Source organism: Rutidosis leptorrhynchoides, chromosome 7 (assembly GCF_046630445.1).
Source record: "Rutidosis leptorrhynchoides isolate AG116_Rl617_1_P2 chromosome 7, CSIRO_AGI_Rlap_v1, whole genome shotgun sequence".
Classification (NCBI taxonomy): domain Eukaryota; kingdom Viridiplantae; phylum Streptophyta; class Magnoliopsida; order Asterales; family Asteraceae; genus Rutidosis; species Rutidosis leptorrhynchoides.
This window is the reverse complement of record NC_092339.1, coordinates 104,923,267-104,995,355: the sequence shown is the minus strand read 5'-3', so window position 1 is coordinate 104,995,355 and position 72,089 is coordinate 104,923,267.

Genomic DNA, 72,089 nt, shown 5'->3' with positions numbered 1-72,089 from the left:
GGTTAAATTCATATTACTAATATGCGATAATCCTTCGATTAACGACTTAACCATCGTTAACTACAATTTCTGTTTTAATTCAATGAAATCCATTTCATAATAAATCAAGTGTATTATTCAATTTGTACCTTGCGAAGTTAGCAAGAGTTCTATGAGCATCAACATGATTCACTGAGGAAATATCAATAAGAATAAATAATGGAGTATTGATCACAGTAGTGAAATACTCTGTGAAGATTATGTAATCTCTAATGTTAGAGATTAATTCATTTCTAGTTCCAGCTGAAAATCAAAGGGGCTTAATATGATATTAACTGATTAAATCTATATTACATCTGAAGAAAATATATATATATATATATATATATATATATATATATATATATATATATATATATATATATATATATATATATATATATTCATAAAGACTGTGATAAAAATTCCCTTGTATAAAATATTAGTTGTGAAACTTTTAACGAGTAGGTAATACCCAGGAAATATAACTTTACAATTAATATGTTACATTATTCGATTCTGATTCATCAATCATCAACTATACTCACTACTTTCACAACGATAAACATTCTTTCATAGAAATCAAAACAATCATTCTCATCCAAATTTGATTACATATTCTGATTTTTACAAATCAAAATCCAAGTCAAGAATTAACAGAAGGCATAACTCTTAGATCCCTACATCTTTTGAAGTTATCCTTTGACTTCAAAACTGTGCTAAGACATCAATTCTACTCATAGAACCCAGAAAAATAATTGTATCATTTAAAATCCTATAACATCATACGTATATTAACGACTACAATATGTGTTCCAACCCCTCAAAATTCCCAAAGATATTTCAAATAATGAACAATCAAGATGATGATCCAACCACATGTTACCCACAGTTATGTACCTGAAAAACTCTTGAAACCAAAGTCATAGTTTAACATATTTCTGTGTCAGACCCTTTGGCATTTATTAGCTAAAATAACTTTTCAATCCCTTCTAAAAATAGATAGTTTTGTCACAGCTCCAGCAAACAAACTTTAATTGTTCATTCGAATAAGCCTTATTATGACGATTACCCTTCATCATTGTTAACAGGGAACCTTTTATGTCTCGCCACATTAGCAGTAAACTTACTAACAACTTCTTTGATCCTTAAGCCTCTCCGAAAAATCACTATAATTATTCATTGAAACCCTATCACATACTCATCTGCATCTTGTAATGGTAGTTACCATACCAAAAAGCTTGAATCATTATTCTCGAAGTTCACAACAATTCTACGCCAATAGTTATAGATACATATAACGTTTATCTCCAAGACTTACATACTTCGAATGTGAAGTTTCTGAAAAACACCCTAAACTACGAACTAGTTCTCGAAATTTTGAAAAATATTGATGAAGCAGCAAAAACTGTAAACGATCTTAACAGTAAAAAGTTTGATGATAAAGAATAGTGTGTTTGCAAAGCTCAGAACAAGAGAAGGTTTGGAACTGGAAAACGAATTGAGCAAACTATGAAGGAGGCTGTGGACAAATCACAAAAACTAAACTTGCCTTCAAAGAATCCAAATGATTCAGTATCTACTGAAGTCATTAACAAATACCTTGCTCCTGACTCTGAACCCTTGCAGAAAATATTCTTCATCATCCTCTGATATTAAAAATTCTAAGATATCATCGTATCTTTCATTATAAATATCCTCGATATTTCTGAAGATATTTTCATGACTATTCTTATCTGAAATAATTTATCTTTTCGCGCTATCTGTGTTACATCATAAAAGAAACTATTTTAGTTTCTAAATTCTGAAACCTTCGAGTTTAAAATATGAATGTTTTGAAGTAGTGTTAGGAACTGAAGGATGAGTTAGTATAATATAGGGTTAAAGCTAAAAATAGGCTACAAACTTACACAAATGTACCGATGTAGCCCACAAACTCATTTCCGTCCTACTGTCGCCTACAAACTTTCAAAAAATGTGCAAATATCAACATTTTATAATTTTGACCTGTTACATACTAATTTTGACCGTTTTTTTTTAAGATCCAATCCACGAACGACACGTGTTGATTTTAACCAGTTTAGTCGGTAACAAGTCATTTTTGTTTACATTGGTACACTTTTTGAAAGTTTTTGTTTACATCGGTACACCTTTTGAAAGTTTGTAGGCGACAATAGGACGGAAATGAGTTTGTGGGCGACATCGGTACATTTGTGTAAGTTTGTAGCCTATTTTTGGCTTTAACCCTATAATATAATGACATTTGATCAACATGATTATATTACAGTAAGTCATGCTGAGTTTCTAAATGGAACGTGATGATTCACAGATCATAACGTCATCATGTGCCATGTTACACGACTCTGGTATTCTACTTAACCTCTAAACATATCAAGAAAATATTTTTCTTGATGATTCGGTCTTTTCCAAGATATTCTGGTAATTTGACAAAACAAGATCGTGCCATTACAATTTCCTGCTTAGAACATTAATTATGTTCATTCCAAAATTCATACCTACGAATTCTGGATCATTATTCGCTTGATTTAAACTCGGGAATGAAGCTCCGAAATAAAAATGGGAGTATAAATCACAGCAAACAGAAGAGAGCATTAACTGTGGATGTCAATGATTATAGAAAGACAGAAGCATGGATTCCGAAATATAAGGGAAGAAATAAAGCCCGACAACAACTCAGAATTTACAAATCGTATATATCGATGCATATAGCAATATAAAGTCACGGGAGAACTAAAAACACTATAAAACCAAGAGTATAGTAGAAGTAAATAGATTCTTCCGACGGCAGATGAAAAAGAAGAATGACAGATGTGAAAGTTAGGAGTATATCAAGAATCAGAACTGGATGGAGCATATTGACGAATGCTTTAAAGTATGAATTGAGGGAGGAAGAATAGAAGATATGAGCTGTGGAAATAAGGAAATGAAGAGGGTGGATTTATAGTGAAATATCCGACAGGGCAATCAAAACAGATTATCGCATTTAACCAAAGAGGATCCTAATTTCCTTAATTTTCGAAGAATCAAATCTTATTTAGATTTCGAAGATTTTCTTCTAAAATTCCTCGAATTCTAAAATCAACCGTGGCTACGTCACCGGATAAGAAGAACATGTATTTACTCATTTTCACTCTTTTGTGATAGCTTCACTCGTACTCTTCACAAAATCAAATTGATTTATCAATATTACCCAATGATGATAAAACTCTAATTTTCAGCTCTTATGCGTCATGAAAACATACTTATTGTCAGCCATGACGATCCCAATCAAATTTCGGGACGAAATTTGATTAACGGGTAGGCACTGTGACGACCGGAAATTTCCAACCAAAATTTAAACTTACTCTTTACATGATAACATTATTCAGACGTGATAAGCAATAAATTTTGACAAGTTTTAAAACTTTTGAAATGAGTTTCATACAAACAATTGACCAACCATTTGTTCGACGATTCACGAACATCATAACTTGTATTAAACATATACTTATGTATATATATGGATATATGGATTATATCTAACTTGAATATATGATAGTTAAGTATCTCATTAAGTATATTAATAATGGGTTTTATATATAAATTGAGGCTACTAACTTAAGGGTTTCGAAACAATATATATATATATATATATATATATATATATATATATATATATATATATATATATGTAACATTTAATGACGTAATAACCCTTATGTTAAAATGAATATATATATATATTGTATTAAGATGTATTAATGTACTTTTGAAAGACTTAAATACATATATTAACATACTTATACTCAACAAAGATAGCTATACTCATATTCCCATTCAATTTCATCAAGAATTCCACTCGTATTCATACGGTATTCATACTCGTATTATACACAGCTTCTAGAAGTATTTATTATTGGTATATACCAATAGGAAAATATCATTTTCAACTTTTTAAATGATTAGAAAACATGTTTAAACATATTTTGGAAGCTAATATCAATTATTACACACAAATACAAAACTAATTTTTTTTTATTACTTATATCATTTATATTTATGTACTTATATATATTACATACTTACACACATAAAACCATATTTTTTTCATTCTTATTCCTCCCTCCTTCATAAACCACAACCAAGAACTCTTAAATCTTCATCTTTTTGATCAAAAATCCAATCTCTAATCATCTTATAAGAATCATTCAAGAACACTTCATGAAGATCATCCATTTCAACTTTATACTTTCAATCTTTTGAATCCATTCCAACAACTCTTTGAAGATCAAGAAACCTTCATTTATTTCAGTAGTTTTTCACTTCTTAATCAAGGTAATAAACATATTCAAGATTTGGTTCAATTCATATAATCATAACTATCTTAAATCAAGATAGAATTCTTACTTGAAACTTTTGTTGATTCCAAGCTTCTACATCAAGAATTCTAAGCTATAGAGGACATCATCTACTCAAAGATCCTTTTATTATTTTTCCAGTAACATCACTCTTTAAACTTGAGGTAGTAACCTTATTCAAAATCTCGTTCGATTCTTATTCATATAGCTATCTTATTTTGAGTTTATAATTTACAACAACTAGAACATAGTTTAGTTAATTTTAAACTTGTTCGCAAATAAACTTAATCCTTCTAAATTGACTTTTAAAATACTTCAACACATGTATTATGACAGTATGTCAAGCTAACATAAGGATATAAAACTTGTAAACATGAAGAACACCTTAAAACTGAACATACGCCGTCATAGATCATCGGGGGCTGTTTTGGGTTTAATTTTGAAAACCTATCTTAAACTTTGAATTAAAAGTTTTCCTTCTGTAAGAAATGTTATTTCATATGCATATGAAACATATCCAAAACCCATGGTTTAACTCTAAGTGAAAGTATGTTTTTCAAAATGGTCATCAAGATGTCGTTCTTTCGACGGAAATGACTACCTCTTTCAAAAATGTCTTGTAACATGTATTTCCGACTATAAACCTATACTTTTTATGTTAATATTAGTAATACTCGATTCGATCTAAAACCATGGCAATTTGAAACACTCAAAACGGATTTAAAATGAATAAGTTATGAGTAAAACAAAATTTGATAGATTTGCTTGTTTTAGCTACGTGAAATTTTCTAACAAATCTATACTAACCCTATCCTAGCTAACTTTACCTATATCCTACATGTATTTATACATGTCTTGATCCCGTCCTAGTAGAAATATAATTTATAGTAGTTGTAGTTAATTCTACAACAATATATTATAGTCTTAATTATATTAAGACAATATATAGTAGTGTTAGTTAATTCTAACACGATATACATATATATATATATATATATATATATATATATATATATATATATATATATATATATATATATATATATATATATATATATATTGAACTATTGGACTATTGGACTATCGGACTGTTAGACTACTAACATTGGACTACTAACATTGGACTACTAACTTGACAATTTAAAGTATCATATAAGTATGATATAGTTATTAATCAAATATAATTATAGTATAGTTGATACATATTATTATTATAGGTTCATGAATCTGTCGAAGGCCGAGTCGTATTTTTCATCGAATTGAAAAATAATATTATTTACTATCAACGACTTACAAGTGAGTTTCATTTGCTCCCTTTTTAATTGCTTTTGCAATATATATTTTTGGGCTGAGAATACATGCACTGCTTTTATGTTTGACGAAATAGACATAAGTACTTAAAATATATTCTACGTTGAGTTGTACCACCTTGCATATCTTCCCTAATAGCTTGGTAACTAATATTTACATGTTGGAAGAACATGTAAGCGAGAATCCTATTGATAGATCTATCGGGTTTGACCACCCCAACCGGGCTAGTCGCTCTAGTATAGTAAACGGTTGCATAGTACTTCGTTTTTACTACACTTGGTACAGTGTAGGGAGATTTCATAATAAAGGGTATATGCCTTATTAATTGTTAAGTATGGTTACCGAAGCGCTCAACAACTTATAGAATACTTTTATACACTTGCGAGTGTACGGATATTTATGGAAACTGAAATCTTGTGGTCTATTACTATTACGGAAATGATTGATTATGATAAACTAATGAACTCACCAACCTTTTGGTTAACACTTTTAAGCATGCTTATTCTCAGGTTTGAAAGAAATCTTCCGCTGTGTGCATTTGCTCATTTTAGAGATATTACTTGGAGTCATTCATGGCATATTTCAAAAGACGTTGCATTCGAGTCGGTGAGTTCAACAAGATTATTATTAAGTCATTTATGATTTGGATATTTTATGAAAGGGTATGCATGCCTGTTAGCTTTTGATGAAATGAAAGCTTGTCTTTTAAAAACGAATGCAAAGTTTGTAAAATGTATCATATAGAGGTCAAATACCTCGCAATGAAATCAATTGACATGAAACGTTTATAATCGATATGAACGGGTCGTTAAACAAATAAATGCAGATTTGTCTTAATCGGTGACGTAGTCATGGTAGATTTCCGGAATTCAAGGAATTCAAAGAAAATCTTCGAAATCTAAAAGATCTGATTCTTCGGCAAATAAGGAAATTAAGATCTCTATAATTAAATACGGTGATCTGCCTCGATTACTCTGTCTGATATTTCCATTATAAATTAAGCTCTTCCGTTCCATTATTCTCACCATTCCTATACTTTCTTTCTTAGTTCATACATCCAAAAGATTGTGAAAATACTTAATCCCGTTCTAATCCTTGATATTTTTCTAATTATCATTTCTGTCATCCTTCTTTTCAATCTTCTACCAGAAAAATCTGTTTACTTCTACTATTTCCTTGGGGTGATACTATTCTTAATTCTACCGTGTCTTTATATTGCTATTCGTATTAATATCCACGGTTTGTAACCTCCGTGTTGTTATTGGGCTTTATATTTTCTCTTATATTTTGGAGCTCTTTGCCTTTTTATTATCTTCTCGACCTCTAGTAAGGCGAGTAATGGTCCAGAATTCGTAAGTATGGAGTTTCGAATGAACTTCATGTTCTAAACAAGAAAGAATGTAATAGCATGATTTGATTTGTCAAATTACCAGAATTCAAGGGAAAAGATAGGACTATCAAGGAAATATGTTCTTGATATATTTATAGATTAGATAAAATGTAAGAGTCGTGTAACATGGCACATGATGATGTTATGGTATGTGAATCGTCAAGTTTCATTAGAAACTCAACATGACTTACTGTAATATAATCACGTTGATCAAGTGTCATTATATTATACTAACTCATGCATCAGTTCCCAACACTACTTCAAAAAATTCATATTTTAAATTTGAATTTTTTAGAATTTAGAAACTAAAGCAGTTTCCTTTCTGATGTAACACTGATATCCCGAAGAGATAAATGATTTCAGATAAGAATAGTTGTGAAAATATCTTCAGAAATATCGAGGATATTTATAATAAAAGATACGATGATATCTTAGAATTTTTAATATCGAAGGATGATGAAGAAGATTTGTCTGTAAAGATTTAGAGTCAGGAGCAAGATATTTGTTAATAACTTCAGCAGATACTGAATCATTTGGATTCTTTGAAGGCAAGTTTATTCTTTGTGATTTATCTATAACCTCCTTTTTGACTGTTAAGATCGTTTATAGTTTTTGCTGTTTCATTCAGCTTTTCCAAAATTCAGAGTATTTATTCGTAGAATGGGTGCTTTTCAGAGTTTCAGAATGGAAGACCGTAATTCTAAGAGATAAATGTTTTATGTATACATGTAACTGTTGATGAAGAAACATTGCAATATTCAAAATACTGATTGCTAATTCATGGTATGGCAATTCTCGTTATAAGATGTGGATGAGTATATGATAAGGTTGTAATGAACAAGTAATATGGTTCTTCGGAGTGACTTAAGCCAATGAGTAATGAAGTTGCTGATAAGTTTACTGCTAATGTGGTGGGATATAAATGGTTCTCCGATAACGATGACGAAAGGGGCAAACGTATATATCAAAGTTATAATAAGACTTATTCGAATGAAAAATTGAAGCTGATTTGTTGGAGCTGTGACAAAATTGGCTAATTTGAAAAAGAATTGCAATGTTATTTTCGGTAATAGCAATACCAAAGGAGCTATCACATATACGTGTTAAACGTTTACTCAGGTTCCAAGTGTTTTTAGGTGCATAACTATATGCATCAATCTTTTATTCCGTAGATGAAGTGCGGTTGGTTCATCCTCTCGATTGAGGTGTTTTCAAGAATCATGAAAAGTTTGAACGCAGATTGTAATCGTCAAGATACAAATGAGGTTTAAGATGAAATCAAGTGGCAAACTTGAAGAAATGTTTAGTTTCATATGTTATAATCAATATTTTAATTCATTTTAATTGTCCAATGTTAGTATTCCACAGTTAGTAATTCAATAATTCATATGCAGTTTAATATATAATATTCGAATTAATTAATACGTATCGTGACCCATTGTATACATGTCTCAGACTCGATCACAACTCAAAGTATATATATTATTTTAGAATCAACCTCAATCCTGTATAGCTAACTCGATCATTACCGCATACAGAGTGTCTATGATTATTCCAAATAATATATATAGATGCATCGATATGATATGTCAAAACCTTGAATACGTGTCCCAATATTTAAAGTGCGTAAAATAAATAACAGAATTTAAATGACGATAAATAAAATTGCGAAATTTAAAATTGCGATAATTAAATTGCGATAATGTAATAGGGAATTAACAGTTAGCTAGGAACAATTAGCTAGGATTTTGTTAGCGTGGATTCTTAACAAAATTTCTCATAGTTAATTTGTTTGTTTCTAATAAATTTTATTTTATCCGATGTTTTCTTCATTATGCCACTTGTTGGATTCGGATATGTCAAAATCCAAATATGAAATTGAATGAAAATGGTTATTCTGTGGTGAACGGATTCGTATATATGTGGATGTAAATAGGATAGTAAATGACTGTTGAATCAGATTGGAAGAATGTACAGTGTAACTTATTAATGTGAAATCTAAATATTCCTCGGGTATTACCTACCCGTTAAAATATTTTCACCATTAACAGTTTGTACAAAAGAATTTTTAATTATAACTTTTATGAAAACATATATACATATATATTTTCTTCACATGTAATCATGGATTTAATGAGTTAATATGATATTAATCTCATATGATTTATCGTTAGAACTAGAATACATAATCTCTAAAACATTAGAGATTACATAATCGCCATGAAGAACGAAGATAATTGATGTAGAATGATACGTAGAACGATGATTATACTCGAGGTATAGAATGAGATGTTGAGGCATGGATTATTGATGGTACTGGTGCTGTTACTGATGGTACTATTGGTACCGATGATGTTGCTGAAGCTGGTAAATTTTGCACCATATTCTCCAAATTGATTACTCGAGCGCGAAGTTCGTTGACTTCTTCTATTATTCCGGGATGATTGTCGGTCGGAACGAGCGGATGAATAAGGTTTAGAATTTTAGATAGAATATAATCATGGCGAGATATTCGAGAAATGAGGGTGAAAATGGTTTTTCGGATTAGTTCGCCGGTAAGTGCTTCAGGTTCTTCGCCAAAAGTGCAGGTTGGTGGGTGGGAAAGATCGCCTTCTTCTCATCTCCAATGATTAAGTAGGCTACGAACACATCCCCAATTCATTCAGAATTGAAGATGACTAATTGGTTGATCCATTTCGTTTACACTGCTTTCGATGTGACGACCCGAAAATTTCCGACCAAATTTAAACTTAATTCGTATTTGATTTCGACACGATGAGCAAAGTCTGTAATGTTGAGTAACAAAGTTTGTAAACCATATTTATAATATCATGATTTACTGTGCCATATTTGAAATATTGGTGTGTTGTTTTGTTATCATTTGTCCACTAACTACAACATATATATGTCCGTGATATTTAGATTTAGGAATTGAACTACCGTGTTTGTTTTTAATTACAATATAAATTATATAGATAAATGATAGGCTAGACAAATGTAATGAGATCACCATTATAATTATCAACCAACTACATTGCACCTTTTGTCTAATCCAATAATCTACCTTTCTGTAGATACACGATTTTATTTTATTCTTTATGTTATTATAATTATTATAATTACTTTAGTTTTATTTTTCTATATAGACTAATACTTGCATCTGGTTTCAATTTGACTGATCTTTCTATCTATATCTATATACCCATGCTTACATATAAACCATTGAAGAACATCAACTAACACTAACTACCATAATCCATCATCGCCATTCCACAACAACCTTCTTAAACCGTTACCCTAAACAACCACTACCACTCATGATATATATCTTTTTGTTTCAAGCTACCATCAAAACACACCACGAAACTAATCTACAACTACTATAAGTTGCTGCTGCCATGCTTCCTTTCGAACCATTGTTGCTGCTACTGCTATACCTGTGTTCATTAGTAGTAAACCACCTTCTTATTCGTCACCCAAAGATAACCCAACAATTAAGACTTGTTTACTGTTACGAGTCTGAACCCATACTGCTCCTGTCCTTGATCGATCATCATTTCTTTCGTTTTCAAAATTATGCTACACGATTCTTTTTATTTTTGTTACCACTGAACACCATCACTTGGCAAGATTTATCAAAACTATGAACACACCTTCTACTTGCTTCTATGAATACTTCGGTCATCAACTTCTGCAACAATTAATACCTATTGAAGCCCACCTATGATTATCTCTACTACTTTTGACTCCTTCAGTAAACCAACTCAACCAACATTAGTTATCCTTTAAAAACTTTTATTGTGATGGTTTAAAAAGAATAGAATACGCCTAGAATTCTTTCTAAGTAAAATTGTTTATATTGTTATTGTTACAAGTGGGATGGCGATAGATGATGCATGGTTCAAAAAGATAAGGTCGATGGTGGAATGGTGAGCTGGAAAGGTAAGTTGATAGAAATGTAAGCTGGATCCTGTTATAACAATTCTAACATATTAATAACTTGGGCCATGGAATTGGATTCAATCATTGGGCTGTGATTTTCTATCTTCAATTTGGGTCGAGATGTAGTGACCCGAACTTTTCCATGTTTATATATATTAATTGAGATTGATATTTACATGATTACATGTTTCCAACATGTTAAGCAATCAAACTTGTTAAGACTTGATTAATTGAAATATGTTTCATATAGACAATTGACCACCCAAGTTGACCGGCGATTCACGAACGTTAAAACTTGTAAAAACGACATGACGATATATATATGGATATACATATGGTTAACATGAGATTATGATAAGTAAGTATCTCCATAAGTATATTAACAATGAGTTATATACATATAAACAAGACTACTAACTTAAGGATTTCGAAACGAGACATATATGTAACGATTATCGTTGTAACGACATTTAAATGTATATATATCATATTAAGATATATTAATATATCATAATATCATGATAATATAATAATTTAACATCTCATTAGATATTATAAACAATGGGTTAACAACATTAATTGAGATCGTTAACTTAAAGGTTTCAAAACAACACTTACATGTAACGACTAACGATGACTTAACGACTCAGTTAAAATGTATATACATGTAGTGTATTTAGATGTATTAAAATACTTTTGGAAGACTTCAAGACATATATCAAAACACTCATACTTAACGAAAATGGTTACAGTTACTTTTCCATTCTTTTCTTTCATCAAGAATTCTAGTCGTATTCTTACCCGTATTATACACAGCTTCAAAACGTACTTACTATGAGTATATACTGTAACGACCCAGAAATTTCCGACCAAATTTAAACCTTAATCTCTATATGTTTCCGACACGATAAGCAAAATCTGTAATGTTGAGTCTAGAAAGTTTGAAATTTATATTCGGATAATCAGTTACCCTTTGACCATGTCCGACGATTCACGAACATTTCTGTGTAAATAAATTATTATTAAAATGAATATACAGTATTACCTAATTATAAATTGTAATATTTGCATATGTAATTACAAGATATTATATTAATATTGATATTGTCACTTTCATTATTACTAAAATAAATATCTGTATTATTAATATTAGTATTTTAAAATAAATTGATACATTTATTTTGTTATATCTTTTATACTTGTATCATTATTTTATCATTTAGAATCATTATAATTATTAATATAGATTATTATTATATAAAAAAAATATATATATATATATATATAAATATATATATATTATTTTTATCATTATTATTATTATTAATTTTTAGTATAATTATTATTTGTAATATTATATTTATATTAAACAAAAACAGATTGTTACATTATAGAATTCTGTTTCAAATATCCATCAATTACGGTATTTAGTTTTTGTTTGAACCTTCTTAGTGGATATAAATCCACATCAATCCTACAAATCAGTATTTAAAAACAAAAATCAGTAACAGTTGCATCAAGCTTTATATCTTTTTACACTTTTACTTATTTTGTCTGATTGAGAAGAATATTACTCATGAGTTTACATATAAGCGATCAATTCTGTTAAGAACAAAACCACACCAAATATTCATTACACTTTATAAGTTTCCTACTTCAAATCATTAATAGAAGAGGATATCAGATAAACACAGTTTTATACCCTGTTATGAACCAAGTACTACCGTCTTCGGTTGTAACCACAAAGACATCACTGCACACCATCATCAACGTACCTGCAGACTACCATCTTCACACCTTGAAACACCATCATCAAGACATTTTCATTGAACACCCCTCACTATACATACACGTCTAGCTTTAACGAACCAATACCCCCATAACCGTCTCCTTTATGTTTCCTTTTAAATATTTTCTGTTTGCGACCACTGCAATTACTGCTACACCTGTTTCTGCTGGGTTTCACGTCTGGTCAATGCTCGACAGCCATGGCATCGAACCCCAACACCACCACGAACCCTATCACAAAGAATAAACACTTTCTCTCTCTCTTCATCACTTCTTCCTCTCTCACTCGTAAACCCACTTAAATTGCCCTGTAACCTGTTGCTAATCAAATAATTTTTAGAAAACAAATGATTAATTAAATAATTAAATAAAAGAAAGAAATCGAACCAGACTAATAATCACTTCTATATCCGGCAAATTGGTGCTATGGTTGTAATCCTGTTTTCGGTTCGAATCAAGAATCATCAACGAACACTATCTCTGATTATTAATAAAGGCCATCGAGAACTATACCTGGATATTACTTATTGAATGCTATTTGTGGTTTCTGTATCTGATTTGTTTCGGATATTGATAACCATCACTAGATCAAAAATTGCTCCTTGTTTCATTTGTGGATCTCTAAGAATATCAATTACTGCTCCTACTCTCTGTTGAATATCCGATGACGACGATGACCGAGTGGTGATAATGATGATGAATCGGAGGCCGTTGTACCTGATGATTATGGTTGATCGATTGGAGAATCAAAGATTCCTGAAACGTTTCTGTGTTTGACCTTGCCTTTCTCGATTTCCTTCTGAAACTGACAGCGAGTGCCATTTAACCTAACTCAAAAATCTGGGTAATGGACATTTGATTAATGGGTCGGTTGGGCCAAGATATTGTTGGATCCGTTTAACAAACAATTGGACTTTTAGTATTGGACTTCTTTTATCACAAATGGACTTATTTATTATGAAAGGTATAATTTTATTATTATTATTATTATTATTATTATTATTATTATTATTATTATTATTATCATTATTATTATTACTATTATAATTAAAAATAACAAGATTATCATTTTCTTAAGATTTAACATTATTAGTAAAGATATCATTATAAGTTATTAATATTTATAAGTTATTAATATAAATATCAATATTATATTATTATTATTAATATTGTTGTTATCACTAACATTAAAAGTATCACCATTTTTAAATCTATTTTTTTTTATTAAAAATTAGTATTATCATAGAGTAATATTATTATTATTATTATTATTATTATTATTATTATTATTATTATTATTATTATTATTATTATCATTACTACCAATATTAAGTACTATCATTATCATATTTATCGTTACAAATTTTAATTGGGTTTTACTATAATAATTATCTCAATAAACAAAAGATATATATAAAGATATATTTAATACTTATAACATAATAAAATTAATATTCTATATACAAAATGAATATATAAAATATATATATGTTATCAATATAAAAATGATATAATTAGTAAATTATATAAATAAACTTATTTGATTACATGTATATTAATAAATATACAAATGATATAGGTTCGTGAATCCAAGGCCAACCCTACATTTGTTCAGTGATGTTATATGTATTTTTACTACAAAATACAGTATGGTGAGTATATAGTCCCTTTTAAACTCTAATTATTTTGGGCTGAGAATACATACGCTGTTTTATAAATGATTTACGTTATGGACACAAGTGATCAAAAATAAAATCTACGTTGAGTTGTACCATGGCATATCTCTTTATACTTGGTAACTGCTAATTACGTGAGGAGCGTAAACGCGAATCCTGTTGATAGATCTATCGGGCTGACATCCCCAACCGGGCTGGATGACCAGCATTTAACGGTTGCACAGTACTTCGTTCTCGTTACTACACTTGGTACGGTGTAGGGTTTATTTAAGAATATGCTGCTGTGACTTTTAGTTAAGTATGGTTACCAAGTGCTCAACTGCTTTTCTATACACGAGGAGTGTATTATGTATAAACTTAAAATCTTGTGGTCCATAGTTATAATGCTGCTAGCATTAAACCTATATCTCACCAACTTTATGTTGACATTTTAAAGCATGTTATTCTCAGGTACGACTTAAGTCTTCCGCTGTGCATTAGCTCATATTAAGGACCTTACTTGGAGTCGATCAACGCAATGGGACCAACTGTTGAAGACTTCGTCCGGATGGATTAGTTCGGGTCACTATAGTTGGTATCAGAGCGGTGGTCTTAGCGAACCAGGTCTTGCATTAGTGTGTCTGACTAGTAGTTGTTAGGATACATTAATGAGTCTGGACTTTGACCGTGTCTACATGTCAAAAGTTTTGCTTATCATATCTAGTCGGAAATCATCTACTTATCATCCTTAGGGAATTGCCTGCTTATCATTCATAAGTCTAGACATGTCTTACTGCATTTACTGCATCGATAGTGTATAGACAAAATTCATATCTTAGCGTATCTAGTAATTCATATCTTGGCGCATCCGTAGACCTGCATGACATATGCCGTAAATTCCTCCGTAGTCTACAAAATCTTTAGGATTATATATAGATATTCTATATAGTCAGAATATCATTTGATACCTGAAAATCATTTCACATCGAAGATCCCTTCCATTCACCAAATTGCCTCTTGGCGATGAACCTAAAACACTTACCGGCGAACCTGTTCGGGGAAACCATTTTCTCTTCTCTTTTCCGAGTATCTCGTCACAATTATATACTATCCCATATTTCGAATCTTATTCATCCGCTCGCCTCAACCGCCAATCATCTCGGCATAATGGAAGTTAACAAACTACGCGCTCGTGTGACGGCTTTGGAGAACCTAGTGCGGAGGTTACAAACATCAGCAGCAGTACCAGCAGCATAATCCGTATCATCATCATCAACGCCGACAATACTCTTAACACCCCAACCACAATCACGTCGTAAATCTCAACATCACGATCTAGACCTCGGATATCAACATCACACGCCTCAATATCATCATCTGTATTTCAAGTATAATCCTCGCTCTATATATCGTTTTACATCGATTACCTTCGCTTTACGTAACGTTCTACCTCATATATCTTCGTTCGACATGGTGATTATGAAATCTCTAATGTTTTAGAGATCATGTAATCTAGTATTAACGATAAATCAAATGAGTTTAATATCTTATTGACTCATTAAATCCATAATTGCATCTGAAGAAAATATATATGCAAGTATATTTTCATAAAGATTGTAATTAAAAATTTCTTTCGTACAAACTGTTAATGATGAAAAATATTTTAACGGGCAGGTAGCACCCGAGGAATATTCTAATTTCACATTAATAAGTTACACTGTACATTCTTCGAATCTGATTCAACGGTCATCTAATATCCTACTTACAATCACCGGTAAAGGTATCCGTTCATCCCAGACTAATCATTTTCATTTAAATTTCATATTTGAATTTTTACCTATCCGAATCCAACAAGTGGCATAAAGAAGAAACATTGGACAAATTAAAAATTATTAGAAACACACGAATTAACTAATTGAAAATCTGTTAAGGATTCCACGCTAACTGTTCCGGCTAACTGTTCCCAGCTAACTGATTAATATTTAATTTATTGCAATTTACATTCTCGTAATTTTAATTTCTGCACTGTACATACTGTCGGGACACATGTACAACAATACGTCGGATTAATTCTGAGACAACACGTTGTATAATGGGTCATGATATATATTTATTTATTTTACGCATTTTATATAACGGGACACGTATGCAAGGTTTCGACTTATCATATCGACCTATATATATATTTCGGAACAACCGTAGACACTCTATATGTGAAGGTGGGAGTTGGTTATACAGGGTCGGAGTTGATTCCAAAATATATATATACTTTGAGTTGTGATCGACACTGAGACCGGTACACGGGTCACGATACGTATTAATTATGTATATTAAATTATATATGAATATATTGAACTGTTATTGGACCATTGGACAATCGGACAATAGACTGCTAACTATGGACAAGTAAAATGAATTAAATTATTGATTATAACATATGAAACTAAACTAATCTTCAAGTTTGCCACTTGATTCTATCTTAAACCTCATTCGTATCTTGACAATTACAATTCGCGTTCAAATCTTTCATGATTCTTGAGAACACCTCGATTGAGAAATTGAACCAGCCACACCTCGTTTATGGAAGAGAGATTCATGCATGCAGTTATGCACCTGAAAAACTTTCAAAAACCGAAGTTATAGTTAAAACGTATCCGCGTCAAAATTCCTTATCATCCATTAGTAAAAGCAACCCTACAATTCCTTTTCAAGAAGCTAATTTTGTCACAGCTCCACTTCGACTTCTCAGTGAGACTACTCCTATTATAATCTCGATATTTATACCTTGTCCTTTCGCCGTCGTTACCGGAGAACCTTTTATATTTCACAACATCATCAGCAGATGTACCAGCAACTCGTTATCTCTTTGGCGAAATCCGCAATCAGTATTTTGACAATCTCGTAGGAATTCTCCCAGTTATACCAAAAACGTTTATCCCTAAGAATTTCATATTTCGAATGGGAAGTTTCTGAAAAACACCCTAAACTATGAAGTAGTTCTAGAAATGCTGATGAAGCAGCAAAAAAAAAAAAAAAAAAAAAAAAAAAAAAAAAAAAAAAAAAAAACTGTAAACGACTTTAACAATCAAAAGATTGATGATAAAGAATGGTATGGTGGTAAAGCTAAGAAAAGATAAGGATTGAAACCGGAAGACGGATTGAGCAAGGTATGAAAGAGGCTATAAGATATCTTCATATCTCCTATTATACATATTCTCCATATTTCTGGAGATATTTTCTAAACTATCCTTATCTGAAATCATTTATCACTCCGTAATATCTGCGTTACAACATAAAAGAAACTGTGTTAGTTTCTAAAATCTTTGAGTATAAAATATGAATGTTTTGAAGTAGTGTTAGGAACTGATACATGAATTAGTATAATATAATGAAACTTGATCAACTTCATTATATTACAGTAAATTATGTTAAGTTTCTAATGGAATGTGATGATTCACAGTACCATCATCATGTGCCATGTTACACGGCTCTTACATTCTATCCAATCTCTAAACATATTAGAATGTATCACCCTGATAGTTCTAATTTTCCGAAATATTCTGGTAATTTGACCAATCAAAGTCGTGCCATTACCATTTTTTTAAAGAACATTAGTTATATTCATTCCAAAATTTCATATCTAAGAATCCCGGACCATTACTCGCCTGACTCGAAGTTGGGAAGAGAAAACAAAAGCATGAGGCTCCGAAAAATAAAGGAAGATATAAAACCCAACAACAACCTCGAAATTACAAACCGTGTATATCGATGCAGATAGCGATATAAAGACACGGGAGAACTAGAAACACTATAAATACAAGAGTATAGAAGAAGTAAATAGATTCTTCTGGGGGTAGACGAAAAAGGAGAATGACAGATGTGAAAATTAAGAATATATCAAGGATTAGAATAGGATGGAGCATATTGGCAAACATCTTTAAGTAAGAATTAAGAGTAGAAGATGTGGGATATGGAAATAAGGGAACGAAGGGGGTAGTTTTATAAGTGAAATATCCGACAAAGAAATCAAAACAGATTACCGCATTAAATCAAAGAAGATCTTGATCGCCGAAGAATCAAATCATATTACGTAAAATTTTCTTTAGATCCCTTAAATTCCGGAAATTAATCCTAATCACGTCATCGGTAAAAACAATTCTATATTACTCATTGCACTCTTTTGTGATAGCTACACTCGTGCGCTTTCCATGATCGAATCGTTATATCTATATCCTTCAATAATGATAAAACTCCATTATCACCTCATAATCGTCATGAAAAACATTCCTATTGTTATCTATGACAACCTCTACCAAATTTCGGGGACGAAATTTCTTTAACGGGTGGGTACTGTAACGACCCAGAAATTTCTGACCAAATTTAAACCTTAATCTCTATATGTTTCCGACACGATAAGCAAAATCTGTAATGTTGAGTCTAGAAAGTTTGAAATTTATATTCGGATAATCAGTTACCCTTTGACCATGTCCGACGATTCACGAACATTTCTGTGTAAATAAATTATTATTAAAATGAATATACAGTATTACCTAATTATAAATTGTAATATTTGCATATGTAATTACAAGATATTATATTAATATTGATATTGTCACTTTCATTATTACTAAAATAAATATCTGTATTATTAATATTAGTATTTTAAAATAAATTGATACATTTATTTTGTTATATCTTTTATACTTGTATCATTATTTTATCATTTAGAATCATTATAATTATTAATATAGATTATTATTATATAAAAAAAATATATAAAAAAAATATATATATATAAATATATATATATATATATATATTATTTTTATCATTATTATTATTATTAATTTTTAGTATAATTATTATTTGTAATATTATATGTATATTAAACAAAAACAGATTGTTACATTATAGAATTCTGTTTCAAATATCAATCAATTACGGTATTTAGTTTTTGTTTGAACCTTCTTAGTGGATATAAATCCACATCAATCCTACAAATCAGTATTTAAAAACAAAAATCAGTAACAGTTGCATCAAGCTTTATATCTTTTTACACTTTTACTTATTTTGTCTGATTGAGAAGAATATTACTCATGAGTTTACATATAAGCGATCAATTCTGTTAAGAACAAAACCACACCAAATATTCATTACACTTTATAAGTTTCCTACTTCAAATCATTAATAGAAGAGGATATCAGATAAACACAGTTTTATACCCTGTTATGAACCAAGTACTACCGTCTTCGGTTGTAACCACAAAGACATCACTGCACACCATCATCAACGTACCTGCAGACTACCATCTTCACACCTTGAAACACCATCATCAAGACATTTTCATTGAACACCCCTCACTATACATACACGTCTAGCTTTAACGAACCAATAACCCCATAACCGTCTCCTTTATGTTTCCTTTTAAATATTTTCTGTTTGCGACCACTGCAATTACTGCTACACCTGTTTCTGCTGGGTTTCACGTCTGGTCAATGCTCGACAGCCATGGCATCGAACCCCAACACCACCACGAACCCTATCACAAAGAATAAACACTTTCTCTCTCTCTTCATCACTTCTTCCTCTCTCACTCGTAAACCCACTTAAATTGCCCTGTAACCTGTTGCTAATCAAATAATTTTTAGAAAACAAATGATTAATTAAATAATTAAATAAAAGAAAGAAATCGAACCAGACTAATAATCACTTCTATATCCGGCAAATTGGTGCTATGGTTGTAATCCTGTTTTCGGTTCGAATCAAGAATCATCAACGAACACTATCTCTGATTATTAATAAAGGCCATCGAGAACTATACCTGGATATTACTTATTGAATGCTATTTGTGGTTTCTGTATCTGATTTGTTTCGGATATTGATAACCATCACTAGATCAAAAATTGCTCCTTGTTTCATTTGTGGATCTCTAAGAATATCAATTACCGCTCCTACTCTCTGTTGAATATCTGATGACGACGATGACCGAGTGGTGATAATGATGATGAATCGGAGGCCGTTGTACCTGATGATTATGGTTGATCGATTGGAGAATCAAAGATTCCTGAAACGTTTCTGTGTTTGACCTTGCCTTTCTCGATTTCCTTCTGAAACTGACAGCGAGTGCCATTTAACCTAACTCAAAAATCTGGGTAATGGACATTTGATTAATGGGTCGGTTGGGCCAAGATATTGTTGGATCCGTTTAACAAACAATTGGACTTTTAGTATTGGACTTCTTTTATCACAAATGGACTTATTTATTATGAAAGGTATAATTTTATTATTATTATTATTATTATTATTATTATTATTATTATTATTATTATTATTATTATTATTATTATTATCATTATTATTATTACTATTATAATTAAAAATAACAAGATTATCATTTTCTTAAGATTTAACATTATTAGTAAAGATATCATTATAAGTTATTAATATTTATAAGTTATTAATATAAATATCAATATTATATTATTATTATTAATATTGTTGTTATCACTAACATTAAAAGTATCACCATTTTTAAATCTATTTTTTAATTAAAAATTAGTATTATCATAGAGTAATATCATTATTATTATTATTATTATTATTATTATTATTATTATTATTATCATTACTACCAATATTAAGTATTATCATTATCATATTTATCGTTACAAATTTTAATTTGGTTTTACTATAATAATTATCTCAATAAACAAAAGATATATATAAAGATATATTTAATACTTATAACATAATAAAATTAATATTCTATATACAAAATGAATATATAATATATATATATGTTATCAATATAAAAATGATATAATTAGTAAATTATATAAATAAACTTATTTGATTACATGTATATTAATAAATATACAAATGATATAGGTTCGTGAATCCAAGGCCAACCCTACATTTGTTCAGTGATGTTATATGTATTTTTACTACAAAATACAGTATGGTGAGTATATAGTCCCTTTTAAACTCTAATTATTTTGGGCTGAGAATACATACGCTGTTTTATAAATGATTTACGTTATGGACACAAGTGATCAAAAATAAAATCTACGTTGAGTTGTACCATGGCATATCTCTTTATACTTGGTAACTGCTAATTACGTGAGGAGCGTAAACGCGAATCCTGTTGATAGATCTATCGGGCTGACATCCCCAACCGGGCTGGACGACCAGCATTTAACGGTTGCACAGTACTTCGTTCTCGTTACTACACTTGGTACGGTGTAGGGTTTATTTAAGAATATGCTGCTGTGACTTTTAGTTAAGTATGGTTACCAAGTGCTCAACTGCTTTTCTATACACGAGGAGTGTATTATGAATAAACTTAAAATCTTGTGGTCCATAGTTATAACGCTGCTAGCATTAAACCTATATCTCACCAACTTTATGTTGACATTTTAAAGCATGTTATTCTCAGGTACGACTTAAGTCTTCCGCTGTGCATTAGCTCATATTAAGGACCTTACTTGGAGTCGATCAACGCAATGGGACCAACTGTTGAAGACTTCGTCCGGATGGATTAGTTCGGGTCACTATATATACCAATAGGAACTAGCATGGGATTCCACTCTTGATTATGTCATGTATGACTAATCAATTTATACTTCTACCATGAGCTAGTCAACTAACTAGAACTCCTTTTAACCCCACTCACCACTCACCAATTACCACTCATCATTCACTCCATTTCACTTCCAATTCTCTTTCTAATTCTCTCTCAACACACACACACACTATTATGAACGTATTTTTCCAGTAGTTAATCATTATCTTCATCAAAAATCACTTCAAGAATCAAGCTATAATCATCATAGGAAGAACACTTCAAGAACACTTCAAAAATCCCTTCAAGTTCACTAATTTACTTCCAAGCTTTCTAATCCATTCCAAGTAATCATCTAAGATCAAGAAACCTTTGTTATATACAGTAGGTTATCTTTCTTATTCAAGGTAATATTCATATTCAAACTTTGATTCAATTTCTATAACTATAAACTATCTTAATTCGAGTAAAAATCTTACTTGAACTTGTTTTTGTGTCATGATCCTACTTCAAGAACTTTCAAGCCATCCAAGATCCTTTGAAGCTAGATCATTTCTTGTCACTTCCAGTAGGTTTACCTACTAAACTTGAGGTAGTAATGATGTTCATAACATCATTCGATTCATATATATAAAACTATCTTATTCGAAGGTTTAAACTCGTAATCACTAGAACATAGTTTAGTTAATTCTAAACTTGTTCGCAAACAAAAGTTAATCCTTCTAACTTGACTTTTAAAATTAACTAAACACATGTTCTATATCTATATTATATGCTAACTTAATGATTTAAAACCTGGAAACACGAAAAACACCGTAAAACCGGATTTACGCCGTCGTAGTAACACAGCGAGCTGTTTTGGGTTAGTTAATTAAAAACTATGATAAACTTTGATTTAAAAGTTGTTATTCTGAGAAAATGATTTTTATTATGAACATGAAACTATATCCAAAAATTATGGTTAAACTCAAAGTGGAAGTATGTTTTCTAAAATGGTCATCTAGACGTCGTTCTTTCGACTGAAATGACTACCTTTACAAAAACGACTTGTAACTTATTTTTCCGACTATAAACCTATACTTTTTCTGTTTAGATTCATAAAATAGAGTTCAATATGAAACCATAGCAATTTGATTCACTCAAAACGGATTTAAAATGAAGAAGTTATGGGTAAAACAAGATTGGATAATTTTTCTCATTTTAGCTACGTGAAAATTGGTAACAAATTTATTCCAACCATAACTTAATGAACTTGTATTGTATATTATGTAATCTTGAGATACCATAGACACGTATACAATGTTTCGACCTATCATGTCGACACATCTATATATATTTCGGAACAACCATAGACACTCTATATGTGAATGTTGGAGTTAGCTATACAGGGTTGAGGTTGATTCCAAAATATGTATAGTTTGAGTTGTGATCAATACTGAGATACGTATACACTGGGTCGTGGATTGATTCAAGATAATATTTATCGATTTATTTCTGTACATCTAACTGTGGACAACTAGTTGTAGGTTACTAACGAGGACAGCTGACTTAATAAACTTAAAACATCAAAATATATTAAAAGTGTTGTAAATATATTTTACATACTTTAATATATATGTATATATTGTTATAGGTTCGTGAATCAACAGTGGTCAAGTCTTACTTCTCGACGAAGTAAAAATCTGTGAAAGTGAGTTATAGTCCCACTTTTAAAATCTAATATTTTTGGGATGAGAATACATGCAGGTTTTATAAATGATTTACAAAATAGATACAAGTACTTGAAATTACATTCTATGGTTGAATTATCGAAATTGAATATGCCCCTTTTTATTAAGTCTGATAATCTAAGAATTAGGGAACAGACACCCTAATTGACGCGAATCCTAAAGATAGATCTATTGGGCCTAACAAACCCCATCCAAAGTACCGGATGCTTTAGTACTTCGAAATTTATATCATATCCGAAGGGTGTCCCGGAATGATGGGGATATTCTTATATATGCATCTTGTTAATGTCGGTTACCAGGTGTTCACCATATGAATGATTTTTTATCTCTATGTATGGGATGTGTATTGAAATATGAAATCTTGTGGTCTATTGTTACGATTTGATACATATAGGTTAAACCTATAACTCACCAACATTTTTGTTGACGTTTAAAGCATGTTTATTCTCAGGTGAATACTAAGAGCTTCCGCTGTTGCATACTAAAATAAGGACAAGATTTGGAGTCCATGTTTGTATGATATTGTGTAAAAACTGCATTCAAGAAACTGATTTCGATGTAACATATTTGTATTGAAAACCATTATGTAATGGTCGTGTGTAAACAGGATATTTTAGATTATCATTATTTGATAATCTACGTAAAGCTTTTTAAACCTTTATTTATGAAATAAAGGTTATGGTTTGTTTTAAAAATGAATGCAGTCTTTGAAAAACGTCTCATATAGAGGTCAAAACCTCGCAACGAAATCAATTAATATGGAACGTTTTTAATCAATAAGAACGGGACATTTCAGTTGGTATCCGAGCGTTGGTCTTAGAGAACCAGAATTTTGCATTAGTGTGTCTAATCGAGTTTGTTAGGATGCATTAGTGAGTCTGGACTTCGACCGTGTTTACTTGAAAAATGATTGCTTAACAAATTTTGTTGGAAACTTTATATTTTTAACATGTGAATATTATGTGATATATTAATCTCTTAACGCGTTTGATATTATGTGATAGATGTCTACCTCTAGAACAAGTCCCATTGACTCACCTAATAATAATGAAGAGTCAAATATAAATTGGAATGATTCGTGGACTGATTCACAAGTTCCCGAAGAGGAACCGGAAGAAGAGTCGGAACCGGAAGAAGAATCGGAACCGGAAGAAGAATCAGAACTGGATGAAGAAATAAAATTGGTGGGGGAAATAATAAAACGGTTAAGTAAAAGAAAATTCTCAACCAACCGACCAAGGTTAATTATGGTCAATGGTGTTTTCGCCAAGGAAGCAAAATATTGGGAGGATTACCAATTCTCCGATGAATCGGATTCCGACGAGAATTCCGATGATGTTATAGAAATTACCCCAACTGAATTTAAAAAGGCAAAAGAAAATAATAAGGGAAAGGGCGTAAAAATAGAGAAATCTAATTCCAACCCCGATGAACTTTATATGTATCGTCAACCCCCGAAGTCCTTAAGTTGTAACAATGACCCGGGAACCTCTAAACCACCAGGTTTTTCTAAACCAATGTGGAAAATGACGGCTCGTATTAGGGGAACATCATATATCCCTAGAAACTTGGCAAAACGAACCAAAACCGAAGAAGAAGAAACAAGCGAGTCAGAATAAGATAGTTGTATTCGTGTGGTGTAATATATGTAATATAGTGTGCTTATGCTTTATGATATATGTAAAAAATGCTTGTATTAATAAGTATTTTTTTAAGAATCTAACTCTTGTTCTATTTTAAAGTATAAAAACACAAAATGGATAGACAACCCAATATTTTAAGAGACCTACCCGGAGACATGATTGATGAAATCTTGTCTAGAGTCGGTCAGAATTCTTCGGCACAACTATTTAAGGCGAGATCAGTTTGTAAGACATTCGAAGAACGTTCCAAGAATGCCTTGATTTATAAAAGGCTTTCGTTTGAAAGATGGGGGATATCACATTGGGAAATCCATAAGTTACGATGTGTTTACTTTGACGCATATATTGCGGGGAACCCAAATGCTATTTTACGCAATGGGTTAAGAAATTATTTTGACTCAATATATCCGAATATTGGACTTCGTGATTTAGAAAAAGCGGCTAACATGCAACATAAAGAAGCATGTTATGCTTACGGATTAGTAATGTTCGCTTCTCACCAAAGTGAGAACAAGAACATCGGGCTACAACTATTAAACAAAACGTTCCCACAAGTGACGGAGTCGGTAATTGGGGTAAGAAATGAGGTTTTTAGATTGTTACGGGACTGTTGGACATTACGTAACCCTCGTCCCTTTGACGACGTTACAACACGCTGTCTTATCAATGGCCATAACGGTTATGTTCCACAAGACCAAGGATGGGAAGTAATCCTAGTAAAACCAGAATGCATGACTTGTTTCTGGACGTATGAATTACGTGTCTTTAGTGCCTTTGCTGAACGACTTGTGTACTAGCTAGAATTATCTTCACAACCATCTTATATCAAATTTATTGTGTGCTATATTTCATGCTATATGTAAAATAAGCGGTATTGTAAGTTTGTAAAATATTGTGTAAAAGTTTGAACGCGAAATATTATTATAATCAGTTTTTCATATAGAATTGTAGTAGTTGAATTGTATATTAGCTACTAAGTATGAACTTAACGGGTAGGTACTACCCGAATTTAAACTTATAAAATGCTAATATGAAGAAAAAGCTTTTATAAATGAGTTCATATTATGCTACGAAATACTATTAACTACTCTTAATATCCTGTATGATTAACTTGTTCCATTTGACTATTTTGAAGAAAATGGCACCGACTACTCGACACACCGTGAATATGAATGAAGAGGAATTCCGTACTTTTCTAGCTTCAAACATAGCCGCAGTACAGGCTGCGCTACATACCAACAATAACCTTGGATCTAGCAGTACAGGAAATCGTGTAGGATGCACCTACAAAGAATTCACTGCCTGCAAACCTTTGGAATTTGATGGAACCGAAGGACCGATCGGATTGAAACGGTGGACCGAGAAGGTCGAATCGGTGTTTGCCATAAGTAAGTGTACTGAAGAGGACAAAGTGAAGTACGCTACGCATACCTTCACAGGTTCTGCGTTAACATGGTGGAATACCTATCTAGAGCAAGTGGGACAAGACGATGCATACGCACTACCATGGTCAGCATTCAAGCACTTGATGAACGAGAAGTACCGTCCCAGAACCGAGGTCAATAAGCTCAAGACAGAACTTAGAGGGTTACGAACCCAAGGATTTGATATTACCACGTACGAAAGACGATTCACAGAATTGTGCCTATTGTGTCCGGGATCATTCGAAGATGAGGAAGAGAAGATCGACGCGTTTGTGAAAGGATTACCGGAAAGAATCCAAGAAGATATAAGTTCACACGAGCCCGCCTCCATACAACAGGCATGTAGAATGGATCACAAACTAGTGAACTAGATTGAAGAAAGAATTAAAGAACAGACTGCTGAAGAGGCCAATGTGAAGCAAGTCAAAAGAAAGTGGGAGGAAAACGGTGATAAGAATCACCAATACAACAACAACAGCAATTACAACAATAATCGCAACAATTATCCCAACAATCGCAACTACAACAAACGGCCCAACAACAACAACAACAACAACAACAACAACAGCAACTACAACAATCATCCCAAAAACAATAATAACCGCAACAACAACAACAATCAGAAGCAGCTATGCCAAAGGTGTGAAAAGTATCACTCGGGGTTCTGCACCAAATTTTGCAACAAGTGTAAAAGAAATGGTCATAGCGTGGCGAAGTGTGAGGTCTACGGACCAGGGGTTAATAGAACGAAAGGAACAAATGGTGTCGGAACGAGTAATGGCGGAGCAAGTAGTGTCGGAGCAAGTTATACCAATGTAGTTTGTTATAAATGTGGAAAACAGGGCCACATTATTAGAAATTGCCCGAACCAGGAGAACATGAATGGACAAGGCCGCGGAAGAGTTTTCAATATTAATGCGGCAGAGGCACAGGAAGACTCGGAGCTTGTTACGGGTACGTTTCTTATTGACAATAAATCTGGTTACGTTTTATTTGATTCGGGTGCGGATAGAAGCTATATGAGTAGAGATTTTTGTGCTAAATTAAGTTGTCCATTGACGCCTTTGGATAGTAAATTTTTACTCGAATTAGCAAATGGTAAATTAATTTTAGCAGATAATATATGTCGGAATCGAGAAATTAAACTGGTTAGCGAAACATTTAAGATTGATTTGATACCAGTAGAGTTAGGGAGTTTTGATCTGATAATCGGTATGGACTGGTTGAAAGAAGTGAAAGCAGAGATCGTTTGTTACAAAAATGCAATTCGCATTATACGAGAAAAAGGAAAACCCTTAATGGTGTACGGAGAAAAGGGCAACACGAAGCTACATCTTATTAGTAATTTGAAGGCACAAAAACTAATAAGAAAAGGTTGCTATGCTGTTCTAGCACACGTCGAGAAATTACAAACAGAAGAAAAGAGCATCAATGATGTTCCCATTGCAAAAGAATTTCCCGATGTATTTCCGAAAGAATTACCGGGATTACCCCCACATCGATCCGTTGAATTTCAAATAGATCTTGTACCAGGAGCTGCACCAATAGCTCGTGCTCCTTACAGACTCGCACCCAGCGAGATGAAAGAACTACAAAGCCAATTACAAGAACTTTTAGAGCGTGGTTTCATTCGACCAAGCACATCACCGTGGGGAGCTCCTGTTTTGTTTGTCAAGAAGAAAGATGGTACATTCAGGTTGTGTATCGACTACCGAGAGTTGAACAAACTTACCATCAAGAACTGCTACCCACTACCGAGAATCGATGACTTATTTGATCAACTACAAGGCTCGTCTGTTTATTCAAAGATTGACTTACGTTCCGGGTATCATCAAATGCGGGTGAAAGAAGATGATATTCCAAAGATTGCTTTCAGAACACGTTACGGTCATTACGAGTTTATGGTTATGCCGTTTGGTTTAACTAATGCACCAGCTGTGTTCATGGACCTTATGAACCGAGTGTGTGGACCATACCTTGATAAGTTTGTCATTGTTTTCATTGATGACATACTTATTTACTCAAAGAATGACCAAGAACACGGTGAACATTTGAGAAAGGTGTTAGAAGTATTGAGGAAGGAAGAATTGTACGCTAAGTTTTCAAAGTGTGCATTTTGGTTGGAAGAAGTTCAATTCCTCGGTCACATAGTGAACAAAGAAGGTATTAAGGTGGATCCGGCAAAGATAGAAACTGTTGAAAAGTGGGAAACCCCGAAAACTCCGAAACACATACGCCAGTTTTTAGGACTAGCTGGTTACTACAGAAAGTTCATCCAAGACTTTTCCAGAATAGAAAAACCCTTGACTGCATTAACGCATAAAGGGAAGAAATTTGAATGGAAGGATGAACAAGAGAAAGCGTTTCAGTTATTGAAGAAAAAGCTAACTACGGCACCTATATTGTCATTGCCTGAAGGGAATGATGATTTTGTGATTTATTGTGACGCATCAAAGCAAGGTCTCGGTTGTGTATTAATGCAACGAACGAAGGTGATTGCTTATGCGTCTAGATAATTGAAGATTCACGAGAAAAATTATACGACGCATGATTTGGAATTAGGCGCGGTTGTTTTTGCATTAAAGACTTGGAGGCACTACTTGTATGGGGTCAAAAGTATTATATATACCGACCACAAAAGTCTTCAACACATATTTAATCAGAAACAACTGAATATGAGGCAGCGTAGGTGGATTGAATTGTTGAATGATTACGACTTTGAGATTCGTTACCACCCGGGGAAGGCAAATGTGGTAGCCGATGCCTTGAGCAGGAAGGACAGAGAACCCATTCGAGTAAAATCTATGAATATAATGATTCATAATAACCTTACTACTCAAATAAAGGAGGCGCAACAAGGAGTTTTAAAAGAAGGAAATTTAAAGGATGAAATACCCAAAGGATCGGAGCAGCATCTTAATATTCGGGAAGACGGAACCCGGTATAGGGCTGAGAGGATTTGGGTACCAAAATTTGGAGATATGAGAGAAATGGTACTTAGAGAAGCTCATAAAACCAGATACTCAATACATCCTGGAACGGGGAAGATGTACAAGGATCTCAAGAAACATTTTTGGTGGCCGGGTATGAAAGCCGATGTTGCTAAATACGTAGGAGAATGTTTGACGTGTTCTAAGGTCAAAGCTGAGCATCAGAAACCATCAGGTCTACTTCAACAACCCGAAATCCCAGAATGGAAATGGGAAAACATTACCATGGATTTCATCACTAAATTGCCAAGGACTGCAAGTGGTTTTGATACTATTTAGGTATTAGTTGATCGTCTCACCAAATCAGCACACTTCCTGCCAATAAGAGAAGATGACAAGATGGAGAAGTTAGCACGACTGTATTTGAAGGAAGTCATCTCCAGACATGGAATACCAATCTCTATTATCTCTGATAGGGATGGCAGATTTATTTCAAGATTCTGGCAGACATTACAGCAAGCATTAGGAACTCGTCTAGACATGAGTACTGCCTATCATCCACAAACTGATGGGCAGAGCGAAAGGACGATACAAACGCTTGAAGACATGCTACGAGCATGTGTTATTGATTTCGGAAACAGTTGGGATCGACATCTACCATTAGCAGAATTTTCCTACAACAACAGCTACCATTCAAGCATTGAGATGGCGCCGTTTGAAGTACTTTATGGTAGAAAGTGCAGGTCTCCGATTTGTTGGAGTGAAGTGGGGGATAGACAGATTACGGGTCCGGAGATTATACAAGAAACTACCGAGAAGATCATCCAAATTCAACAACGGTTGAAAACCGCCCAAAGTCGATAAAAGAGCTACGCTGACATTAAAAGAAAAGATATAGAATTTGAAATTGGAGAGATGGTCATGCTTAAAGTTGCACCTTGGAAAGGCGTTGTTCGGTTTGGTAAACGAGGGAAATTAAATCCAAGGTATATTGGACCATTCAAGATTATTGATCGTGTCGGACCAGTAGCTTACCGACTTGAGTTACCTCAACAACTCACGGCTGTACATAACACTTTCCACGTCTCGAATTTGAAGAAATGTTTTGCTAAATAAGATCTCACTATTCCGTTAAATGAAATTCAAATCAACGAAAAACTCCAATTCATCGAAGAACCCGTCGAAATAATGGATCGTAAGGTTAAAAGACTTAAGCAAAACAAGATACCAATTGTTAAGGTTCGATGGAATGCTCGTAGAGGACCCGAGTTCACCTGGGAGTGTGAAGATTAGATGAAAAAGAAATACCCGCATCTATTTCCAGAAGATTCGTCAACACCTTCAACAGCTTAAAATTTCGGGACGAAATTTATTTAACGGGTAGGTACTGTAGTGACCCGAACTTTTCCATGTTTATATATATTAATTGAGATTGATATTTACATGATTACATGTTTCCAACATGTTAAGCAATCAAACTTGTTAAGACTTGATTAATTGAAATATGTTTCATATAGACAATTGACCACCCAAGTTGACCGGCGATTCACGAACGTTAAAACTTGTAAAAACGACATGACGATATATATATGGATATACATATGGTTAACATGAGATTATGATAAGTAAGTATCTCCATAAGTATATTAACAATGAGTTATATACATATAAACAAGACTACTAACTTAAGGATTTCGAAACGAGACATATATGTAACGATTATCGTTGTAACGACATTTAAATGTATATATATCATATTAAAATATATTAATATATCATAATATCATGATAATATAATAATTTAACATCTCATTAGATATAATAAACAATGGGTTAACAACATTAATTGAGATCGTTAACTTAAAGGTTTCAAAACAACACTTACATGTAACGACTAACGATGACTTAACGACTCAGTTAAAATGTATATACATGTAGTGTATTTAGATGTATTAAAATACTTTTGGAAGACTTCAAGACATATATCAAAACACTCATACTTAACGAAAATGGTTACAGTTACTTTTCCATTCTTTTCTTTCATCAAGAATTCTAGTCGTATTCTTACCCGTATTATACACAGCTTCAAAACGTACTTACTATGAGTATATACCAATAGGAACTAGCATGGGATTCCACTCTTGATTATGTCATGTATGACTAATCAATTTTAACTTCTACCATGAGCTAGTCAACTAACTAGAACTCCTTTTAACCCCACTCACCACTCACCAATTACCACTCATCATTCACTCCATTTCACTTCCAATTCTCTTTCTAATTCTCTCTCAACACACGCACACTATTATGAACGTATTTTTCCAGTAGTTAATCATCATCTTCATCAAAAATCACTTCAAGAATCAAGCTATAATCATCATAGGAAGAACACTTCAAGAACACTTCAAAAATCCCTTCAAGTTTACTAATTTACTTCCAAGCTTTCTAATCCATTCCAAGTAATCATCTAAGATCAAGAAACCTTTGTTATATACAGTAGGTTATCTTTCTTATTCAAGGTAATATTCATATTCAAACTTTGATTCAATTTCTATAACTATAAACTATCTTAATTCGAGTAAAAATCTTACTTGAACTTGTTTTTGTGTCATGATCCTACTTCAAGAACTTTCAAGCCATCCAAGATCCTTTGAAGCTAGATCATTTCTTGTCACTTCCAGTAGGTTTACCTACTAAACTTGAGGTAGTAATGATGTTCATAACATCATTCGATTCATATATATAAAACTATCTTATTCGAAGGTTTAAACTCGTAATCACTAGAACATAGTTTAGTTAATTCTAAACTTGTTCGCAAACAAAAGTTAATCCTTCTAACTTGACTTTTAAAATTAACTAAACACATGTTCTATATCTATATGATATGCTAACTTAATGATTTAAAACCTGGAAACACGAAAAACACCGTAAAACCGGATTTACGCCGTCGTAGTAACACCGCGGGCTGTTTTGGGTTAGTTAATTAAAAACTATGATAAACTTTGATTTAAAAGTTGTTATTCTGAGAAAATGATTTTTATTATGAATATGAAACTATATCCAAAAATTATGGTTAAACTCAAAGTGGAAGTATGTTTTCTAAAATGGTCATCTAGACGTCGTTCTTTCGACTGAAATGACTACCTTTACAAAAACGACTTGTAACTTATTTTTCCAACTATAAACCTATAATTTTTCTGTTTAGATTCATAAAATAGAGTTTAATATGAAACCATAGCAATTTGATTCACTCAAAACGGATTTAAAATGAAGAAGTTATGGGTAAAACAAGATTGGATAATTTTTCTCATTTTAGCTACGTGAAAATTGGTAACAAATCTATTCCAACCATAACTTAATCAACTTGTATTGTATATTATGTAATCTTGAGATACCATAGACACGTATACAATGTTTCGACCTATCATGTCGACACATCTATATATATTTCGGAACAACCATAGACACTCTATATGTGAATGTTGGAGTTAGCTATACAGGGTTGAGGTTGATTCCAAAATATATATAGTTTGAGTTATGATCAATACTGAGATACGTATACACTGGGTCGTGGATTGATTCAAGATAATATTTATCGATTTATTTCTGTACATCTAACTGTGGACAACTAGTTGTAGGTTACTAACGAGGACAGCTGACTTAATAAACTTAAAACATCAAAATATATTAAAAGTGTTGTAAATATATTTTGAACATACTTTGATATATATGTATATATAGTTATAGGTTCGTGAATCAACCAGTGGCCAAGTCTTACTTCCCGACGAAGTAAAAATCTGTGAAAGTGAGTTATAGTCCCACTTTTAAAATCTAATATTTTTGGGATGAGAATACATGCAGGTTTTATAAATGATTTACAAAATAGACACAAGTACGTGAAATTACATTCTATGGTTGAATTATCGAAATCGAATATGCCCCTTTTTATTAAGTCTGGTAATCTAAGAATTAGGGAACAGACACCCTAATTGACGCGAATCCTAAAGATAGATCTATTGGGCCTAACAAACCCCATCCAAAGTATCGGATGCTTTAGTACTTTGAAATTTATATCATATCCGAAGGGGGTCCTGGAATGATGGGGATATTCTTATATATGCATCTTGTTAATGTCGGTTACCAGGTGTTCACCATATGAATGATTTTTTATCTCTATGTATGGGATGTGTATTGAAATATGAAATCTTGTGGTCTATTGTTACGATTTGATACATATAGGTTAAACCTATAACTCACCAACATTTTTGTTGACGTTTAAAGCATGTTTATTCTCAGGTGAATACTAAGAGCTTCCGTTGTTGCATACTAAAATAAGGACAAGATTTGGAGTCCATGTTTGTATGATATTGTGTAAAAACTGCATTCAAGAAACTGATTTCGATGTAACATATTTGTATTGTAAACCATTATGTAATGGTCGTGTGTAAACAGGATATTTTAGATTATCATTATTTGATAATCTACGTAAAGCTTTTTAAACCTTTATTTATGAAATAAAGGTTATGGTTTGTTTTAAAAATGAATGCAGTCTTTGAAAAACGTCTCATATAGAGGTCAAAACCTCGCAACGAAATCAATTAATATGGAACGTTTTTAAACAATAAGAACGGGACATTTCACGTGACCCAACTCAATTTCTTTCCTGCTGGGCCGTTAGCTTTGAGCCTTTACTTTTTTATTCTTTTCTGTTTCTGCTTACAACGAAAGGGACGAGGCAAATTGATGACACATTTATAGTGTCACGATGATAACAGTAAAGTTGTTATGGTGACGACGTTATGATCATTAAAATGATTAGATGATTTAGATGATGATATGATTTAGACGATGATTAAGTATGTTGTTGATTAACCGAAGGACTAAGATGATGAACGAGGTAAGGTGATTATGGTGATGCTTCGTTAGGATTAGATAATATCGATGAAAATGAATGTTAATGAATATGAACTGTGATTATATGTCGATTTGATGATAATGATTTGGGTTTTAAGAAGAAGAAGAGATTGATATAACGGTTATATAAATTTTAAACTGAGTATTAAATAGAAAAACAGTTAGCTCAAGTGGTTGGGCGTGTACTTGTTAATCAAGAGGTCGCAAGTTCGATCCCTACCGGTGGCATATTTTTTTTAGATAATAAGAAGAAGAGAACAGAAAATGGGTTATATAGTTCTAGGTTGTGAATTAAAACAGAAAAGTATAGATAGCATAATGGTTTAGGGCGTGAGATGGGTAGCGAGAGGTCGTGGGTTCGAGTCCCGTCTCGGGCAGTTTATATCTTTTTAATGCTTCTAAGCTTTATGAATCCAAGGCCTTTAGTTTGAGGTAGACTACTTTTATTATTATTATTATTATTATTATTATAATAATTATTATTATTATTATTATTATTATTATTATTATTATTATTATTTTACTATTATTGTTGGTATTACAATTATTATTATTATCATTACTAATATAGGTATTAATTATCATTTATTATTATTATTATTATTATTAAGATTATAGTTAAATTATTATTATTATTATTATTATTATTATTATTATTATTATTATTATTATTATTATTATTATTATTATTATTATTATTATTATTATTATTATTATTATTATTAAGTATTAAGTATTATTATCAAAATTATTATTTTCATTATCAATATTATTAAATTTATCTTTTTATTTAAAAACTACTATTATTATTAAAAGTATCATTCCTGCTAAAATTATTATTTTGTTATCATTAAAAACTATCATTTTCTTTATTAAAATTTTCATTCTTAAAAAGAAACATTTTTTTATTATTATTATTACTATTATTACTATGATTATCATTATTATCCTTAACTTAGTGTTATTATTAATTTTTGCAAACAGAACATATTTATTTAAAAATATATACTAATAATACATAATATTATGTCTTAACTAATAGAATATTATTTATATTGACATAACATTAATTAAATCATATATCAAATAAACATTATAATATGTTATAAGTATTAATAAAATTATATATAAATATTAATCTTAATACATAACTACATATATATAAAGTTGTTCGATTACCATTATATGTGTTAACATATATATAAATGATATAGGTTCGTGAATCCGAGGTCAACCCTACACTTGTTCAATGTCATCATATGTATTTTTACTACAAAATACAGTATTGTGAGTTCATTTGATTCCCTTTTACTCTTTACATTTTTGGGACTGAGAATACATGCGCTACTTTTACAACTGCTTTATTAAATGCTTTCGAAATACATTTTGAACTGCGAATACATGAAATGCTTTTATAAATGTTTGACGAGATAGACACAAGCAAAACATTCCTCGAATGAATTATGTGGACGTGATAATTGCCACCATTGAATTATGTGGACGTGATGGTTCGAAATGCAACCTTTATTTATGAACGGATTTGAGTTGTTTTGTTACACGAATTGATTTATTGTATATATGGTATTTTAATGAATTTAGGTTGGTTTCAAACATATATAGGCAACTAGTCCTATCCGTGTAGTTTAGTTTGTAGGTAAATCCGATTCGTTCCACAGGGAGATGGAGTGTTTAATGGTTTTTAATAATCTTTGAAGTCAAACTTATTTAAAGGGAGTTTTGGATTAGGAATTTATAATATAACAATAATGGAAAATAACTTAACTAATTTACTTCATAAATAAAATTACAAGATTACAAGATTACAATTATTAACTAAAAAGTGAATTAAATGAAATTATACTAATTATGATGTAACAATTTTATTACTAAATGGTAATTAGTAAAATAAAAACTTTTAATAAAACTAATTGTTTAGAATTTTGTTTTGATCAATTATAATATAAATTTATTTAAATTAACTAAATAACATATTTTAACTAAATTAATAGGAATTGTAATATTTTAACTAGTTATAAACTAATTACTAATTATAAATTATAATAATTATAAATTAACAACTTAAATATAATAATAAAATAATTAAAACCCTAGATTTTTAACCTAGTTCGTACAGTACCCGTATTATACTTACGCGTTTCGCGTAGTATAATACGCGTTTCGCGTATGTTTTAAATCGTACGCGCATCGTGTAGAGTTGTACGCGATCCGCGTATGTTATAATCGATGTGACAAAACAGTTCTAGTACAAATTCGAGTATTTTGATGTAAATATTTTTTAATAGTTTTACTTACTGAATAAAATAAACGTAAATAATAATAATAATAATTAACAAAATAAAAGGAAGTGTTTACTTAAATGTGTCACCTCTAGGTCCGTGGATTGTTTTAAGTTTAAGCTCGTATTAAAATGTTTAGTATAAAACTTATATTTTCCTTTCGAAAAAATAATAAGTTTTGACTAACTAAATTAAATCTAATTTTCATTGGATTATATTTAGATAGTTACTAGTCCTTAAGTATTTAAATTGAGACCCAACCCAGTTTTGACCTTCGCCAAAACCCAAATCATAACGGTTTCCCTTTTTACAATTTCACTATTATATGACTAGTGATATTACCCAAACCACCGAACCTTACTTTTTAATTTAGTGTTAGTAAATTAGTTATAAGTTCGTCTAGATCACTTTTAATGTTGAAGCTTAATTTATATAAATAAAAATAACTTTCGTTATTTTAATATAACAAATTAAGTGACAAGGGTTAAATATCCAAATATATAATAATGGTTCTTTTAATTAGGCTTAATATTAAAAATACTAAAGTTACATTTTAATTTTTACAAATGATAACAATCCATTTCACTAGGGGCTCTACATCTAAGCAAACACTAGGGAAATTAGCTACTCATTATACTAGGGTAAACATAAAAATATAAATATGCAAACATAACAATAACTATAAAAATTGATAACAATAATTTTTAACAGAATATACTTACTAAAAATTCTTCACTTTCATTAACTTCAATGGTAGAAAATTACAATAATAACACCCCTTTTTGCGCGTACAATAATACCCTTAATCATGAACAATACACCCTTAATATTTGAAACTATCTTAACTCTTCAAACTTGAAAATTAATTTGGTACAGAATACTTAAAAATAAATGACAGTAACTAATGATTTTTGTGTGTGTAGTCACCTTGAAAATGTATGTGTACTCCTTCTCTATTTTTCTCTGCTTTCTTTTTGTAAGAGTACTCCCTATTATAACATGTGTAGTAGGTCAAAAGTGTAGTCCTTGCTGTACCACTTGAAAAAGAATGAATATTAAAACATAAAAGTAACCGTCCCATTTGCTGTTGAATCTGGATCTGGACTGGATACTACGCGTTTCGCGTAGGAGTCCACACGATCCACGTAAGAGTTAAATACTACGCGTTTCGCGTAGGTTGCCACACGATTCGCGTAAGAACAGCCGACAGTTTTCTTTGTTTTTATTTTATGTTTTGTTCTCTTTTGATCCCGCGTTGACGTTTATCGATTTGGAACTTTTCATTTGAACTTTTATTCTTTGCTCATCTTGAACTTGTATTCGGGTAATGTTATCTCGACATATATTTAGTTTAAATCCATCGTTTATCGTCTTTTCTTCAAACTTCGAGCTCGTATTATCTTTTGTCGTTTTCTCGTGATTTATACATTTGAATGTCTTAGTAAACAGTAAAAACCTATGAAATATAAATGATATTGCATCGAATAATATGTATATTTAAAGCAATATCAAAATACCCCACACTTGAACGTTGCTTGTCCTCAAGCAATTACATCTTCTAAAAAGAATCGGAACATTACATATTTTTCCTTATCGATCATTAAATCACACAACACACGCTACACGAAATGAAACACACGCTATATGGAATAAGTTGGAAACACTACACAATTTTTATTGAATCACACGCACACCACACGAAACGAAATTCTGACAACAGAAACAAAGTTGAAACTCGTGATTAAGGTTTAAAAATTTGGATCCTTAGGGAAAATTGGACCTTGTGAAAACGTTTTATGATTTTATAAAATGTCATGCTAGTTTTTACACTAGACACGTTTTCCGGTTTTAACCTCAAATTCCGGTTGAGGGTAACTGAAAACCAAAGTCTCAGTCGGCGATTAGCAAGCTATCCGCCCCCATAATTGAAGTATCATGGAACTTGAAACCGAATGTCCTAAAAATGGTTTTACACAATATAATTCATAAAATAGCACATGTTTTAGAGTAAAATTATATCGTGTCCAAATATCATCGGTGAACCATGAGTTTGCACACCTCAATTTGATATGGCATATGTATGTTGACCGCGGTCAAACATAGATGCGGTTGATCTTTACGGAGATCATACATCTGGGGATTAGATTCATTAGTCTTAAAAGCTAATTTGCAATGTGAAATGTCCCGTTCTTATTGATTCAAAACGTTCCATATTAATTGATTTCGTTGCGAGGTTTTGACCTCTATATGAGACGTTTTTCAAAGACTGTATTCATTTTTAAAACAAACCATAATCTTTATTTCATAGATAAAGGTTTTAAAAAAAACTTTACGTAGATTATCAAATAATGATAATCTAAAATATCCTGTTTACACACGACCATTACATAATGGTTTACAATACAAATATGTTACAACAAAATAAGTTTCTTGAATGCAGTTTTTACACAATATCATACAAGCATGGACTCCAAATCTCGTCCTTATTTAAGTATGCGACAGCGGAAGCTCTTAATAATCACCTGAGAATAAACATGCTTAAAATGTCAACAAAAATGTTGGTGAGTTATAGGTTTAACCTATATATATCAAATCATAATAATAGACCACAAGATTTCATATTTCAATACACATCCCATACATAGAGATAAAAATCATTCATATGGTGAACACCTGGTAACCGACATTAACAAGATGCATATATAAGAATATCCCCATCATTTCGGGACACCCTTCGGATATGATATAAATTTCGAAGTACTAAAGCATCCGGTACTTTGGATGGGGTTTGTTAGGCCCAATAGATCTATCTTTAGGATTCGCGTCAATTAGGGTGTCTGTTCCCTAATTCTTAGATTACCAGACTTAATAAAAAGGGGCATATTCGATTTCAATAATTCAACCATAGAATGTAGTTTCACGTACTTGTGTCTATTTTGTAAATCATTTATAAAACCTGCATGTATTCTCATCCCAAAAATATTAGATTTTAAAAGTGGGACTATAACTCACTTTCACAGATTTTTACTTCGTCGGGAAGTAAGACTTGGCCACTGGTTGATTCACGAACCTATAACAATATATACATATATATCAAAGTATGTTCAAAATATATTTACAACACTTTTAATATATTTTGATGTTTTAAGTTTATTAAGTCAGCTGTCCTCGTTAGTAACCTACAACTAGTTGTCCACAGTTAGATGTACAGAAATAAATCGATAAATACTATCTTGAATCAATCCACGACCCAGTGTATACGTATCTCAGTATTGATCACAACTCAAACTATATATATTTTGGAATCAACCTCAACCCTGTATAGCTAACTCCAACATTCACATATAGAGTGTCTATGGTTGTTCCGAAATATATATAGATGTGTCGACATGATAGGTCGAAACATTGTATACGTGTCTATGGTATCTCAAGATTACATAATATACAATACAAGTTGATTAAGTTATGGTTGGAATAGATTTGTTACCAATTTTCACGTAGCTAAAATGAGAAAAATTATCCAATCTTGTTTTACCCATAACTTCTTCATTTTAAATCCGTTTTGAGTGAATCAAATTGCTATGGTTTCATATTGAACTCTATTTTATGAATCTAAACAGAAAAATTATAGGTTTATAGTCGGAAAAATAAGTTACAAGTCATTTTTGTAAAGGTAGTCATTTCAGTCGAAAGAACGACGTCTAGATGACCATTTTAGAAAACATACTTCCACTTTGAGTTTAACCATAATTTTTGGATATAGTTTCATGTTCATAATAAAAATCATTTTCTCAGAATAACAACTTTTAAATCAAAGTTTATCATAGTTTTTAATTAACTAACCCAAAACAGCCCGCGGTGTTACTACGACGGCGTAAATCCGGTTTTACGGTGTTTTTCGTGTTTCCAGGTTTTAAATCATTAAGTTAGCATATCATATAGATATAGAACATGTGTTTAGTTGATTTAAAAATTCAATTTAGAAGGATTAACTTTTGTTTGTGAACAAGTTTAGAATTAACTAAACTATGTTCTAGTGATTACAAGTTTAAACCTTCGAATAAGATAGCTTTATATGTATGAATCGAATGATGTTATGAACATCATTACTACCTTAAGTTCCTTGGATAAACCTACTGGAAAAGATAAAAATGGATCTTGCTTCAACGGATCCTTGGATGGCTCGAAGTTCTTGAAGCAGAATCATGACACGAAAACAAGTTCAAGTAAGATCATCACTTGAAATAAGATTGTTATAGTTATAGAAATTGAACCAAAGTTTGAATATGATTATTGCCTTATATTAGAATGATAACCTACTGTAAGAAATAAAGATTTCTTGAGGTTGGATGATCACCTTACACGATTGGAAGTGAGCTAGCAAACTTGAAAGTATTCTTGATTTTATGTAACTAGAACTTGTAAAATATATGAAGAACACTTAGAACTTGAAGATAGAACTTGAGAGAGATCAATTAGATGAATAAAATTGAAGAATGAAAGTGTTTGTAGGTGTTTTTGGTCATTGGTGTATGGATTAGATATAAAGGATATGTAATTTTATTTTCATGTAAATAAGTCATGAATGATTACTCATATTTTTGTAATTTTATGAGATATTTCATGCTAGTTGCCAAATGATGGTTCCCACATGTGTTAGGTGACTCAAATGGGCTGCTAAGAGCTGATCATTGGAGTGTATATACCAATAGTACATACATCTAAAAGCTGTGTATTGTACGAGTATGAATACGGGTGCATACGAGTAGAATTGTTGATGAAACTGAACGAGGATGTAATTGTAAGCATTTTGAAGGTATTTCGTACGCCCGAGAGCCATATTAAATTAATGTGGCTAGTGTGTTATGATCCAAGTCGGGTCATACCCAATAACAAGCTTACCAACATTTTATATGTATTTAATTTTAACGATTGGATCGTTAAATAAATACGCGACACTTGAACTTTAGAAAATCGGTTTTCTAAAGTATTATCACTTGAGATAAATTATTTGGATAATTTATATTTAATTATTTATAGGTTTAAATAATTATTGTTGTGTTATATTTTTATAAATTGATTTATAAAAATGTTAGTAACTTAACAAATGCATGTGTTTTAATTACTAGTTAATATATAACATGTTTTAATAAAAAAAAAGGGGATGGAATTTTTTTTAAAAGTCCCATGGTGGTGGACGTTTTTTTTGAAGTTCCAAGACCACTCACATGCTATTTTTTGTTAGTTCAAGAATACACAACTTCTAATGAGCATGCTTGTCTCTTATACTAAGCACTTTGACTCATTTTATCTAAGGAATATTTTTAAAAAACCTCTCTTGCTTTTTTTGACTTGCTGGCCGAATTATAACAAGAAACAAGAGGAGGTTTTGCTTGGAAAAACAAGTGATTAAGTGTCCTAAAATCCTAACCAAACAAAGGAAGGTGTTGGGGATTAAAAGCTTGGGGTATTACACACTTGAGGCTTCAAGTTAGAAGCTCATTTTGCATCATCTTCATCATCATTTCTGCTGTCCAATTCAGCACATTTCTGCTGTCCAATTCAGCTCATTTCTCACTCATTGAGAAGGTATAAACTTCTTCCTTTCTTGTTAATTAGTAAGCATTATTTCACAACTTGATCCAAGATGGGATTTAGCTTTAATTGGTTTAAAAATAACAAGTTAAATTGGTAATTTCACGCTTCCGTTTTGTTATAATCTTAAATGGTTTTAAGAGTTTCAAACTTGTTAAATCTCAACAATGGTATCTAGAGCCGAAGTTGTTAAAATATGCTTCGAATTGTTGTTTTAAAACCCATCAACTTTGCATTCTAAGTACATGCATGAAAGAAGAATGCAAAATTGTTGGATTTGGGTGGGTTTATGAAATGAGCCGAATTGTTTGAAGTCCAAAAGTGGGTTTGAGCTCTTCCATTTGGTTCATATTTGGTTGCATGTTAAGTTCACAATCTATGCCTTGACCTTGTGTTGATTGCATGCTATATTTGGTTGATTTGTTATATTCATTTGGTTTGTAATAATAATTATTCAATGGCATGTAATAATTGTTCAATTGGTTTGTAATAATTCATTCATTTGGTTATGTAATTCATTTTATATTTGGTATGTAAAATAGAATAGGTTGTAATTTCATTTTCTAGATAAAATGTATTAGGATACATATTTTGTAAAAATGAAGATACAAGATGATGAAGACTTGAAGAACACAAGGTGCATATGGATGCAAGATTAAGTGGGAGATTTGAAATCTCCTACTTTGTATGATTAACCCCTTAACCGGTGACATTTGTTTTCGGCTAAACAAATGTCCACCAAAATGGCTAGATTGTGAACACACTTATTTTGCATGTGTGGTTGTTTGTATGATTATTGTTTTGTATGTTTGGTTGATACAATTAATCACAAGATAACAACAAACAAAACGACAATTTAATTGGTTAAATTAGACGTACTAAGTACATGCAAAATGGTAATTTAAATGGTTGAATTAAAATTGCAACCAAAAACCTTAATAAATGGTTATTAAGAACAAGAAAAGGATAACGTATATAAAATAGTTTATATCAAGTAATTGGCTCAATTACAAGACATGAAATTGGTTTTTCATAAGTACCGTACACTAAATGCATGTTGGTGTATGGCATAATAGTTTTCTCAAACTAGAATTAACGAAAACTTAAAATCCCTTTTACAAACAAGGTAAATAAGTTTAACGCCATCCTATTGTGTGACACTTAAAAGCATTAGGGAACTCATGATGGGATAAAGGTCACCTAACCGTTATGAGCAAACTAATATGATTAAGGTAAATTTCGCATGCTTGTGGGATAAAGGTCACCTAACCACATGTATGCTGAATTTACAAGTCTATACAAGTAGGACGACTTGATTTGGGAATCATGAACTTAGGGTCACCGAAGCATGAGGAACAAATAGGCGTTGATGGGATAAATATGCCATGCAAAAGGATTGCATGATCCCATACTCTAGAAGTTGCAAATGGATTGCAATTGTCATTTATTGACTACCTAGCTAAATCAAATTGCGGGATAAAGGTCACCTAACCGAAATTTGGTTTACCGTTGGATTCTAGAATTTAATAGTTCAATTTGATTTAAAGGGCATTGAATGTTAAATTAAAATCGATACTTAAACGAACTTTGTTAATTTTGTAGATGGCCGCCAATAACAACAACAACATACCAAACGCACCACTTAACCTAAACAACCTATCATTAAGGTCTCTCTTAGAGAAAGACAAACTCAACCATACCAACTTTATGGATTGGTTCCGCAATCTTCGGATTGTCCTCAAACAAGAGGATAAAGCGTATGTACTTGAGGACCCCATTCCCGATCAACCGGATGAGGATGATGAGGAGGCAATGGCCTTTTACGATAAGTATTGCCGCGACTCCCTTCAAGTCTCATGCCTAATGCTTGGGACTATGATTCCCGAACTCCAAAAGGATTTCGAGCATCATAGTGCATACGACATGATAACGCAATTGAAGGAGATGTTCCTTCAACAAGCGCGTGTCGAGCGTTTTGAGACCGTTCGGGCGCTACATGCTTGTCGTATGGACGATACCCAAACGGTTTCATCTTATGTGCTTAAGATGAAAAGCCTTATTGATCGTGCTAACCGTCTTAACCTAAACATATCAAATGAGTTAGCCACCGATCTTATCCTTAACTCCCTATCAAAAAGGTTTGATCAATTTGTAATTAATTACAATATGAATGGGATGGATAAGAGCATAGGTGAGCTTCACGGTATGCTTAGAACGGCGGAAACTAGCATGGGTAAAAGGGCTTTACCCGTGTTAGCAATCGATCAAGGTGGAACCAAAGGTAAGACCTCTAAGCCAAAGGTGGCTAAGAGAAAAGGACCCGCCTATCAAGGCAAAGGGAAGGGGAAGATGGTTACCCCAACCATCAACAAGGCTAAGAAGCAAAAGGTAGCTGAGAAGGCAAACCCCAAAGAAGACCCGTGTTTCGGTTGCGGTGAAATGGGTCACTGGAAGCGAAATTGCCCGGTCTATCTTAAGGAGTTGAAGGACAAGAGGGATGCAGGGCAAACCTCAGGTAACATATATATGGTATATATTGAGCTTAATATTACTTCTTCTAATACATGGGTATTAGACACAGGATGTGGAACTCATATTTGCAATTCTTTGCAGGGGTTCAAAAGAAGTGATCATATGGTGGGAACATCAAGTCTCTATATGGGCAATGGTGCAAAGGTGCATGTTAAAGCTCAAGGAGATTTTGTTTTGAAGCTTCCAAGCGGATTGGAACTTATTTTAGAAAATGTTTTGTATGCTCCGGATTTGTGTAGAAACATTATTTCTATTTCTCGCTTAAAACAATGTCGTTTTAATCTTAATTTTGTTAATGATGATATCCATGTTTATTTAGATAATGTATTCTATTTCAAGGCTTCGCCTTCAAATGGAATTTATGAATTGGTTCATGATGATGCATCATCTAGTAGCTCAATGTACCATACTAGCACCAAGAAACTCAAAAGGGATTTGAGTGATTCCTACTTATGGTATTGTCGCCTTGGTCACATAAACAAGAATCGTATGCATACACTTCAAAGGAATGGACTTTTGAAATCAAATGAAATGGACTCGTTTGATGTATGTGAATCTTGTTTACAAGGCAAAATGACTAAAGCGCCTTTCAAAGGGACCTATGAAAGGGCTAAAGACTTATTGGGATTAATACATTCGGATGTATGTGGACCCTTTAAGCCCATGACTAGGAATGGTGAAAGATACTTCGTTACTTTCATTGATGACTTTAGTCGTTTCGGATATGTCTACTTATTAAGACACAAGGATGAAACGTTTGAAGCATTCAAAGAATATCAAAACGAAGTACAAAATCAACTCAATAAGACAATTAAGGTACTTCGTACCGACAGAGGAGGTGAATACCTAAGCGATGCTTTCCAAGATCATCTTAGGAGTTGTGGGATTATCTCACAACTTACTCCACCCAGAACACCCCAACTTAATGGAGTTTCCGAAAGGAGGAACCGAACCCTAATGGATATGGTTCGATCTATGATGGCAAGAAGCTCGTTACCTCTATCATTTTGGGGTTATTGTCTAAGCTCCGCGGCTCGTATTTTAAATATGGCCCCAACCAAGAAAGTGGAACGAACTCCTCACGAGATGTGGTTTGGAAAACCTCCTTCTCTATCGTACTTAAAGATATGGGGATGTGAAGCTTATCCTAAGCGTTACGTCCCTAATAAGTTGAATGCTCGATCCACGAAGTGTATCTTCATAGGATATCCCAAGGATGATATGGGATACTATTTCTATGATCCATCTGAACAAAATGTATTTGTTGCTCGGAAGGCGGAATTCCTTGAAACTAAGTTCCTTATGGAAGGAAATAGTGAAAGGAAGATAGATCTTGAAGAGGTTCAAGATCAAATAGATGATACAAAATTGGTTGACACTAGCACTCAACATGAAAATGTTGATAGTGATCAAATGGATGATCAAAATACACAAGACATTCGTAGATCTGGTAGGATTAGCAATCCTCCTGAGAGATATGGTTTTCTCATAGATGGTTGCTATACGGTTGATTTGGATGAACCAACAAACTACCAAGATGCTTTATCAAGGATTGATAAAGATAAATGGCAGGAAGCCATGAAATCTGAGATGCAATCCATGTATGACAACCAAGTTTGGGAACTTGTTACGCAACCTCCTGGCTCTAGGCTAGTTGATTGTAAATGGCTTTTCAAAATGAAAACCGACATACATGGAAAATTGGATACATACAAAGCTAGACTTGTAGCAAAAGGTTTCACTCAAACTCAAGGGATTGATTATGATGAAACTTTCTCGCCAGTGGCAATGCTAAAGTCTATTAGGATATTATTTGCCATTGCTGCTCACTATGACTATGAAATATGGCAAATGGATGTCAAAACCGCTTTCCTAAATGAATATCTTGAGGAAGATGTTTATATGGTACAGCCCGAAGGTTTTGTTGATCCGAAAAATCCTAAAAAGGTATGCAAGTTAAAGAAATCAATCTGCGGATTGAAACAAGCATCTAGAATGTGGAATCATCGTTTTAATGAAGAGGCAAAGAAATTTGGCTTCATTAAAAATGGTGATGAAGCTTGTGTATACAAGAAGGCTAGTGGGAGCTCTATAATGTTCCTTGTGCTATATGTGGATGATATATTATTGTTTGGGAATGATGTAACCACAATGCAAGAGGTCAAAACTTGGCTAAAAGGTTGCTTCTCCATTAAGGATCTTGGAGAAGCACAATACATATTGGGGATTGGGATCTATAGGAATAGATCCAAGAGATTGATAGGTTTAAGTCAAAGTACATACATTGACAAAATCTTGAAAAGGTTCAAGATGGAAAACTCTAAGAAAGGTTTGGTACCTATTCAAAGAGGAACCGTTCTCAGTTCATCTCAGTGTCCTACCACGAAAGAGGAACAAAAGAGAATGAAGAAAGTCCCATACCCATCTACTATTAGGTCTATCATGTATGCAATGATATGTACTAGACCGGATGTGTCATGCGCTCTAAGCTTGACAAGTAGATACCAGAATAACCCAGGAAATAGTCATTGGATTGCTGTTAAAAGTATATTGAAATACCTTAGGAGGACTAAGGATATGTTTCTAATATATGGGTCTGGTGAGGAGGAACTCGCTGTAAAAGGTTACGTGGACGCGAGTTTCCAAACTGATCGAGATGACTCTCGATCACAATCCGGTTATGTCTTCACATTAAATGGAGGTGCGGTCTCTTGGAAGAGTTCAAAATAGGATGTTGTTGCATTATCCACTACAGAATCGGAGTACATTGCCGCATCATTGGCAGCACAGGAAGCTGCATGGATGAAGAAATTCATCGACGAATTAGGAGTGGTCCCTTCCATTCAAGACCCTCTTGAGATCTTTTGTGACAACGAAGGTGCGATTGCTCAAATCAAGGAACCTCGTGCTCACCAAAAGACCCGTCACATTGAGCGGAGATTCAACTACATTAGGGATGAAGTTGAAAAGGGAAAGATATGTATTCGCAAAGTTCACACAGATCATAACATAGCGGATCCACTCACGAAACTCTTATATGGAGCAAAACATGAAGGACATGTTTGTGTATTAGGGCTTCGATATTCTAGTGATTGGTTATGATCTATTTTAAGTATTGTAATGGAACGAAGTGGTTCAAACTCATTAATATAATTATGGTTTAATTTATTTTGAGTTGTGTTCCTATTTTGCATATTTTATCCATGAATAAGTAATTATTCTAAATTCCGTAGTCGATCACATTTGTGGGAATGAGTGTGAGGTTTAGACTATTATGAACTTGGATTGGTATACATTCATAGGTTGAATGTAGGGCAGGGTTGCTACCAAGGTTCATAGATATTTGTGGGATACAAATATTGGAAGACCCGCTCTCAAGATTTACTGTATGGAGCCTTTGTGGTTGATCACATGTAATCTTGAGTAAAGGCGAATATCATCGTATCCTCTGACCTGAGATACATATTGGGTTCTGATATTCACCAAGTATTATGCCTTGATTCTTTCCTTCGCTATTCTGAAATATGGTAGTACATAAGGAAGAGCTCAGGTATAATACAAAGTGTGTATCTAGGACGTATGTAGTCAAGATGGAATTTGTCCCTCTTATTCGTTGAGAGTCAGATGTCTAAGGCCTGATAAAGTTAAATCTATAAGAGAGTGATCACTCTGTATCTCTTGGATTTAACATGACATCTAGGACGAAAGGAAATAATGAAAGATTCACCTATTCATATTCGAGATGGGAACTCGAAAAGGATGATGTTATTGAATGGCACAAAGTCATAACATATTGGGGGTGATGGACGGTCGTTAGGTGGTATCCGTCACTTGCATTAATTTCTTATGGTTCTCGTGCAAGTGGGAGATTGAAGGTATTTCGTATGCCCGAGAGCCATATTAAATTAATGTGGCTAGTGTGTTATGATCCAAGTCGGGTCATACCCAATAACAAGCTTACCAACATTTTATATGTATTTAATTTTAACGATTGGATCGTTAAATAAATACGCGACACTTGAACTTTAGAAAATCGGTTTTCTAAAGTATTATCACTTGAGATAAATTATTTGGATAATTTATATTTAATTATTTATAGGTTTAAATAATTATTGTTGTGTTATATTTTTATAAATTGATTTATAAAAATGTTAGTAACTTAACAAATGCATGTGTTTTAATTACTAGTTAATATATAACATGTTTTAATAAAAAAAAAGGGGATGGAATTTTTTTTAAAAGTCCCATGGTGGTGGACGTTTTTTTTGAAGTTCCAAGACCACTCACATGCTATTTTTTGTTAGTTCAAGAATACACAACTTCTAATGAGCATGCTTGTCTCTTATACTAAGCACTTTGACTCATTTTATCTAAGGAATATTTTTAAAAAACCTCTCTTGCTTTTTTTGACTTGCTGGCCGAATTATAACAAGAAACAAGAGGAGGTTTTGCTTGGAAAAACAAGTGATTAAGTGTCCTAAAATCCTAACCAAACAAAGGAAGGTGTTGGGGATTAAAAGCTTGGGGTATTACACACTTGAGGCTTCAAGTTAGAAGCTCATTTTGCATCATCTTCATCATCATTTCTGCTATCCAATTCAGCACATTTCTGCTATCTAATTCAGCTCATTTCTCACTCATTGAGAAGGTATAAACTTCTTCCTTTCTTGTTAATTAGTAAGCATTATTTCACAACTTGATCCAAGATGGGATTTAGCTTTAATTGGTTTAAAAATAACAAGTTAAATTGGTAATTTCACGCTTCCGTTTTGTTATAATCTTAAATGGTTTTAAGAGTTTCAAACTTGTTAAATCTCAACACATTTTTGTTAAGTAGAAGTATTTTGATAAGTGTATTGAAGTCTTTAAAAAGTGTATAAATACATATTAAAAACACTACATGTATATACATTTTAACTGAGTCGTTAAGTCATCGTTAGTCGTTACATGTAAGTGTTGTTTTGAAACCTTTAGGTTAACGATCTTGTTAAATGTTGTTAACCCAATGTTTATAATATCAAATGAGATTTTAAATTATTATATTATCATGATATTATCATGTATGAATATCTCTTAATATGATATATATACATTAAATGTCTTTACAACGATAATCGTTACATATATGTCTCGTTTAAAAATCATTAAGTTAGTAGTCTTGTTTTTACATATGTAGTTCATTGTCAATATACTTAATGATATGTTTACTTATCATAGTATCATGTTAACTATATATATATCCATATATATGTCATCATATAGTTTTTACAAGTTTTAACGTTCGTGAATCACCGGTCAACTTGGGTGGTCAATTGTCTATATGAAACATATTTCAATTAATCAAGTCTTAACAAGTTTGATTGCTTAACATGTTGGAAACATTTAATCATGTAAATATCAATCTCAATTAATATATATAAACATGGAAAAGTTCGGGTCACTACAGTACCTACCCGTTAAATAAATTTCGTCCCGAAATTTTAAGCTGTTGAAGGTGTTGACGAATCTTCTAGAAATAGATGCGGGTATTTCTTCTTCATCTGATCTTCACGCTCCCAGGTGAACTCGGGTCCTCTACGAGCATTCCATCGAACCTTAACAATTGGTATTTTGTTTTGCTTAAGTCTTTTAACCTCACGATCCATTATTTCGACGGGTTCTTCGATGAATTGAAGTTTTTCGTTGATTTGGATTTCATGTAACGGAATAGTGAGATCTTCTTTAGCAAAACATTTCTTCAAATTCGAGACGTGGAAAGTGTTATGTACAGCCGCGAGTTGTTGAGGTAACTCAAGTCGGTAAGCTACTAGTCCGACACGATCAATAATCTTGAATGGTCCAATATACCTTGGATTTAATTTCCCTCGTTTACCAAATCGAACAACGCCTTTCCAAGGTGCAACTTTAAGCATGACCATCTCTCCAATTTCAAATTCTATATCTTTTCTTTTAATGTCAGCGTAGCTCTTTTGTCGACTTTGGGCGGTTTTCAACCGTTGTTGAATTTGGATGATCTTCTCGGTAGTTTCTTGTATAATCTCCGGACCCGTAATCTGTCTATCCCCCACTTCACTCCAACAAATCGGAGACCTGCACTTTCTACCATAAAGTGCTTCAAACGGCGCCATCTCAATGCTTGAATGGTAGCTGTTGTTGTAGGAAAATTCTGCTAACGGTAGATGTCGGTCCCAACTGTTTCAGAAATCAATAACACATGCTCGTAGCATGTCTTCAAGCGTTTGTATCGTCCTTTCGCTCTGCCCATCAGTTTGTGGATGATAGGCAGTACTCATGTCTAGACGAGTTCCTAATGCTTGCTGTAATGTCTACCAGAATCTTGAAATAAATCTGCCATCCCTATCAGAGATAATAGAGATTGGTATTCCATGTCTGGAGACGACTTCCTTCAAATACAGTCGTGCTAACTTCTCCATCTTGTCATCTTCTCTTATTGGCAGGAAATGTGCTGATTTGGTGAGACGATCAACTATTACCCAAATAGTATCAAAACCACTTGCAGTCCTTGGCAATTTAGTGATGAAATCCATGGTAATGTTTTCCCATTTCCATTCCGGGATTTCGGGTTGTTGAAGTAGACCTGATGGTTTCTGATGCTCAGATTGACCTTAGAACACGTCAAACATTCTCCTACGTATTTAGCAACATCGGCTTTCATACCCGGCCACCAAAAATGTTTACTGAGATCCTTGTACATCTTCCCCGTTCCAGGATGTATTGAGTATCTGGTTTTATGAGCTTCTCTAAGTACCATTTCTCTCATATCTCCAAATTTTGGTACCCAAATCCTTTCAGCCCTATACCGGGTTCCGTCTTCCCGAATATTAAGATGCTTCTCCGATCCTTTGGGTATTTCATCCTTTAAATTTCCCTCTTTTAAAACTCCTTGTTGCGCCTCCTTTATTTGAGTAGTAAGGTTATTATGAATCATTATATTCATAGATTTTACTTGAATGGGTTCTCTGTCCTTTCTGCTCAAAGCATCGGCTACCACATTTGCCTTCCCCGGGTGGTAACGAATCTCAAAGTCGTAATCATTCAACAATTCAATCCACCTACGCTGCCTCATATTCAGTTGTTTCTGATTAAATATGTGTTGAAGACTTTTGTGGTCGGTATATATAATACTTTTGACCCCATATAAGTAGTGCCTCCAAGTCTTTAATGCAAAAACAACCGCGCCTAATTCCAAATCATGCGTCGTATAATTTTGCTCGTGAATCTTCAATTGTCTAGAGGCATAAGCAATCACCTTCGTTCGTTGCATTAATACACAACCGAGACCTTGCTTTGATGCGTCACAATAAATCACAAAATCATCATTCCCTTCAGGCAATGACAATATAGGTGCCGTAGTTAGCTTTTTCTTCAATAACTGAAACGCTTTCTCTTGTTCATCCTTCCATTCAAATTTCTTCCCTTTATGCGTTAATGCAGTCAAGGGTTTTGCTATTCTGGAAAAGTCTTGGATGAACCTTCTGTAGTAACCAGCTAGTCCTAAAAACTGGCGTATGTGTTTCGGAGTTTTCGGGGTTTCCCACTTTTCAACAGTTTCTATCTTTGCCGGATCCACCTTAATACCTTTTTTGTTCACTATGTGACCGAGGAATTGAACTTCTTCCAACCAAAATGCACACTTTGAAAACTTAGCGTACAATTCTTCCTTCCTCAATACTTCTAACACCTTTCTCAAATGTTCACCGTGTTCTTGGTCATTCTTTGAGTAAATAAGTATGTCATCAATGAAAACAATGACAAACTTGTCAAGGTATGGTCCACACACTCGGTTCATAAGGTCCATGAACACAGCTGGTGCATTAGTTAAACCAAACGGCATGACCATAAACTCATAATGACCGTAATGTGTTCTGAAAGCGGTCTTTGGAATATCATCTTCTTTCACCCGCATTTGATGATACCCGGAATGTAAGTCAATCTTTGAATAAACAGACGAGCCTTGTAGTTGATCAAATAAGTCGTCAATTCTCGGTAGTGGGTAGCGGTTCTTGATGGTAAGTTTGTTCAACTCTCGGTAGTCGATACACAACCTGAATGTACCATCTTTCTTCTTGACAAACAAAACAGGAGCTCCCCACGGTGATGTGCTTGGTCGAATGAAACCACGCTCTAAAAGTTCTTGTAATTGGCTTTGTAGTTCTTTCATTTCGCTGGGTGCGAGTCTGTAAGGAGCACGAGCTATTGGTGCAGCTCCTGTTACAAGATCTATTTGAAATTCAACGGATCGATGTGGGGCTAATCCCGGTAATTCTTTCGGAAATACATCGGGAAATTCTTTTGCAATGGGAACATCATTGATGCTCTTTTCTTCAGTTTGTACTTTCTCGACGTGTGCTAGAACAGCATAGCAACCTTTTCTTATTAGTTTTTGTGCCTTCAAATTACTAATAAGATGTAGATTCGTGTTGCCCTTTTCTCCGTACACCATTAAGGGTTTTCCTTTTTCTCGTATAATGCGAATTGTATTTTTGTAACAGACGATCTCTGCTTTCACTTCTTTCAACCAGTCCATACCGATTATCACATCAAAACTCCCTAACTCTACTGGTATCAAATCAATCTTAAATGTTTCGCTAATCAGTTTAATTTCTCGATTCCGACATATATTATCTGCTGAAATTAATTTACCATTTGCTAATTCCAGTAAAAATTTACTATCCAAAGGCGTCAATGGACAACTTAATTTAGCACAAAAATCTCTACTCATATAGCTTCTATCCGCACCCGAATCAAATAAAACGTAAGCAGATTTATTGTCAATAAGAAACGTATCCGTAACAAGCTCCGGGTCTTCCTGTGCCTCTGCCGCATTAATATTGAAAACTCTTCCGCGACCTTGTCCATTCGTGTTCTCCTGGTTAGGGCAATTTCTAATAATGTGGCCCGGTTTTCCACATTTATAACAAACTACATTGGCATAACTTGCTCCGACACTACTTGCTCCGCCATTACTCGTTCCGACACCATTTGTTCCTTTCGTTCTATTAACCCCTGGTCTGTAGACCTCACACTTCGCCGTGCTATGACCATTTCTTTTACACTTGTTGTAAAATTTGGTGCAGAACCCCAAGTGATACTTTTCACACCTTTGGCATAGCTGCTTCTGATTGTTGTTGTTGTTGCGGTTATTATTGTTGTTGGAATGATTGTTGTAGTTGCTGTTGTTGTTGTTGTTGTTGTTGTTGTTGTTGTTGTTGTTGTTGTTGTTGTTGTTGTTGTTGTTGTTGTTGTTGTTGTTGGGCCGTTTGTTGTAGTTGCGATTGATGTTGCGATTGTTGGGATAATTGTTGCGATTATTGTTGTAATTGCTGTTGTTGTTGTATTGGTGATTCTTATCACCGTTTTCCTCCCACTTTCTTTTGACTTGCTTCACATTGGCCTCTTCAGCAGTCTGTTCTTTAATTCTTTCTTCAATCTGGTTCACTAGTTTGTGAGCCATTCTACATGCCTGTTGTATAGAGGCGGGCTCGTGTGAACTTATATCTTCTTGGATTCTTTCCGGTAATCCTTTCACAAACGCGTCGATCTTCTCTTCCTCATCTTCGAATGCTCCCGGACACAATAGGTACAATTCTGTGAATCGTCTTTCGTACGTGGTAATATCAAATTCTTGGGTTCGTAACCCTCTAAGTTCTGTCTTGAGCTTATTGACCTCGGTTCTGGGACGGTACTTCTCGTTCATCAAGTGCTTGAATGCTGACCACGGTAGTGCGTACGCATCGTCTTGTCCCACTTGCTCTAGATAGGTATTCCACCATGTTAACGCAGAACCTGTGAAGGTATGCGTAGCGTACTTCACTTTGTCCTCTTCAGTACACTTACTTATGGCAAACACCGATTCAACCTTCTCGGTCCACCGTTTTAATCCGATCGGTCCTTCGGTTCCATCAAATTCCAAAGGTTTGCAGGCAGTGAATTCTTTGTAGGTGCATCCTACACGATTTCCTGTACTGCTAGATCCAAGGTTATTGTTGGTATGTAGCGCAGCCTGTACTGCGGCTATGTTTGAAGCTAGAAAAGTACGGAATTCCTCTTCATTCATATTCACGGTGTGTCGAGTAGTCGGTGCCATTTCCTTCAAAATAGTCAAATGGAACAAGTTAATCATACAGAATATTAAGAGTAGTTAATAGTATTTCGTAGCATAATATGAACTCATTTATAAAAGCTTTTTCTTCATATTAGCATTTTATAAGTTTAAATTCGGGTAGTACCTACCCGTTAAGTTCATACTTAGTAGCTAATATACAATTCAACTACTACAATTCTATATGAAAAACTGATTATAATAATATTTCGCGTTCAAACTTTTACACAATATTTTACAAACTTACAATACCGCTTATTTTACATATAGCATGAAATATAGCACACAATAAATTTGATACAAGATGGTTGTGAAGATAATTCTAGCTAGTACACAAGTCGTTCAGCAAAGGCAATAAAGACACGTAATTCATACGTCCAGAAACAAGTCATGCATTCTGGTTTTACTAGGATTACTTCCCATCCTTGGTCTTGTGGAACATAACCGTTATGGCCGTTGATAAGACAACGTGTTGTAACGTCGTCAAAGGGACGAGGGTTACGTAATGTCCAACAGTCCCGTAACAATCTAAAAACCTCATTTCTTACCCCAATTACCGACTCCGTCACTTGTGGGAACGTTTTGTTTAATAGTTGTAGCCCGATGTTCTTGTTCTCACTTTGGTGAGAAGCGAACATTACTAACCCGTAAGCATAACATGCTTCTTTATGTTGCATGTTAGCCGCTTTTTCTAAATCACGAAGTCCTATATTCGGATATACTGAGTCAAAATAATTTCTTAACCCGTTGCGTAAAATAGCATTTGGGTTCCCCGCAATATATGTGTCAAAGTAAACACATCGTAACTTATGGGTTTCCCAATGTGATATCCCCCATCTTTCAAACGAAAGTCTCTTATAAACCAAGACATTCTTGGAACGTTCTTCGAATGTCTTACAAACTGATCTCGCCTTAAATAGTTGTGCCGAGGAATTCTGACCGACTCTAGACAAGATTTCATCAATCATGTCTCCGGGTAGGTCTCTTAAAATATTGGGTTGTCTATCCATTTTGTGTTTTTATACTGTAAAATAGACAAGAGTTAGATTCATAAAAAAAATACTTATTAATACAAGCAATTTTTACATATATCATAAAGCATAAGCACACTATATTACATATATTACACCACACGAATACAACTATCTTATTCCGACTCGCTTGTTTCTTCTTCTTCGGTTTTAGTTCGTTTTGCCAAGTTTCTAGGGATATATGATGTTCCCCTAATACTAGCCGTCGTTGTCCACATTGGTTTAGAAAAACCTGGTGGTTTAGAGGTTCCCGGGTCATTGTTACAACTTAAGGACTTCGGGGGTTGACGATACATATAAAGTTCATCGGGGTTGGAATTAGATTTCTCTATTTTTATGCCCTTTCCCTTATTATTTTCTTTTGCCTTTTTAAATTCAGTTGGGGTAATTTCTATAACATCATCGGAATTCTCGTCGGAATCCGATTCATCGGAGAATTGGTAATCCTCCCAATATTTTGCTTCCTTGGCGGAAACACCATTGAACATAATTAACCTTGGTCGGTTGGTTGAGGATTTTCTTTTACTTAACCGTTTTATTATTTCCCCCACCGGTTCTACTTCTTCATCCGGTTCCGATTCTTCTTCCGGTTCCGATTCTTCTTCCGGTTCCGACTCTTCTTCCGGTTCCTCTTCGGGAACTTGTGAATCAGTCCACGAATCATTCCAATTTACATTTGACTCTTCATTATTATTAGGTGAGTCAATGGGACTTGTTCTAGAGGTAGACATCTATCACATAATATCAAACGCGTTAAGAGATTAATATATCACATAATATTCACATGTTAAAAATATATAGTTTCCGACAAAATTTGTTAAGCAATCATTTTTCAAGTAAACACGGTCGAAGTCCAGACTCACTAATACATCCTAACAAACTCGATAAGACACACTAATGCAAAATTCTGGTTCTCTAAGACCAACGCTCGGATACCAACTGAAATGTCCCGTTCTTATTGATTAAAAACGTTCCATATTAATTGATTTCGTTGCGAGGTTTTGACCTCTATATGAGACGTTTTTCAAAGACTGCATTCATTTTTAAAACAAACCATAACCTTTATTTCATAGATAAAGGTTTTAAAAAAAACTTTACGTAGATTATCAAATAATGATAATCTAAAATATCCTGTTTACACACGACCATTACATAATGGTTTACAATACAAATATGTTACAACAAAATAAGTTTCTTGAATGCAGTTTTTACACAATATCATACAAGCATGGACTCCAAATCTCGTCCTTATTTAAGTATGCGATAGCGGAAGCTCTTAATAATCACTTGAGAATAAACATGCTTAAAATGTCAACAAAAATGTTGGTGAGTTATAGGTTTAACCTATATATATCAAATCATAATAATAGACCACAAGATTTCATATTTCAATACACATCCCATACATAGAGATAAAAATCATTCATATGGTGAACACCTGGTAACCGACATTAACAAGATGCTTATATAAGAATATCCCCATCATTCCGGGACACCCTTCGGATATGATATAAATTTCGAAGTACTAAAGCATCCGGTACTTTGGATGGGGTTTGTTAGGCCCAATAGATCTATCTTTAGGATTCGCGTCAATTAGGGTGTCTGTTCCCTAATTCTTAGATTACCAGACTTAATAAAAAGGGGCATATTCGATTTCAATAATTCAACCATAGAATGTAGTTTCACGTACTTGTGTCTATTTTGTAAATCATTTATAAAACCTGCATGTATTCTCATCCAAAAAATATTAGATTTTAAAAGTGGGACTATAACTCACTTTCACAAATTTTTACTTCGTCGGAAAGTAAGACTTGGCCACTGGTTGATTCACGAACCTATAACAATATATACATATATATCAAAGTATGTTCAAAATATATTTACAACACTTTTAATATATTTTGATGTTTTAAGTTTATTAAGTCAGCTGTCCTCGTTAGTAACCTACAACTAGTTGTCCACAGTTAGATGTACAGAAATAAATCGATAAATATTATCTTGAATCAATCCACGACCCAGTGTATACGTATCTCAGTATGGATCACAACTCAAACTATATATATTTTGGAATCAACCTCAACCCTGTATAGCTAACTCCAACATTCACATATAGAGTGTCTATGGTTGTTCCGAAATATATATAGATGTGTCGACATGATAGGTCGAAACATTGTATACGTGTCTATGATATCTCAAGATTACATAATATACAATACAAGTTGATTAAGTTATGGTTGGAATAGATTTGTTACCAATTTTCACGTAGCTAAAATGAGAAAAATTATCCAATCTTGTTTTACCCATAACTTCTTCATTTTAAATCCGTTTTGAGTGAATCAAATTGCTATGGTTTCATATTGAACTCTATTTTATGAATCTAAACAGAAAAATTATAGGTTTATAGTCGGAAAAATAAGTTACAAGTCATTTTTGTAAAGGTAGTCATTTCAGTCGAAAGAACGACGTCTAGATGACCATTTTAGAAAACATACTTCCACTTTGAGTTTAACCATAATTTTTGGATATAGTTTCATGTTCATAATAAAAATCATTTTCTCAGAATAACAACTTTTAAATCAAAGTTTATCATAGTTTTTAATTAACTAACCCAAAACAGCCCGCGGTGTTACTACGACGGCGTAAATCCGGTTTTACGGTGTTTTTCGTGTTTCCAGGTTTTAAATCATTAAGTTAGCATATCATATAGATATAGAACATGTGTTTAGTTGATTTTAAAATTCAAGTTAGAAGGATTAACTTTTGTTTGCGAACAAGTTTAGAATTAACTAAACTATGTTCTAGTGATTACAAGTTTAAACCTTCGAATAAGATAGCTTTATATGTATGAATCGAATGATGTTATGAACATAATTACTACCTTAAGTTCCTTGGATAAACCTACTGGAAAAGAGAAAAATGGATCTAGCTTCAACGGATCCTTGGATGGCTCGAAGTTCTTGAAGCAGAATCATGACACGAAAACAAGTTCAAGTAAGATCATCACTTGAAATAAGATTGTTATAGTTATAGAAATTGAACCAAAGTTTGAATATGATTATTACCTTGTATTAGAATGATAACCTACTGTAAGAAATAAAGATTTCTTGAGGTTGGATGATCACCTTACAAGATTGGAAGTGAGCTAGCAAACTTGAAAGTATTCTTGATTTTATGTAACTAGAACTTGTAAAATATAGGAAGAACACTTAGAATTTGAAGATAGAACTTGAGAGAGATCAATTAGATGAAGAAAATTGAAGAATGAAAGTGTTTGTAGGTGTTTTTGGTCGTTGGTATATGGATTAGATATAAAGGATATGTAATTTTGTTTTCATGTAAATAAGTCATGAATGATTACTCATATTTTTGTAATTTTATGAGATATTTCATGCTAGTTGCTAAATGATGGTTCCCTTAGGTGACTCACATGGGCTGCTAAGAGCTGATCATTAGAGTGTATATACCAATAGTACATACATCTAAAAGCTGTGTATTGTACGAGTATGAATACGGGTGCATACGAGTAGAATTGTTGATGAAACTGAACGAGGATGTAATTGTAAGCATTTTTGTTAAGTAGAAGTATTTTGATAAGTGTATTGAAGTCTTTAAAAAGTGTATAAATACATATTAAAAACACTACATGTATATACATTTTAACTGAGTCGTTAAGTCATCGTTAGTCGTTACATGTAAGTGTTGTTTTGAAACCTTTAGGTTAACGATCTTGTTAAATGTTGTTAACCCAATGTTTATAATATCAAATGAGATTTTAAATTATTATATTATCATGATATTATCATGTATGAATATCTCTTAATATGATATATATACATTAAATGTCTTTACAACGATAATCGTTACATATATGTCTCGTTTAAAAATCATTAAGTTAGTAGTCTTGTTTTTACATATGTAGTTCATTGTTAATATACTTAATGATATGTTTACTTATCATAGTATCATGTTAACTATATATATATCCATATATATATGTCATCATATAGTTTTTACAAGTTTTAACGTTCGTGAATCACCGGTCAACTTGGGTGGTCAATTGTCTATATGAAACATATTTCAATTAATCAAGTCTTAACAAGTTTGATTGCTTAACATGTTGGAAAGATTTAATCATGTAAATATCAATCTCAATTAATATATATAAACATGGAAAAGTTCGGGTCACTACACAATGTGCCCCCCCATTGTACGAGACAGATCCATCTCATGGTTAGGATAAGTCTGACCACCAAAAACCCTGTTTGATGCTGAGGTGAGGTGGATTTCCAGCCGATGATAGAGATGACTTTTCAAGATTTTTCGTCAACCTACAGCTGTTCTGGACTACATCTTCTAACATAAGTTAGCAAGTGTGTCATTTTGGAAGACTTTACTTCCTTTACGAGATGTTCAGGTTTATACATTCCAAAACGATGATATCTGCAATACTTCACAGAAACACGTGATAAATAGTTCTAAACATATAGAGTTTATAAATTCTGTTATACTTGGTTTTCTTTTATATATTTCAATCAGATAAACTTATGTATTTTTAATGTATGAAGACAATAATTTCGGTTTTTGACACCTAATCTTTAATTGCTCGTAATTACCTTAAAAATTGATTAGTTATATTTGTTTAAAAAATGTAAAATTTTTCATAAAAACCACCAAGTTATAAGTTCTCGAGAATTTATATATTCCCTACCCCACACTTAAGATTATGTAATGCCCTCATTACATAAAATCAGATTAAAATGTATAAATTTGAGAGGACAAAAAGTGTACAGTATATAGAACTTCCTTTGTTAAGTAATTGGATATTGTAAAATGGTTATCGTATGAGCATATCCAATCCGTTTTATCACAATAATACTTTCGTGTTTCGCTATGTCGAATCTCATCATCATAAGTACCTGTCAACAAATATGTCAATCATAAACGAGATGGGGTTGTACTTTAGTAGTACAAAAATTTTACCCCACACTAGAGTTTTTGTAAAGATAATTAACGATAAGAATAAATTAACACACCATAAAAATCATTTTATACAAACAAATACAAAATAAATAATTCTAAAAATAAAAAGAAAAACTAGAAAAATGACTACGCAGGGCCTCCCTGATCTTCCTGTTCTCGCTCCTGTTGCTGACGTTGTTCGTTTAGGCGTTGTTCCTTGTAAAAACGCCTATAGGCTTCCTGACTCACGGCAAGGGCAGCGTTGGGATCATAAGGTGGAGGTAGAGGGTCACCGTGTTCTTGCCACTGGGGGTATGATGGAAAAGCTGAGGGAGCGTATTGTTGTGGGTTAGCTGCGTATAAATAAGCCTGATGATGCGCCCACTCTAACTGTGCTCCCTGACCCCTCTGATGGTAGCGGATGTTTTCTAACATAGTATCCTGGGCCAGTTGGGTATGCCTAATATCCCTTATTTGCCTAGACAAACTAGTGTACTGTTCTTCTGATCTCCGTCCCCAATTATCATACGAGTTCCTTAAATCTAAACTCAATGAATTAAACGAATTTTGTAGCATATCGAAATCAGAAACACCTACGTTAGACGTACTAGCCTCATCTGGCTGTCTTCGTCTCCTCCTAGTTTCCCTAGCGGGTTCCTCATCCTCCTCCATAGGAGCGTGAGCGACTACTTCTTGCCGTCTCAAACTAATTACCCCACCCCTCACTTGTATGGCCTTAGCCGTCCTATACACGTCCAATCCTAAAGTTCTAACAGCTTGATTTACTGGTTGGATTGGAGGTTCTGATTCACTCGGGTCGAGTCCGAACCAGCTTCCTAGACACGTGATATAATGACCCCCGACATGTCACTCGTCCCTCGAGCACCCTTACCAACATGGGCCAAAAAGTAAGCAACTCCATAGGGTATACTAATAAATGTATCCCTATCTCTGATCGCATCCAAGTACCAAAGGTCAATATAATTAATTTTATCTGTATTAGTAAATGACCTTTGGTTTATTGTGTTCGCTATAAACTTATGAATTATTCTGAAGCGAACATCAGTAATCTTTAGATAAGATTCCTGGCCTGGCTCATATGTATTTCTATTAGTGAAAGATCGCCAGACTAAACCAGAATCATAGTTACCTGTATATCTAGCCCCTGTAAAAATATATTCCCTAAAACCGGGAGCTATCATCTCGTCTACGGTGTAAATCCCTAATGCGATAGTCACGTCACTTAGGGACATTGCTCTATCTACCCCACCCAGCCTAAATTGTAGAAAATTAATATCATCGATATTTTCTGGGTGTAAACTTATTCTAACGGTAGAGTAGAATTCTAAACACCATTCTCTGTATACATGGCTATTTAAACTAAACAATCTCTCAAAATCATTAAAAACCAAAGTCATTCCAAATTCATTTGTAAAACTTTGGTTTAAAATTCCCTTTATTTGCAAATCTAAATTGACTGGTGGTCCTAAAGGAGCCCAGTCCACAACGTATACTGGAGAGATGTTTCTAGTGACCAGAGAAAGTAAGTCCTTAACCTTTTGTAATCGGTTAGGTACATCATCAGGAAATCTCAGGTTTGGGTGTAGATTCTGTAGTTGTTGTTCCATTTCTGGGGTTACTTGTTCTTCCCCTTGCTGTTGGTTAACAGCTCTCATTCTGAATAATCCCTGCATAACATTTTAAAACAAGAGAACCGTCCCAATTGGGTATGTTAATGTTAGCAACGAATTTATTCTTGACATACAAGCTTGTTTCAACACCACATGAATCAATATCTTAACAACAAATAAAAACAAATAAAAATAAATCAAAAATTCCTAATCAAAAATCAAGTTTCAAAAACAATAATGTGAATCACAAATGGAAATACGCAATGAGCTAAGCATATATAATCCAATTCAATCACATTGTGTATAATCCAGCTTCTAATCATCATCACAATACACACTTGATTCATGACAATTACAAAAAAAAAATATCAAATTTACACTAAAAATAAAATCACAAAATCAAACAATCAAACTTATGTTCAAGGGTTCTAACTACTATCAACACATCTAAAAACATCTAATTGTAACCAAAATAACACAATTTATAGCAGCTCCTCAATTTGTATAAACCCTAATTTTTCAATAGTCAATTAAACATCAAATTTTTATGCTAATCGGGTTTATATTCATGCTTACAACATAGCCATATCAATAATTAAGCTAAATTTATCAATAACAAGCATAAAATTCGGATTAAAGCTATATAAATAATTAATGAAAAATTTGAAGAACAAGTGGTAAAATGGGTTGAGGACCCTTACCAATCTCGGCATGTTGAAAGGTAGATGAATTGGAAGAGATTGAGAGTGTTTAATTGAGTTTTGGGTGTGATTTTGGTAGAATTCGGGTGTTCTTCTCGTCTTCACGACAGCAAAAACAATAATAATAATAATGGGAAGGAGAAGCAGAATTCGATAGATTTGTTTTTTTTTTTGTATTTTAACCTACGCGTTTCGCGTGGGGTTACGCGTTTTGCGTAGTTTTCGATTGTACGCGTTTCATGTGGTATACCACACGGTTCGCGTAAGTATTAGCCCCCCCCCCCTTTTTTTCAACTTTATAAGTACTTAAATTTCAAAATATCAATTTTTAATTTATAATTGATGTAACGGAAATTTCGGTTGGTACACCTAGTCTTTATCCGTTTATAAATTTTCAATTTCAATTTATAATTTAATACTTCAAAAGTTAACGTTTTAAAATTTTTCAAAAACAACTTGAAAATAAAACACTCCAATTTTTTTATTTTATTTTTTTAAAAAAAAAATTTATAAAAGAAAATTAATATTTAGAATTAAAAACAAGTACATGAAAAATAAAAATTAAATGAATTAAAAATACACACTATATTATATATATATATATATATATATATATATATATATATATATATATATATATATATATATATATATATATATATACTTTTAAACCAACTAATTTTCAAACTTAAAACTTTGTTTCCTATCAACTAGGTAGAGACAATCTCGGTTGTTACACCTATCATTACCAACGACAAAGGTTTATAAGTTATATATTTTTACAGTTATTGATAAAAAAGTATAATTTTAGAAGTTTTGATTTTTCTTCTGTTTTTGGTGGTTTACCATATAAAAGATATATTATGAATCCAATAATAAATTTCGTGCAATTTGAAGAACGACAATTCAGTTATTACACTTAGCATTATCGTTTTCAATGAAAACAGGTTAAACTCAAGGTTTATCAATTTTAAACGGTAGACCCTTTTTAATAACATCACAGCAAACAAATACAAACTAAAACACCCCAAAACAAAAACACACAAAAATTAAAAAATATAAAAATGCACAAAAATACAAAAAAATGCACAAAAACACAATTGGCGAGAAAAAGACTTAGATTGTGAAACCGCGTTGACTCGCCTCGTAGTGTAGTCGCATCATTTCGCCCCCCATGGATTCGTAAGTGTAACCTCATTGGTTTAAGAGGTTTTCCTTTGAACATTTAAAAGGTCCTTCTCGGCATAAGGTTACGTACTCGAAATTAGAGTCTGTCTGGTTCTTTGGACAATTTCCATAATGAGCTGGTTTTCCACATTTTACACATTTGCCTAAATGACGCGCTCGACGTTTCTTAGCTGATTTTGATTTTCCTTTGGCATAATTTTTCTCATTCAGTTCTTGCCTTATTTCTTTACTCGCCTGATCGCATCTTCTCTTTATATCTAACACCACATCTCTCGTAAAATTTTATCGCACATTAAAAAGAAGTGGTTGTAGACATATTGATTGCGCATTTTGAAAATAAACAATAAATAAAAACGAAAAGAAGAAAATAAAAAGGTAGAATGGAGGGAGAAGACTAGTTCTTTAGGGTCTGCTAGGGAAAGACCAATCTAACCCCACTCTTAAAGATAAAAATAAAAATCGAGAATGGAGTTTAAAACCTTAAAGTTACCCTGAATTTACTTGTCCTTAGGGTAGAATGTGATCTTGTCTCTTTTCGTAGTATTGATTCCTTCAAAGTATAATTTTAGTCGATGACCGTTCACTTTGAAAGTTCCACCGTCTTTGCTATATAATTCTGCATATCCAGATGGAAAAACCTGTTTTATTATATATGGCCCAGTCCATCGGGATCTAAGTTTACCAGGTGAAAACTTGAAACGTGATTGGAATACTAATACTTTATCCCCTTGTTCAAATTCTTTCTTTTTTAATGGTGCATCGTGCCATTTTTTAGTTTTATCTTTGTATGTTTTAGAATTTTCATATGCTTGTAATCTTAATTCATCTAGTTCGTGAAGTTGTAAGAAACGATTTTCTCCGGCTTGCACAAGGTCATTATTACACACTCTCAGAGCCCAATATGCCTTGTGTTCAACTTCGACAGGTAGATGACATGCTTTACCATATAAAAGTCTAAAGGGTGTGGTACCGATTAGTGTTTTATACGCAGTCCTAAAAGCCCACAACGCGTTGTCTAACTTGAGTTGCCAAATCTTAGGGTAGTTATTAATCGTTTTCTCAAGTATGCGTTTCAAGGCACGATTCGTGTTCTCCACTTGACCACTTGTTTGCTGGTGGTACGGAGTAGAGAAACGATGAGTTACGCCATACTTCTTCAACACCTTTTCAATAAGGTTGTTGGCAAAATGTGTTCCTCGATCGGATATGAGCGCCTTTGGGATTCCAAAGCGTGAGAAGAGATTTTTCAAGAAGTTCACCACCACCCTAGCATCATTTGTAGGCAAAGCTTTTGCTTCAGCCCACTTGGATACATAGTCAATGGCTACTAGGATGTACTTGCACTTATGGGAACTTGGAAATGGTCCCATGAAATCGATTCCTCAAATATCAAAGATTTCACAAACTTGGATGCCGGTTTGAGGCATCTCATCCTTTTTTGTGATGTTACCCATTCGTTGGCATGCATTACAAGTCCGAACGAAATTATGGGCATCTTTAAAGATCGTGGGCCAATAAAAGCCCGAGTCAAGGATTTTTCTTGCAGTGTGGTTTGGTCCGAAATGACCGTCGGTGGGCCCTTGATGGCAATGCTCAAGAATTTGTTGAGCCTCTTGTCCGTACACACAACAGCGAATTATTTGATCTGCACCAACACGAAATAGGTCGGGGTGTTCCCAGAAATAAGATTTCAAATCCGCAAAGAATTTCTTCTTTTGTTGGTAAGAAAGTCCTTTTTGAAGAATGCCTGAAGCAAGATAGTTTGCAAAATGAGCAAACCATGGGATTTCAGATTCCTTGTCAACCCTCATTAGAGATTCGTCCGGAAATGTGTCCTTGATGATTGTATCATCGAGTTTATCTAATTCAGGGTTTTCAAGTCGGGATAAATGGTCGGCAGCTAGATTCTCGGCTCCTTTCTTGTCACGTATCTCAATGTCAAATTCTTGAAGTAAAAGAACCCAACGTATGAGACGATGCTTTGCATCTAGTTTCGAGAATAAGTACCTAAGTGCCGAATGGTCCGTGTAAACAATGGTCTTGGACAACACCAAATATGACCGAAATTTATCAAACGCATAAACAACCGCTAGGAGCTCCTTTTCCGTGGTGGTATAATTAATTTGAGCCCCTGTTAGCGTTTTGCTTGCATAATAAATTGGAAGAAAATGATTATCGGGTCGTTGTCCTAAGATAGCACCTAAGGCATAGTCGCTTGCATCACACATTAGCTCAAATGGCATACTCCAATCCGGAGATACGATAATGGGAGCTTGTGTGAGTTTTGACTTTAGAATCGAGATTGCATTTTCGCAATTAGAATCAAAGTCAAATGGAGCATCCTTTTCAAGAAGCTTGGTCAATGGGCGGGCGATGTTAGAAAAATCTTTGATAAATCGCCTATAGAATCCCGCGTGACCAAGAAAGCTTCTAATGGCCTTAACATTCGACGGTTTAGGTAGCTTAGATATAACTTCAATTTTAGCTTTATCTACCTCTATTCCCGCACGAGATATTTTGTGACCAAGTACAATGCCCTCCTTTACCATGAAGTGGCATTTTTCCCAATTTAGGACCAAATTTGCTTTCTCACATCGGATAAGCATACGTTCAAGGTTAAAAAGACACGATTCAAAGGAATCTCCAAACACGGAAAAGTCATCCATGAAGACTTCCATACAATCCTCTACCATATCATCGAAAATTGCCATCATGCACCTTTGAAAGGTTCCGGGTGCATTGCATAAACCAAACGGCATGCGGCGATAGGCAAAGGTACCAAAAGGACAAGTGAATGTGGTCTTTTCTTGGTCGTTGGGATCAATTGGAATTTGGAAGTAACCGGAGAAACCATCTAGAAAGCAATAATATTCTTTCCCCGCTAATCGTTCAATCATTTGATCAATAGAAGGTAACGGAAAATGATCCTTTCTTGTGGCATCATTGAGACGTCTGTAATCAATACAGACTCTCCAGCTGGTAACCGTTCTAGTTGGAACGAGTTCATCCTTTTCATTTAGAATAACGGTTGTACCCCCCCTTTTTGGGTACTACTTGTACTGGACTAACCCAAGGACTATCGGAAATGGGATAGATTAACCCGGCGTCAAGAAGATTGACTACCTCCTTTTTAACAACCTCTTTCATGTTGGGATTTAGCCTGCGTTGTCTTTGTACTACTGGTTTGAAGTCATTCTCAAGGAGAATTTTATGTGTACAATAAGACGGGTTTATCCCTGGAATGTCGGTTGTTTTCCAGGCTATAGCCTTTTTATGGGTTTTTAAAACAGAGAATAACCTATCCTTCTCGTTACCGGAAAGATGTGAAGCAATAATTACCGGTAATTGAGATGTACCTTCGAGATAAGCATACTCCAAGTGTTTGGGTAGCTCTTTAAGCTCTAGTACGGGTGGTTCTTCCAAGGAATTCTTTATACGGAATCTATCTTCATTCTTGATTTCCTCAAACGATTCCTCTTCCTTGGGAATTTCTTCTTTGATGGTTTTGTCATCCGTGACCACCTTCATTAACTCATCAAAATCTTTATCAATATTGAAGTATTCATTCTCACTTACCGGGGCTAACCCCGGGATATCAATTTCCAGTAGCTCCTGCAATTCATTCTCGACACAAAGACCTATAACATCAATTTGAAAACAAGAGTCATCGGTGGAAGTGGGTCTTTTCATGGCTTTGTCAATGTGACAAATTATTCTCTCGTTTCCCACACCTAGACTCAATTGTTCTTTTTGGACATTAATGATAGCATCTGCAGTGTTAAGGAAAGGACGTCCTAAAATGATAGGAACTTTTGTGTCCTCTTGCATTTCTAGAATAACAAAGTCGACGGGAAAGATAAGTGAGCCAACTTTTACAAGAATATCCTCGGCTATACCTATGGGAGTATCAAATGATTGGTTTGCTAATCGAATACCCATCCGGGTTGGTTTTAAGTCTCCTAAGTCAAGTTTTAAATATAACGAGTAAGGCATTAGGTTAACACTTGCACCTAGGTCGGCTAGTGCATCGTACACTACCGAATCACCCATCATACATGGAATGATAAAACTACCCGGGTCTCCCAATTTTGGAGGTACATTTTGTTTCTTCAAGATGGCCGAACACTCCTCATGGAGGAATGTGGCAGAAACGTCGTGGTATTTACCCTTCGAAGATATGAGATCTTTCAAAAACTTCCCGTAATTGGGCATATCCCTAAGAACCTCCGCGAGTGGCATGTTAATGCTAATTTGCTTGATCATGTCCGTAAATTTCTGATATCGACTCGCGAGTCTATCTTTCTTCAATGCTTTTGGGTATGGAATAGGTTCCTTATACACCTTTACAGGTGGTTCTTCACTTTTCTTCGATATGACCTCTGGTGGATCATCTTTTTCTTGTTCGTTGTCAACTTGCTCATCTTTATCAACTGGTACTTGTAAAATAGAAGGAGATAAAGGAACTTTCGGGGACTTTAGAGTCTCCGGGTTAATAGTTAAACTACTTCTAGTAGTTATAGCATTTACATGCTCATTTCTTGTTTGGTTGTTGTTGGGATTCACTTGAGTATTTGAGGGGAGAGTACCTGGTGGTCTCTCTGATAGTAACTGTGAGATCCTTCCAACATCTCTTTCTAAATTCTGAATTGTGGCTTATTGATTTCGAATTTGCTGAGTTTGGAGCTCTGCTTTTTGCTCGTGCTTAACCATAAAATCTCTCAAGAGATCTTCTAAACCGGATTTATTCTCGGGTTGTGGTTGTATGAGTGCTTGTGGTTGTGGTTGATTGTGTTGGAAATTATTTTGATAAATTCGTTGAGGTTGATTTCGGTTATTTAAGTGATTGTAACCTGGTGGTGCATTTCTTTGATTTTGATTTGGGAAATTCCGGTTATTTTTGTAACCTGGATTTCCTCCTTGATAGTTATTATTATTTAAACCTGAAGGTCCACCTATTTGATAGTTTTTTATAGGAGGATATTTTCGGTTGTTTGCTTCTATTGCTGGAAAATTATTGAAATTCATTTCACCTTTTCGCAAGTAACCTAAGAAATTTGCTTGCTCTTCCATTGTACTTTGATCACAATCTCTAGTAAGATGGGGACCTTGGCACAGTTCACACCCTACTCTGATAGCGTGCATTTCTTTGGTTACCTTCTCAATTTGCCTTGCTTGATTTGCTATTTGGACTTTTAAAGAAGCAATTTCATCATTACTTTCGATACTAGCAACCTTTGATGATCTAGAGAATTCCATCTCTTGATGCCAATTATGGGAATGGGCTGCTATATCGGCAATGATTGTGTGAGCGTCTTCAGGTGTTTTCTTCATGATCGAACCTCCGGCTGCAACATCTATATCTTTTCTAGTTGCCACATTGACTCCTTTATAGAATATTTGGACCTTTTGGAATGTATTCAACCCGTGTTGAGGACATACCCTAAGCATTTTTTTGAATCGGGTCCAAGCTTCATAAAGAGTTTCATTAGGCTTTTGCATAAAGTGGTTTATATCACTTTGCAATTTTGCTGCTTTTGAAGCAGGAAAGAATTCTGACAAAAACTTATCCATCATATCATTCCAGTCTTCAATATAACCTTCTGGTAATGAGTCTAGCCAATCTCTTGCATCATCCTTTAAGGACCATGGAAAGATTTTTAAACATGCAACTTCATCGGTGACATCTTTGATTTTGAAAAGCTTGCAAATGCTTACAAACTTACGAAGATGCTCGTTAGCATCCTCATTTGGGGCTCCACCGAATTGACATGTATTAGTCACCATATGGAGAAATTGACCCTTTATTTCAAAACCGTCAGTCATAGTGGGTTGAATAATTGCGTGGCCTTGACCTGTTCTTATTGCCTTCATCATTGCTTCCATCGTTTGATTTGTAGCCGCCATCTCTTCTTCTTCTTCTTCTTCTTTAATAAATGGCTCTATGATTGGTTGGATAACTGGTTCAGAGTCAGATTCTAAGGAAAGTGATTGTAAATTCTCAGCAAGATATTCTACTTCTTGAGCTCTTAAGCGTTCGTGGAATTCCCTTTCGGGTTCAGGATATGAAGGAGTTAATTCAGTGTTGGAGGAACGTAAGTTCATGCATTAATTTCTATTATGAGATCATAACACCAAAAGCTTTTCTAGTGTTACTTAATTGTTTTTTTTAGTGTTTTTCTGTGTTTTAAAATTACTAGTACTTCCTGCTTCTTTTTGCTGTTTTTGTCCTTTATTAATTCTTTGCGGTTCCAGATTAAGTTTAACGAGTTTAGGATTTTCTGAACGGATCATACAATTGGGAAATTGTACAAAAAACTAAAGGATTTATTCATAAACTTTGAACTTTCTTGGAAATGAATTTCCTCGAGAGGATCGAATAACATAAAAACAATGATAAAAACCCTTAAACAAACAGATTTTTCTTCTGATTTTGCCCACGTTTCGAATAGCCAAAAGATGCAGCAGAGGGGCAGGATCCTTCTATTGACCAATAAAATTGGTGATCCAACAACCCGGTCCACGTACAAATTCAACTACTACTACGAATCAGAAAAATTATCTATTTATTTAACTGCCAACTCCCCGGCAGCGGCTCCAAAAAGTTGATGGTTCGAACGGCAGCGGCGCTAAAAAGTTGATGGTTTCAAAATGCAACCTTTATTTATGAACGGATTTCAGTTGTTTTGTTACACGAATTGATTTATTGTATATATGGTATTTTAATGAATTTAGGTTGGTTTCAAACATATATAGGCAACTAGTCCTATCCGTGTAGTTTAGTTTGTAGGTAAATCCGATTCGTTCCACAGGGAGATGGAGTGTTTAATGGTTTTTAATAATCTTTGAAGTCAAACTTATTTAAAGGGAGTTTTGGATTAGGAATTTATAATATAACAATAATGGAAAATAACTTAACTAATTTACTTCATAAATAAAATTACAAGATTACAAGATTACAATTATTAACTAAAAAGTGAATTAAATGAAATTATACTAATTATGATGTAACAATTTTATTACTAAATGGTAATTAGTAAAATAAAAACTTTTAATAAAACTAATTGTTTAGAATTTTGTTTTGAGCAATTATAATATAAATTTATTTAAATTAACTAAATAACATATTTTAACTAAATTAATAGGAATTGTAATATTTTAACTAGTTATAAACTAATTACTAATTATAAATTATAATAATTATAAATTAACAACTTAAATATAATAATAAAATAATTAAAACCCTAGATTTTTAACCTAGTTCGTACAGTACCCGTATTATACTTACGCGTTTCGCATAGTATAATACGCGTTTCGCGTATGTTTTAAATCGTACGCATATCGTGTAGAGTTGTACGCGATCCGCGTATG